Source organism: Lactuca virosa, chromosome 5 (genome assembly GCF_052849685.1).
Source record: "Lactuca virosa cultivar CGN04683 chromosome 5, Lactuca_virosa_CGN04683_v6, whole genome shotgun sequence".
Classification (NCBI taxonomy): domain Eukaryota; kingdom Viridiplantae; phylum Streptophyta; class Magnoliopsida; order Asterales; family Asteraceae; genus Lactuca; species Lactuca virosa.
The window spans coordinates 329803827-329875915 of NC_136430.1; the positions used below are offsets into that span (position 1 = coordinate 329803827).

General features: G+C 36.1%; 1 protein-coding gene and 2 long non-coding RNA genes across 5 annotated transcripts; all 3 read right to left on the reverse strand.

Annotated features, from left to right (window-relative positions):
* Positions 1 to 20449: 20449 nt before the first annotated feature.
* On the reverse strand, positions 20450 to 27039 carry LOC145116285 (uncharacterized). Of its 3 annotated transcripts, none has more exons than XR_013711972.1 (3): positions 26086 to 27022; positions 25319 to 25412; positions 20450 to 20826 (listed from the first exon to the last, which is right to left on the reverse strand). It is a non-coding gene; the product is annotated as an uncharacterized LOC145116285 (long non-coding RNA). The 3 variants fall into 3 exon arrangements; XR_013711971.1 differs by lacking the exon at positions 20450 to 20826 and adding an exon at positions 24838 to 25185 and having other exon boundaries at positions 26086 to 27020; XR_013711970.1 differs by lacking the exon at positions 20450 to 20826 and having other exon boundaries at positions 24838 to 25412; positions 26086 to 27039.
* A 2613-nt stretch (positions 27040 to 29652) lies between these two features.
* Positions 29653 to 35891, reverse strand: LOC145116286 (uncharacterized). The gene is made up of 4 exons (XR_013711973.1): positions 35796 to 35891; positions 32711 to 32750; positions 32406 to 32550; positions 29653 to 30013 (listed from the first exon to the last, which is right to left on the reverse strand). It is a non-coding gene; the product is annotated as an uncharacterized LOC145116286 (long non-coding RNA).
* A 23198-nt stretch (positions 35892 to 59089) lies between these two features.
* On the reverse strand, positions 59090 to 59796 carry LOC145116586 (small ribosomal subunit protein uS9). Its single transcript, XM_079052920.1, has one exon. The coding sequence runs from the start codon at positions 59688 to 59690 to the stop codon at positions 59253 to 59255; it is 438 nt and encodes a 145-aa protein (XP_078909046.1). The 5' UTR covers positions 59691 to 59796; the 3' UTR covers positions 59090 to 59252.
* Positions 59797 to 72089: the final 12293 nt, after the last annotated feature.

A 72089-nucleotide genomic window follows, 5' to 3' on the forward strand; every position in this document is an offset into this window, starting at 1 on the left:
TCTTAATGTCATAAAGAGTGGAGTCCAATTAATATAAATCTACAAAGATAAAGTTAATTGGTTTAGAAAGCCATGTATTGAGTAATCACGAAACTTCAGTCAAGAAGGAGATGGTCGAGATGGTCGATAGAAATATAATGATCTTCATTAAAGAATTGAGCAAACATTAACTAGAAATGTTACCTGTTATGAAGACGATGAAGAATTTAGTTATTCATGGAATGATTACAGTATGAAATCCGTGATTTCGTAATCAATCGGAATATTCTGTCATTTGACAAAACTGATGTGTATACCCAAAAGCACGAGCACGAATTAGAAATAAGTGGTGCTATTCTTTCTGTTCCGAAGCATCCACGTGTTGATCAAACTCTTTTTGTTTTCTCTATTCCATCATCTCGATTTATTCGATCTGCTTCTAATACAAGAGTTTGGTTCGTTATGTGTCTTGTGTGTTATAAAATCCAAGGTCATTAGAATATGACCATTCGAGTTGTTGTTGTAGAAAAAGTAAAGACAATATCTTGGGTTTAGTCTATAAACCAAGAAGGAGCAGGAGTCTGCAATGAGAATTGAGTTTTAACTCAAAGATTAGGATCGAAGGCCCAATAGAGAATGATGAGCGAGTGCAGGTTTGAGCACCACTAGTAATTAAGAAGTTTGAAGAGTTTGACAATCGTTTGGCAAACCAAAAGTTAAATATCGTACATTTTAGATTACCACAGAGGAAGTAAGTTAGGACTCGAATGTTGTGACTAGTAATTTTCTCGTAAATTCTAGATCTGCTCACATCTTATTTGATTCTGATGCCTCAGATTCTTTCGTGCCTTATAAATTCACACATTCTTTTCAAATTCCTTGTTATGCAATTGTCCAATCATTTCATATAGATAACATAGGAAGTATATCATTACTTGCTGATAAAGTCTATAGAGATAGTGTCATAGGAATTGAAGGTTATAATCTTCTTGCTAACCTAATTCCTATCTCTTTGCCCAACTTTGATATTATTCTCGGCATGGATTGGTTATCAAAGAACCACGCAGAACTCTTGTGCTACGAAAAGATGCTCCAATAGAGAAATACGCGCAAGTATACTTGGACGGAATTGTGGCGAGACATGGTGCGCCACTAAAGATTATTTCCGATTGTGATACTCGTTTCACTTCTCACTTTTGGGCGAGTATGCAACGTGAATTGGGATCTCGAGTTGCTCTCAACACAGCTTATCATCCCCAGACAGATGGTCAGACGGAGAGAACGATCCAAACAGTAGAAGATATGCTTCGTGCATGTGTCTTGGAGTTCGGTGGTAACTGGGACAAGTATTTTCTCTTGTCAAATTTTCGTATAATAACAGTTACCACACTTCAATAAAAATGCTACCATATGAAGCACTATATGGGCACAGATGCCGCACTCCATTATGTTGGCGTGATGTAGGCCAGAAAATCCTTGGAAGCTCTGAAATGATTCAAGACACCACTGATAAGAATCAAATTGTACGAGAAAGAATGAAAGCAACCCAGGATCGACAAAAGTCATGTGTAGAAATGGAGGAGACGATCCATAGAATTCCAAGTGGGTGATACTGAAGGTAACCCCATGGAAAAAGTATTATGAAATTTGAGAAGAAAAGGAGATTGAGTCCTAAATTTGTTGGACTTTTCAAAATTATCTAGAGAATTGGTCAACAAGCATATCGCTTGGAATTGCCTGAAGATTTGGCTGATATACATGATATATTTCATGTAAGATATCTACGTAAATGCTTGAGCGTATATGATGAAACGGATCCATTATTCGAGGTGAAACTGGATAATAAGTTAAGTAGAAGAGATCGTAAATGAAAGAACGACTAATCTACGTAATAAAGAAATGAAGTTGGTGCTTGTCAAGTGGAAACACCATCGAGACCCAAATTATACTTGGGGAAAATAAGAATGAAATAAGAGCGAAGTATCCCCATTTGTTTTAATCGTTATGATTTCGGGGACGAAATCCTCAAAAGGAGGAGGTATTTGTAACATACACGTTCTGTTATCGTGTTATGTAATTATTAAAAGTGAATAATATTATGAAATATTTTATAATATTGAGTGTTGAGTTCTAACAGATAGTTTTACTAGAAATGAAGTAAAATTATGTTTAGAATCACTCATAAAATATTGGAAGTCTTATGAGATTCCAATTAAAAGTCAAATAGTGAAATTTAGCGAAAATATAAAATTTGAAATAAGTAAAATTTTATTATTGAAATTTGTAAAGAATCTCGTTAGAAACATTTCGGCGAAAACCTCGTCGAAATCCGAGTTATAACGAAGAAGTTATGACCAATCGAAGATCCGTGACAAATCTGGCAAACACTATTTCGCGTAAAAAGTGAGTTTTCGATAAACTACTTTTTAGCCTTAGTGATCTAAATTAAAGTTGTAGTACTCGTAAAAATAATAAACTTTCATATAAAGAACATTTGAATCTGACTTCGTATGAGGAAGTTATGATTTTTCTAAGTTTCAGAATAGCGGTAGACAACTAAAAACACGAAATAAAGATCGAGCGATATTCAGCCGAAACAACCTAAACGAGAATTGAAGGTCTCGTCAATAGTAGTACAACGGTAAAATGACAGACGAAAACGGATGTTGGATGAAGAAGTTATGAATTTTTAACGGATTTACCAGTCACAGTCTGTTAAAAATAATAATATTAAAAATAAAGTCAAAATTAGCCGACGAAGTCTAAACGAAAGTTGTAGAATATATTCTCGCCTACGCGTGCATATAAAGAACGTCAAAAACGGAGCCCGTATGCGAAAGTTATAGATTTTAGAAGGTTTGGGTGCAATTTCCGAGGAATCTCGCATAGGCCACGTCACCTTCGCTCCATGCGCGCCCCGTGTCCGATCCGTGACTCATCCGAAGCTGGCTCCGCCGCGTGTCGCACACCTGTTGCCTTCCGATTGGACCGAACCGCGGACCAGTGCGCGTCCGACGTGCCTCGCACAGGTGCCCGCGTCCAACCTCGCATGCGTGTCTCTCTCCCTCGCTGCCACCTGCCTTCGCTGACTCACCCTTCTCGGCCGGCCCTCACAATCTCGCCCTATAAATAGGAAGGTTGCGAGCCTTCCCAGGTAAAATGAGATTTTTGCCACTTTTTCACCCAAATTCAATATTTTTATTATTTTGACTTCCCCCGAAGCCCCGCTATCATTTTTAAAGCCCGAAATACGTTCCGAAGTGCCCGAAGAGCCCGAGAAATTTATCTTTTCGGTTTGAAGCTCTACCCTCGCAAGGCCCAATTTTCAATAAATCTCCCGGTTTTCAACGACGAAACTTTATTATTGTAACGAAGTGCTGCAGAAATTACTATTTTAACTCCCGGTTATTTCAAGGTGAGTTCAATATATAGGAACAATTGTATGTTATGTGTTATATGTGCTATATGCTTTCCCGTGTTATTAAGTTTTGCTATTTTGATAGCAAAGCTATACCTGTAACCTTGTGATCAGTGAAAGGACTTAGATTCACAGTGGAATTGGTATGTTATTATCCCGGGTTATTTTCCCGTGTTATTTTTATTCGCTATTCTAATAACAAAGAAATACCTTTGACCATGTGATCAGTGAAAGGACTTAGATTCACATTGGTACTGGTATGTAGCCTCTGGCCATGTAGAGCATGTCTCCGTAATAGAATGACTTCTATTCTATGGCATTGGCAGAAGGTTAGACAGGGCTATAAGCCTGAAATCTACCAAAATGTTAATCAGAAGTTGTATGTCTTCTGTGCCATTTGGGTCAAAGCTTTATTGATGTATATCAAGTATTGAAATCGTTAAGTCTCATTGATCGTAAATCTTTGAATCTAATCTTGAGTTGATATTGAAAGCCTGACATATGATACGCATATGTTATTGTTGTTATCCTTCCTCTTTTCTTCTGTCATATTGGTATATATATTGCATAAGATTATATTGTATCTATTATTGAATTCACTAAGCGTTATCGCTTATCCCTCTCAATGTTTAACAATTGCAGGTGATAAGCATCTAGTATAGTTTATTACTGCTGGAAGATTTAGAATAATTAATACTATTTCTTTGTAATTAATGTTCATGTATGTATATGAATAATAGATTCCTGGGTAGTTATGTAAAATATTAAACTTAGTCGGTTTGTATCTAGTCTTTTGTAATCAAACTTTCAATGTAATATATTATTTATAGATATGCATGTAGCATGTTTTGAGGAAGTAACTTGGAGTGTTTATGAAAGCGGTTCTTTCTATATATATATATATAAATATATATATATATATATATATATATATATATATATATATATATATATATATATATATATATATATATATATATATATATATATATATATATATATATATATATATATATCTAAGATTCACAAGAAGAAAAACCCAAATGCCTCACATCAGAGGAGGTGAAGATAGTTTTCGAGGTTGTAGCTCTGAAATACATGAAAACAACTAGATGCCTCGAAAGTCCGAACATTAAGCAATAGGTGTCGAATATGATTTTTCGGTGAGATAACAAATTACAGATGGGTCTCGATTTGATTTCTGGAGAGAAAAAAAATTACAGGTGGGTGAGTGGGTCTCAAACTCTCGTTTTAAGAATGATGATTTGCCGGTGGGAATCTCAATCATCATATTCATTGTGGAGCTCCATCCGGTGGTGAGCGAAAGAGAAACAAAGGAATGACGAAATCAAAAAACCATAATGATCGAACCCGCTGAAATCGAACCCACACTCTCCACCTATAATGTTAGCTTTACATTGTGAATAACCCATTGAATCATGCTTGGAGACGAAGAAATTTCAGTCTACGATATCGCTTTTGAAGCCCCGACGATTTTTCCTCTTTTCAACCGTGATCTATTGAACTAAGATGAGGTAGATCCTGAAGCTATAAACGGAAACATTGAATCTTGCTCAGCTTCTCTTGCCAAATTGTTTATGAACGAACGAGAATGGGAAGGGGAAGAATCTACGTCTTCGTCATCATCGGAAGCGGACGAATCGGAATGTGAAACTCCGAGAGTGTTTTGTGTATGGAGACCTAAAATGGATATGGGATCATTACCTCTTAAAATGGTGGACATTCCCAAACAAAAACGTGGACATTCCCAAACAAAAATGGAGCTTTTCAAGGGAAATCCAACAACTTATTCAAGTGATTGGTTGTTTCGTGTTGATTATCAAAATAGATTGCCTTTTTAATTTTAGTGAGTGTTTAAGTTACAAGATAGTTGAAGAATGAGGGAGTGAGTGTTTTTTCTTTAATAATGTAATGATGTGTTGAGAGAGAGAGAGAGAGAGAGAGAGAGAGAGAGAGAGAGAGAGAGAGAGAGAGAGAGAGAGAGAGAGAGAGAGATGTGGGCCCCACTATTTATCGTCTTTTAAAAAAAGGTTTAGTTAAAAAATATATAAAAAGAAATGAAAATGATAAATAAGTCTTTTTAGGTGGGTACTGACCAACCATGATAGAAATTAAAAACCACAAGGATCTTCTATGAAGTTTTTTAAAGTTATGGATTATATCTTATATGTCCAAAAACCACATAAACTATTTATGAGGTATAGAGTAAAATATGAATGGGAGAGGGAGAAATATAAACTATGTATGAGGTAGAGAGTAAAATGTGAAGGGAGGTAGAGAGTAAAATGTGAAGGGGGGAGGGAGATCGACGTTTTATTTTAGGTGGGGCATGCTACATGCTTTTCTTCTAGATTATAAATGATTAGAAAACAATAAAATGAATAAGAAAATTAAATAAGTGTTTTGTCCATTTTTAAAATTAAATATTAATGACATTAAATATTGAAGGTATTATAGTCATTTCCTATGTTGACATATGAGAGACAATAATGATTTGCACATTTTAAATCTATGGGTTATAAGTGGGTTGAGGAATGTACTTATCTAATTTGGTTTATGAGAGATAGGGAAGGAGATTGAAAGTGGATCATAAAGAATGACTAATTTTATATGTATTCTTAATTGTTTTGTGTATCCCAGTATGAATAGGTAAGTGAATGTGTACTCTATGATTTAACAATTTCTGTAAGTGAGGGATACATATAATAATGACATTAAATATTAAAGGTATTATAATCATTTCCTATCTTGACATATGAGAGACAACAATGATTTGCATATTTTAAATCTATGGGTTATAAGTGGGTTGAGGAATGTACTTCTCTAATTTGGTTTATGAGAGATAGGGAAGGAGATTGAAAGTGGATCATAAAGAATGACTAATTTTATATGTATTCTTAATTGTTTCGTGTATCCCAATATGAATATGTGAGTGAATGTGTACTCTATGATTTAACAATTTCTGTAAGTGAGAGATACATATAATAACAATCTTAAAAACCGGTTGAGAAATTTCTTTTATTTTGAATCGAAAATATTTAAATAAATATTAAAAAATAAAAGAAACACATTAAAAGGGGCAAAATAGTTTTTAAGATTTTGACAACTAAATCCACATTAAAAAAAATCCTATTTTGAACCAAATTTAGGTTTTAGTTTTTAAAAAACATTAACAGTTAACTGTTAACTTAGATAACACAGTTTCAAATAAATATCAAATAGAAAACTTTTTTTTTTCCAAAAATACAAACATTAACTTTAATTAGGGATCTACATGCAATTTATTCAAAACAAAAACAAAATAATTGTAGAAATTTTTTATTTTTTTTTACCTCTTATGGTTCAAAATCATTTTTTTTTTCAATGGCTTATAGTAGACTTCTAAGCATGTTACCTTTGTCTCAAATGAATTTGTTGGTACCGAACTACCAACATAATATGATTCATTTGCATAGTATTTATTGTTCACTGTTTAAAATAAATGCTAAACGATAAAAGTAGAAAACAGTTAAAAGATACAAATAAGTTTGAATGGTGAAGAAGAAAATAATAATTAATTTAAAAAATGGACAAAACACTTATTTATGCAATGGAAACTAAGTTTCAATGGTGAAGAAGAAAATAATATTCTTTTATCAATTATACAGTTAAGTTTTGTTTCTTTAACAATTGGAATTATAGAAAAAAATAGTAAGAATTTGAAAAATAAACAATTATAAATTTTGGATTTTTAACCAAACAACTCAATTAATTTTATGTTTAAAATTTATAGGCACTAACCAAAGGGCTTCTAGCCTAGCGGTATCTGGTGTTGCCCTCATTCCTTGAGGTTGAGGTTCAAGTCTCGTCGTGGACATAAGTGGATTTAAGGAGTAGTTTAAGAGTAGGTTCGATTTGCCGTTTCAAAAAAAATAAAATAAAACATAATGCTATCAAACAAATATATTTTCCTTGCTTCTCATCCCTAAAAACCTCTTCGTTTCTGAAATTCTGTATCACCCAAATAGTAATCAAAACTATAATTTCCAATCAAGATTTTTGAACTGAGGACAACTTCACCGTATCAATTCAACTATTCAAGTAAACCATTATCCCAGTGTAGAAATAGTAGAACCTGAAAGCCCCACCAAAGACTGAATCGAAATCAAAATTTTAAAGAAAAATGTAACATTAATACATAGAAATTTCAAACCAAAAGTGAATTGGACTGTTTGTGTACAAAACCCAATCTTGCATATGATAAAAATATTGCAAAAAAACTAAAACATGGCTTAAAAAATTGATAAAAAAAATGATTTTGTTGCATCCATTTTAGAAAAAAAAAAATTGTAACATTCTTGCATTACTGAATGATTAGCCGAAAAACAAATAGCCATTATATATAAGCAATTGAACATTGAACATTAGTGCATTAAGATTTCAAATGTTTTAGTTTAGTGGTAACTTTTTGACTGTCCTACTTCGATCCTTACACTTTAAAATGTTATCTGTCACGCCTAGTTGCTCAAACACCTACTAATCCTATTTCTAAATCTATATTTTTTTTATCGTTAGACTTGAACTTTAGATCATTTGAGGGATATACACATTTTCAATACACCTCACCTGATACAATTTAGCTACAAGCCTTTTTGGGCGCTGGTTAACTATCCCTAATCCTTAATTGCTTATATCCTATTAGATTTTTCTACTTAAGTCTCAAATTGTTTCTCGTAACCAAAATTTCAAAAAAACAACTACATGGCAAACCATGTCCTCAATGATTCATAACTTATACATTCACCCCCTAAATAATGAACACTAAAATGGTTTCCTTTTAAACCTGTCGGTCGGGCTTTATCTTTATTTGCGTTTTAGTCCAACAGTAACTAAACAAAAATAAATTGTAATTTATCTTTATTTGCGTTTTAGTCCAACAGTAACTAAACAAAAATAAATTGTAATTTTTCTAATTGATTTTTTTTTTGTCAGAGTGCGACATGTAATGTTGGTGGTGCTTCGTACCATTGATTGAATATCCTTACCGACAACAATGAAGGAGAAGATTAGAAAGATGATGCAAAGACAGGACGATGGAACACCATTAATAAGAGGGAGACGGAGTGAAAGAGATAGAATGAGACTATGAGAGCTCCATTAATGTCGAAGCGCAAAAACTTATCCAGGATTATACACCTTAAATTATCAAAAAAAAATTATTATGATTACTTTGTATCGTTAACATTTAGTCATAACATTGAGAATTTACAATTTGAGCATTAGAATCATCATTTGCATTCACAGCAGCTACATGATTGGAACGATTCTTTGTCTTATAACCAGAACTATTGGACTTATATCCAGGAGGATACCCATGTAGCTTATAGCATTTATCAACTGTATGACCTTGAAAATTACAATGAGTACAATATGGTCTGTCCCTGTTAGATGACTTGTAATTTGTTTGAGGTTTTCTTGTTGAATTGACAGATTGATTAGAAACTTTAGCCATAAAAGCCATTGAATGTTGAACATCAGTGGAAGCATTCGTAATGGACTTTTGTTTTTCCTCTTGTGAAATTAAAGAAAAAGCCAATTAATAGAAGGTAAAGGATACATGAGAAGAATCTGACCACGAGATTGAGAGAATGATTCATTTAATCCCATGAGGAAATTCATAATGTGCTCTGATTTGAAATATTCCTCGATTTCTTGTACTCCATTACATTCACACTTATTACAAGTGCAATGTGGGCGAAAATTGACAAGCTCTTCAGTCAAGGATTTTAGCTTGGTGAAATAAACACCAACAGAGTCTTGGTTTTGCTTCAGATTGACAATTTCTCTGCGGATCTGAAAAATCCGAGGACCGTTACTTTGTTGAAATCGATCCTGTAGATCCTTCCATATGTCATAGGCAGTTTCTGTAAACATAATACTCGCTGAAATTTCTTTTGATACAGAATTTAAGATCCATGAAATCACCAATTTGTTGTTGCGCATCCAAGCATTGTAATTAACTTGATCCGACAAACTTGGTTTAGGAAGTGTTCCATCAATGAATCCAGTTTTATTTTTCACAGAAAGAGCTATTTGCATAGCTTGACTCCAGGAATTGTAATTATCACCGGTGAGAGGTTGCGAAACGAGAATAAAACCAGGACTGTCTGAATAATGGAGATAATAAGGATGCATGCGATCATCAATTGGAGCAATCATAGATCCAGAAGAATTTGATTGAGATGAAAGATTAGTTGACATCTTTGAACAATCGAATAACACGATCAGAAAAAAATGAACGAAAAATAGTAGATTGGAGCAACGAAGAAGATGGACAGGATCATAAAGTGATCGGAAAATTAAACGGAAGCTTGAGCATTGCGCTCTGATACCATATTACAAAGATAATATTGAACCATTAACGAAAATCTGTTATTGATTCATTACGATTTACAATGAACTAATCTAACCTTTATACAATGGATACTAACAACTCTAACAGCTAATCTAACTGATTAAAGATAAAATACAACATCGACCCTCAACTTCTTTTATTTACAATATAACCCCTAATATATTTTAAAAGATTCTTGTTACATTTCAATTTTTTAGTGTCGAGAAAAAACATGAGAAAAAAAGAGAAAAAAGCAAAAAGAATATGGAAATTTGTTCACAAATTCTTCGGTTTCAGGATAAGAGAAGAAAATGACAAGTTTGCTAGCGTATATTATTTATATATTGTGTATTGTTGTGTATCTCGGCTAATATTTGTTCCGTTTTGTATAGCTCTTTTATACAAATATATATTGAATAAATTACACGAACAGTCCCTATGGTTTGTGGTAATTTATGTATTTGGTCCCTAGATTTATTTTTTTGTTACTTGGATCGTCCCTTTGGTTTGGTTTTGTTGTGTTGTTGGTCCCTGAACGACTTAGGGTTTGTTTGATATTAGGCTGACTGGTCAGTCAACAATTTTAGCTGACTCGGACCAGTCAACTCGTTTGCTAAACCCAAAAATCGTCTGATTCTGTCCATGTATTAGATTCGATCAGTGAAATACCACTGATTCGGTCCTTGAAGAAAATAAAGTTGACTGAGACAAATACCTCGTTGCCTTTTCTCTCTTTCTCACGTCGACAACCCTTCCTCTCATTCCTCCTTCCTGCTTCCACATAACTACTTCAAGATATTCATCTTGCCAGAAAGGTTCACCGCCTTCGCATCAAGCGCAGCCGCCAACCTCCGCCTAGCCGGCGCCGGTAAGTTCTGAAATCATTTTTCAAAAATTGGTGAAGATTGGATGATGCTTTGGTGAAGATTGGATGATTGATGTTTTTAGTCGATTCATGGAATCTTCCTCTTTAATTGATTCATGAAATAGTTTTAGTTGTACATTGAGAAGAATACACTTGAGAATTACATTTGCTTTTACATCTCCTTTAATCAATGATGTTTTGTTCTGCTCAAAGCTCATTAGTGGTTCATTGCATTGTTTCTGTTACAATTTCTATTCACCCTTGCCCCATTTAATATATCTGATCTGGCTTCTCAAGTTAGTGTTTCATAACTTTGAAATTGTTCCCGCAGTTTGTTTAATGGTGTAGCTGGTGGTTTGTTCCTTCCAAATGTCTCCAATGTGTTTGCTTTCTTCTCCTAGTACCTTCAAAGCTCATGAGTTTTATTGGTCTTCTGAGGGGTTATAGTTATCTTTCTTATCCTGGGTTGTTGCATACTTGTTAGTGTTATCTTTATTTTCAATTATTGTGTAGTTGTGTTTGTAGTTATTTTTTCCTTATTTCCATGTTTTTTTAATCTACATTTTATCCAGCAAAACTGGTTTTCTTTTAATAAAATTTCTTGTTGTTCAAAATAAAATTATATACAAGTTGTACCTCACTTTTGTTGTATATATACAAGTTGTACCTCACGTTGAAAAGTAATCAAAGAAACAACAAGTATGTAAGAATTTAAACAACTGAAACAATAAGCCTTAAAATTTGATACAATAAATCAACAACTAAAGAAAGAAATCATTCAAACAATATACAATCACCACGCACCAATTATCAGTAGATACAACCAATAACATTAAGTGATTAATCTAAAGATGGAATTGTGATGCAAAAAGGCTATTAAAGATGGAATTATGGAGCAAATGGTCTGATGGTTTTATTATTTAGGTTGTTGTAAAGAAATTGGTGGAAAAGCTATTAAAAATGCAATGTACCTTTTTTCATACATGCATTACATAGCAATGTACTTTAGTTTGTTGGTTAGTTTCTTTTTAAAACCTACACTAAATGGAAATCTCCTTTTTTAGTTCTTTTGTCATACCATTAAAAAAATATATAGAAGGGTAAAATGATAATTTTTAACAGTCAGCGTAGCCTGTCAGACGCATAATCAAACAACATGGTTTCAGTCGGATGTAGATTCAATCAGACTTCAGATTCAATCAGACTTCAGATTCAATCAGACTTCAGATCCAGTTAGGTCTAGTCAGATCTTACTCAGTCAGCAGCTATCAAACATCAAACAACCACTTAAAATGACTAATGTACTCTTATCTATTATTTTAATTGTTCTATTTATTATTAAAAAAAATTCTAAAATAAATTATTTAATAGATGTGGGTCCTTCCCACCTACCCACCTGTACCCCTTGTCCTTTCCATCCCTCCCTGTTGACAGATGTGATGATTCCCCACCCCTTCACCTCCGACGACCACCACCGTTCGACTCTTTCATGACCACTAGGAACCAAACCATATGCAAATCCTTAAACTAAAACCAAACTCAACAAAAAATAAACCTAAAAAACACCATTTTTATTCATTATTAACTCTGATGAATTAAAATGTCCATTTATAAATCGTGCTACTCTGACTCCACCTCCGGATTATTTCCAACCTCTTATTTCATGTCACATTTTATGATTTTGAATTACGAAAAAAAACACAAATATCATCAAATAAAGGGTTTAATGGTGTACAATCAACAACCATTTACCTAAGTGTAACTTAGAAATGATGGAACCTACAAATCAACTACCATAATTAATCTGTTCAATAAATAGATAAGGAGAGGTAAAGAAAGAGACTGATGGAACCTACAATTTAATCGGGTTCGTAGGCTGGTAAACTATTGAGTATTGAAATCAGGTGAGCGAACTTTTTTTTAGTGTGCATCCTTGATTACTAAGCTTGATACTTCAAAAACACACCAAATCTTGATTAAATCTTCAAAACTTGTTCAAGATTGATCATGTAGGTGAAAATATTCCATAGTGATGGTGAGGAACTGAAATTATGCAGAAAATATACCAAATTCGTGTTTTAATGGGTAAAAACCCGAGTTGGGTCGGGTTTGACCCGGTTTGGGGACCCGTTTTACCCCTAAACACTAAAAATTGCATAACTTTTCGCTCAGAACTCCGTTTTCGATGAGGTTTTCGCTTATACGTTTCTAACGAGATAATTTATAACTTCCAATAAAAATATACCTGAAAAGATCTTCCAATAAAAGCAGTTTTACATATCTCCAACTTAGACGTTATACTTTCATTAATCCCGATAGTTGACTTTTTGATCGAAATCACATAAGACTTCCCCATCACTTCCAATACCTTCCAGATGATTCTAAACTTAGTTTTAATTCAAATATTATAAAACTATTTTGTTAGAACTCAACGCTCAAAACCATATCGAAAAATGGTGTTTTTAACACACATAATTCTATTTTACTATAACTACCTACTTTAAATGTTTAAAACCACATAATATCTAATAATATTCATTTTTAAACTAACAAGCATATGAAACATGATAATTGAACAAGGTTAGTAAAGTGTATGTTATAGTTTGCACCCTATTTAAACCTTATGATAGCCTCATTTGGTCATGTTTAGCCTACCTCCACCTTCTTTTGTCCAGAAATCGAAACCGTAGTGTCTTTTTGTGTGTTTTGAGCCTTAAAGAGTGTTTGTTGGTGGTTTGTGAAGGAGAAGAAGAATAGGACCTTTTAAAGTAGTGTCTTGAGCTTGAAGATTCGGGGATAGCTCATCATTTGCAAGCTTTTTAAGGTAAAAAGCTCACATCTTGATGATCCTTGATGCTAGATCTAGCTATGTTGTTATTTTATGCTTTTTGAGTCCTTGGAGTGGTTGGTGAGCTTCTTGACTCACTCTAGAAGTTTTGTGTTAGATCTAGGCTTTTTTTGGTCCCCTTATTCATAAAAATGCAAGCTTTATGGTGTATCTTGGACCATGCATGTGTTAAGACCTTTGATAAGCTCTTTTTGATCTCTTGAGCCCCATTAAGCCATGCATGTGTGTAAAGTTGCTAACTTTACGTGATTAGTGATCTTATAGAATCAGATCTAAGAGTTTGGATTGAATTCTCAATGGATTAAGTGCTTAATGAAGTGGGGTGGTCAACTGGGGAGTACGTTAGGCGTACCAAGCTGATATGCTGCGCATACTAACCCCAGAGGGTGTACGCTAAGAGTACGAGCTGAGTACACCCCGCGTACTCAGCATGTGGGCTTCAGATTTTAGGCTTCTCAGTTTTTAACCCATGTTTGGACATTAGGAGATTAGGGTCTTGTTGGGCCATCAGATTTCTATTTTTGGGCTGATATCATTATGTTGGGTTCTTTTGGTTGAAGGCCAACAAAGCGATTTGGGCCCAACTTGGAAGATTGGGCCATAATTGGGCCGTGGGTGTCAGTTTTTGGAATTGGGCCTTTTTGAGTAATTGGTTTGGGCCTTGGCCTTGGGTCAAGTTACGTAAAGGGTAAGATGGCCTTTTACCCTAGTTTAGACTCTTAGTTATGGGTCAGGATCCAATTATTTATGGGATGTTATTTTATAATGATAGCGTAGGGATTTTCGGACCAGCAGCCAGAGATTTATCTGTGAGATTCGGCTGACTTAGGTGAGTTTCCTCACTGTGTTTAGCGGGTTGAAGGCACCAATGCGGGCCCATGGTTTATTTTGTTAGGATGCTAGACGTCTGCGTGACTCTTGCATGTGTTATGTGTTGGTATGCTTACCGGGCAATGCCTGATGCTGGGCGAGGTCCGATGACTGTATTGTATGCTATTGTCTTTGTGATTATTGCATGTGGTCTTATGATTATATGTTTATATGTTTATATGTTTACCGGGCAGGGCCCGATGCCAGTCGGAGCTAGATGACTGACAGATCTGTATAGCGAGCGGGGCCCGATGACTGGTAGGGCTCATTATGTGTTTATTATGTATGATATGTGGTATTTTGGGGAACTCACTAAGCTTTGTGCTTACAATTTTCAATTTATGTTTCAGGTACTTCCGGTTCGAAAGGGAAGAGCCCGGGATGATTGCAGAGCAGACACCACCTCATTTTGCATTTTGTGATTTACTCTAATATTTTTTGATATATAGTTACACTTTGTTCCACTTTGGTTTGTGATGATGTTTTGGATTACAGTTTTATCAATTTAAAAATGAAATTTTTTGTTTTAAATTTTTGGGACGTTATACTCGAAATGTGGAAAGAAGATATATCAGCCCATATTTCAACTTAAAGTTCTGGGCTTCCGGAAAAGTAATGCAGATGGGTTGCTGATTAACTTCTTCGGTGGCCTACTCTCTGAGAGTATTTTTTGCTTCGCCTCCACTCATGGATGATTCTTCGGATTCACTTTTTGAAGAGTCTGTGGTTTCAGATTTAACTGAGGGTGGGGTACTTTCAGAAAAAAAACAGATCTGGTTCGTTCCACAATCGACTGCCTTGTGCTGTGGAGATTTCTGGTGGTAGGGAGGATGATGAACCAAGGAAACCATCTGATTGTTTTCTCTTTATTGCTTATTTCTTCAGTTTCCTTGCAGTTCTCTCGATTTCTAGATCAAAAGCTATAGGTGTACCTGAACGAAAAATCATGGGCATAAAACTATTACAAAGGACTGTGTTCCCGACAACGACGCTAATTTGTTAACATGCTGTCGCGCACGTATTAAGCAAATAATATCTTCACTACTAGTTGCACTAAAAATATAGCATAGAGAAGAAGGTTGAATCCTCAGGGACACAGCCTGAAAGTCAAGGCATTTTTGCATCAGGTACATTCTAGTCAAAACAGAAATTAATAAGAATGGGGGGGTGAATTAAACTAAAAACTAAAAAAAATGAAGTGGTATTAAATTAAATGAAAATTAATAATTAAAACGATTTTAGTTCTGTTATGACTTTCCTAATCATGCAATCAGTTCAGATCTGGTTATTCAGAATGCGTTCTATCTAAGCTGATACTGAAAAAACTAACAAGCTCTAATATAATCTCTTTTACCAAAATTCGTTAACCAAAACAAAGCTCTTTGAATTAACCCTAGCTTTTTACTGTTCAATTAAACAAGTTCTTAATTAAATTAGAAAAGCAGCTTTATGATTTGTGTAAAATTCCCAACAATACCCAATACTTCTCATAAGCTCGGAAACGAAAAGATATGAAATTTCAGTTTATATCAGAGTTAAATCTCTAACACGGAACCAATCCGATACTTGTTACTTATTACCAGTTGACAAGAACAATTACGGATTCTATTAACTGATTACTGGAATGACAAAACCCTAGCTAGGTGATCAGACTAACAAAAATTAAAAATCAAACATTCATTAAGTTCAAAACTGGAAAATTTAGATAGAAACATAAAAAGAAAACCAGATCTGAAAACTAATCACACGAAAAGTACTAGTCTATGCAGAATTGAAAACTACGGTTTTAGCCAGACATGGACAAAACGAAACTAAACTAGTAGAAAGAAACATTTACTAATAAATATTCTAAACTAAACGAATGATATGATTCGCGGTCTTCAGATCATCAAAAGTCATTGAAAGGTATCAGAAATCGTCTTTAGAAGGGTATTATGTCGTCTGGAATCGTCTATGGGATCGACTTAGAGGGTATGTGGTATTTATATAACAGTCTGGGCATCAAATAAGGGTTCTGGCAGTAAGCATGGCCTATGCTTGGGGGGGAGGGGGGGTAGGCACACCCGTGCCAGGTCATCGCAACTTTAAAATCCAAAATAAATCAGAAAAACTCAAATTTTGGGGAAGCACGGCACGTGCTTGGGTGGCACGGCCCGTGCTTGGGCTTCGTAGGTTTAAATATTGTTAGGGTGCAAAGTCATGCTTTGATACTTCTAGTAGCTTACCCTTTTGTTTGTGTGTAATGAGTTGTCTTTCCTATAAATAGGAAGTGAGTGACACTCATTTATGTAAGAACTTGTGAGAGATTAGTCTAGGGAGATAAAAATTGCATGACCCACTTTGTAATACTTTCTAGACTAATGAGAGCTTAAAACGAAATTATTTACATCCTTGTGTTCTTCGTGTTCATCATTCTTGCATGATTCATTAAATCATTTCATATTCCGCATTCGTCATCATAGATATCATCACTACAATTGGTATCAGAGCGGGTGTTCTTGAAGTTCTCAAGAATTGATCCATGATGACATTTTTGATTTGGTGATTCTTCACTGCTATTTGATCTTCTTGTTTAGAGAGATTTTGGATTCTAGAAATCGAATTGTTCCTAGATTTGATTCATAATTTGATTTTCTTCACTAGAATTCGAGTGATTTTTGCTTCCTCTCACTAGAAACCCATTCAAAATCACTTTCTCTCTCTAGAAAAACACAAGTTCTTATCAATTGATCAAATATGGTGTACTTATGTTATGATTCTTGGATTGTGATCATTGAAGATGTCAAATACAAAGTCAATGAAAATCTGTTCTATGGATTATTGTTGAAATGTGGGTTGACTTCATGGGATACTTTGGTTTCTTATGGAGGATTGAAAGATGATCAAGGAAAGTTGATATTTCAACCTCTTAATACGATTGAATGTTTGATTCCAATTTCCATGAATATGTTATCTTGAAGCGCTAATCAAAAGGAAGGAAAAGAAAGAAAATTATTCGATAAGAAATATGTTTCTCTTATTGAAGACCCAAATGATCTTCATGTTCTTAAGTTTGTTGAATTTTAAGAAATGGGAATCCAATGTGATTTTGATGAAGATGTGAAAGTTTTTCGCTCGATTCGAGTTCAAACCGATGATATTTTGTGTTCTTGTGATTCGTTTGAAGGAATGATTCCTTATCGAAAGCCATTAATCCAAGAAATTCAAAAATATCAAACTTCAAAAGATTTGATTCAAACTTGCAAACTTGAAGTTGTCAAGAATGAAGTTGTTCTTGAATTTAATTCATCAAGACCCAAGAAGATCAAGAAGAAGAAGAAGATCAAAACCAAGATGATTTGGTTACCCAAGGATAGATAATCAAATTTGGTTGTGGAATCAAATTCCAAATCCAAAATCATTGAAGATCGAATTCAACATGATGATAGAGCTTGTTCTTGGAGAACCGGTTTGTACAACACGCATCATGATTGGTACAATGTTCAATTTGGTGATTTTCTTATTCCAACAAAAGAACCAAGATCATCAATGATTGATTTGTGTGTTGCAAACGGAAAAAGAATCGTCTAGAAGATTTCTCACGTTCTCAAGTCGATTCCAAAAAATTCATGTTGAGATCGAAGATGAACAATCAAGGTTTTTCTCAAAACTCGAATTTAATCACTACTTTTTATCGAGTGTTTCGTTTTTCATTTTTGATCGGTTTGTCTCATTGGATCTATTTGTTTTCAAATCTCATTCTTGATCCAATTATTTTCTGTTTAGATCAATCCAAAAATCAAAATCATATTCTCACAATTTTTCTTAGTTTCAAAATCATTTTTTTGTTTTTGGCAAATATTTCAAAGTTTCACTATTCATTCACTATTCATCCAAGCCCAGTCGTTTTTTATTTAACCCAAAATCAAAATTAAACTCTTTTGAAATGCATTGTTCATCAATCCATTCTATTGAGCCCAAATCTCAAATCTTCGTTACTGTTTAATAAAACTAAATCTTAAGCCCAATTCGCTTACACATATCTGATAATTGAGTTATTGTTATGAGAATTATTGACAAATTGATGAAGAACAGTCAACCTAAAAGTAAAAATCGATGGTTTACTCTCTATTCAAACTCGATATGTGAAAGAACTTTTGGAGTCGAAATCGATGTTTTGTTGTGTTAAAATCAACCTAATGTTGTTCTTTTCCTCGAATCAAGTTGAAAGTAGTCTTGGAGTCGAAAGGAGTCAGTTTTCGATGTGGTATGGAAACGATTTCAAAATCGTTTGTGTTCTTGAGTTCGTTGGAAGTCAATTTTTGATGATATTGTTGGAAATCGATTTTGATTTTGGAATGTTCATATGAGATCATTAGTTCGAATCAAGAGAAGCTTGAATCGAAATGTGTTTTGGATTGGAGTCGAATCCAAAGTATTTTGAGTCGAAAATCAGTGTGTTTGTGTATTGGGAAAATATTGGAGTCGAATGATTTTGCTTAGCATTGAAATAGATTTTGAATTGGTGATAGGTGTTGAATCTAAGTCGAACAAGGATATTGGAGTAGTTCGATTGGTATTTTCTGATTTCGACTGATATGGAGTATTTGAATCGAACACATTTGATTGACATCGAATTTGATTTCGATTTGTTCAATTTTGGATTGAGATGCTCGAATCGAGAGGAGTCGATTTCAATTTATAGGTTGGAGTCGACATTGTGAATTTGTGTTGGAGGTCGAATGCTTTCACAGTCTCGTGCTGGATATCGTTCGGAGGGAAGAAGGAATTTTGGGAACGAGATGATCTGGGGACGAAGACATCGAAAGTTGGATTAGAAATAGAGAGTCGAATTAGACATTGAGTTTCGAAGGTCTATTGGGTTGAAGAGATATCGAGGCTGCTCAATTTGATAGTCGAATACCTGGAGGTCGAGAGTTCCTCACTTGGAGTCAAATGTATTTCGACTGATGTTGGTTGAATGGTTATGTTGACATCAAAGGTTTGGGTTGCATACTCGAAACTCGACACTCGACACTCGATGTCACTCGACGAGATTAATGGGATCGAACATCTTGAGGTAGAGGGTCCTTTACATGGTATCGAGGTCGAGGGTCCTTACATGGCATCAATGTCGAGGGTCCTTTACATGGAGGTTGGCGGTTTGGGGTTAGAGATCGAAGGTTCAAAATGGGTAATTGAGTCAGAGATGTTGATGGTACATTCACATTTGAGACCTTCGATGTGTAAGTTCTGATTGTTCGCATCTGGTGATTTGGGGAAGAAAACAATCATTTTCAGTTTACACCCCAGGACTTTCTAATAAGTGGAAAAAGTTACCCATATTCGAAATGGAGATAAAAACTTGTGAAGAATGAAGAATTTTCATTTCGCATCCTTGAATTTTCAGCAACTTGGCAGAATTTACCTAGTTTCGCAATTGGGCTAAAAATTCTGAGAAATGGGAAAATTTACGTATTGAGTCCCTGCAATTAATGCTAATTGACACTTTATGCACAGTTTCGCAATTGAGGTAAAGTTTCCCATAAGAGGCTATTTTGGCGCAACGGGTCCCTGCAGAATTCTGATCTTGATAGTTTTTACCCAGATTTTCGAAATTCTTGCAAGTCTCACCTAAAAGTCGAAAATTTTCTCAAAAATTAGAAAATTTTCATGACTTTTTCGTGATTGTTTTTCAAGCAAGTTTTTCGTGGTTTCATTTTTGGCACACATCGAGGGAGAGATTTGTGAAGTTTATTCCTTGGGCGCTTCTCAACCTTAGTGGGTTTTATAATCACTTGTTGATTATAAAAAGGGGGAGAATGAAGAAATTGTATTCGAAGCTTCTCGAGTATTCATTTGTGGATTTGAAGACCAGTGTTACTTCGAGAGGGAGTTGGTCTTGATCACGCGAGCTCGTTTGGAAACTGAAGTCGGGACATCCAAACCTAACTTTGAGGGGGAGAATGTTAGGGTGCAAAGTCATGCTTGGATGTTTCTAGTAGCTTACCCTTTTGTTTAGGAAGTGAGTGACATTCATTTATGTTAGAACTTGTGAGAGATTAATCTAGAGAGATAAAAATTGCATGACCCACTTTGTAATACTGTCTAGACTAATGAGAGCTTAAAACAAGATTATTTACATCCTTGTGTTCTTCGTGTTCAACATTCTTGCATGATTCACTAAATCCTTTCATATTTCGCATTCGTCATCATAGATAGGATCACTACAAATACCCAAAATAATGGCTTCTAGAGGTAGGTACGGCCCGTGCTTCAGGGCCGAAATTTTCAAATGCCTCAAAAAAAATAAAAAAATCCTCCGGTTATGTTTCGTAAGTCAAGATTGACCGGTTTTCGGTGAGATATAACCCATATTTGGTCCTTTTTTAGCATTTTGGCTCCAGATAAGCTCCAGATATGTTCCAGATGTGCTCCAAAGACTTTCAAACTCCCGCTCCACTTCAAATTACCTAAAAATAAACACCAAAAAATGAGCAATATGAGAATTCTTACAAAATACATGGGTTGAACGTTATTTAAACTAATACACATGAAAAAACATAAAAAATTATGCAAAAAGCAAATAAAAACTACCCTAAAAGATGCATATAATATCATCTATCAGTGCTTCAGCATGGTGATGACACATGGTGGAGCAGGAGTTTCAGGATCTAGTTCTGGTTCAGGCACTAGCATCGAACCAATTGACGAGGGGCTACGCAAGTTCATCGCATCTGAGATTACACGAGGTATCCTTGAGGCGACCCCGGTTATGTTTGGGACGATCAAAAAGGGGATCATTGAGATGATGGATGAGCGCTTTTAGGCCTTTAGATTCGAGATGTTTGTTAGGAAGTACGGAGCCTGCACCTTCATGTTTAAGGATTCCAGAGGGTGTGGGACACTAGAGTTCTTTAGGGTGAAGGACCCCATTTCCGCCAGCTGGTGGGTAGCAGACATGGAGTGCGCCCAGATAACGAGCTTCTGCCCCAAGGGGTCGAAAGTGGGCTTTGTTGCAGGATGTTTGAGGGAGCAAGCCCGAGATTGGTGGGAGGAAGTTGGATGTGCATTGGGAGCATGAGCCATTGAGGCCATGACCTAGCCTGACTTTGTGACTCGATTTCGAGCGGAGTTTGCACCGGCGGTTGAGGTTTAATAGTTGGCTAGGGAGTTCCAGGACCTACTCTAGACGACCGAGACTGTGGCGGAGATCACCGCCAAGTTTCGGGAGAGAGCCTTATTGGTACCCTAATATGGCGTGGACGAGGAGATGAAGAAGACTCGGTACCATGACATGCTAAGAGCGGACATCAGGGAGTTTGTTAGTTTTTCCTCTTGTCGAACATTGGAGGACATGATAGCTAGAGCCCGAGAGCGGGAAATTGATATGGTGCACCTCGGGAAGAGGAAGGTGGAGCAGGTGTAGACATTTGGGTTTTGGCTCTTCAAAGTTGTTCAGCCCATCGATTGACTCCATACCAAAGACTCGCTCATCAATTTCTGTTTGAAGAGTATCTTTGTTCCCTACATCCTTCTCGACAACCAAGGTAGAAGAAGATGAAAACATATGAGAAGCAACAGAAAATAAGAACTTGTCTTTATCATGAGGAACCATCAGTCCATTTTTCCTTATAACTTCGTTTATTTTTCATATGCTAGCCTCTCTTGACTTTGCATTCTCAAATCATATGAGATAGTAAAAATATTCCATCCATAGTAAGTAGCTCACGATGAACAATAATAACAAGGTTCTTAAGTAAACCAAGGGATCAGCGTGAATTATTAGAGATCATCAGTGAAGATGACACTGAAGCCATGGTTGTTGAACATCGGTGGTAACAATCACGTGACTTTTGCAGAACAAGTTGTTGATATTCAGACTTATAGTGAAGTTACTAAATTTCCCCTGAACATATTCATCAATACATGTAGTATAATGACCAAAATGCCCCTTGGCATGGAACACACGAAAACTCTTGCTTTTCTGAAAAGACACTAATAAGAATGAAGTTGGTGGAGTTCTGTGAAGATGTTTGACCTTTCCTTTCAAGTAAATACAACAAAACTTTCTTTCATCAGTTTTAATTCAGCCCTTGACAGTGATAATACAGGTTGTCTTGACTGTTCCCTTGACGAGACCAATTCTTGTTCATTGAAGTTCATATCAAGATAATCAATGACATCGGTTGAAATCCCAAGCACCTCCACAAATCAAACCTACTGCACACTTTTATGTTGTTCATTGCTTTTAAACCTCGTCACCAAATACTATCTTTTCTTGACAATATCTTTTGACAGTTTAATTACTAACTCTCTTCTGTAACAAAAGACAAATGATGTTGAGAGTTGATTTTTTGTAAAACGTATTAAGGAGAGAAAGTGACAGCAGAAAGATTTGAATGATCTAAAAAAGTCAAAGCAGAGTTGGTGTGTCCAAAAGTTGAAAGCAACAGCAACAATGAGTCTTAAGAGAACGTGAGTAATAGCAAGATACTTAATCAGTCTTGCTGACCAATTTAATTTGTCTTGCTTCAATTCTTATGAGATTATGCAGCTTTCGTTTAAACAAGGTCTTCATCACCAACTAAAAGAACATACACATGAGACATCAAGAATGTCAAGGTGAGTCTAATCAAGGAAGGAGAGTACAGTTTGAACCAAAAGATAGTGTATCTTCAAATGAAGGATCGACGAGATAGTTCTGGAGCATCAGCATATAAGTGTTAGGAAGAAACTTCATTTCCACAGACCCACTGACTTGAGCATAGAGAGACACCACCAAAAGACTTCATCGAGATGGAAAACAAGATAACGCTGAAAAGAAAAGTTTGTAACAAATAGTAGAGGATGATGCTGGTTGCTTAGGCTGGGGATTTCAATTAAAATACCAGTGTGAAGGTCTATCAGTGAGAGTCCATCAGCGTGAGTGTCATTTGAATGTTGTTTGATGGCAATAGGCTGGAGATTTGAGACAAAAACTGAGTCTTAAAGTTAAGTAAGACTTTCTTGAAAACTGATGGATAAAGCTTGTGAACACTAGTTCCAAAACATCATTTGCCTTTTCTTTACCACATGAGAATGAGAGAGGGAGAGAGTAGACAAAAGCTTTTAATTAAATTACCTAAAGAACCCCCTTTTTTATTTGGAATCAGCACACAATGATTTCAAAAATAATAACTGTACATTGAAATTAAATAAATCAAATAAAAAAACTTTACACAAATAATAAACAAGGTAATCTTAGTTTTGCTTATATATATATATATATATATATATATATATATATATATATATATATATATATATATATATATATATAGAGAGAGAGAGAGAGAGAGAGAGAGAGAATGCCAACCAAAACTTTGAAAGTTTCCAGTTCTTTCTCACATCGTCATATTTTAGCAAAAGATTTTTAGAAATCAAAAAGAGATTTGGTTTAGTAACACATACCTGGTGGTATCTTTGAACAGTAGAAGAACAAACATCATGCACCAGTTTCTGAACACTCTTCTTCTTTTCTTTAGGCTTCTGGTTCCAGTGCACCTCTTTAGCTTCTTTGGTTACCTTCACATCAGAGTGTGTAGATGTGCCTTTAACAACCCATACTTTCTTTATCTTCTTAGGTTCTGGAGATGCTTTCTTTTCAACCCACATCTTCTTTGTCTTTATCTTTTGGTTCTCTTTGAGTAAGACTTAGAAAAATATAGACTCCTACACCGTGGAAGTGTACAAGGGAACTTGACACCCTGGTCTCTTCTAGTTACTGGAGTTACCTTGATAGCAAGAGATCTTGTTGTCTTGGAAACTTGAGAGGGCATGGAGGGTTTCTTGAGTATAGATGCAAGTTTTGAAGAACACATTGACACTGATTTATAGTTAGACCCTGATTTATTTGAAGTTTGAGGTGGTCTAACCTTTGTTCTGACATTGAGAGACCTTAGAGTGTCAACGTGAAACTCATCAGTGTGCGAACTAGGATTTTGTGATGACGAATTTTATGAATCCTTTTCTTCTAGATCTGTTATCCTCTTCTTACCTTCTTCAAGTTGCTTGCAAAGAACTTCTAGTTGTTCTTGATTCTGACTGATAACTTCATCTTTCAGATCTAGTTCAACCTTGAAGCCTTTAACACAGGAATATGGATCTTCTTTCATCAGACCAGGAAAGCAAGACATAGGAGAAATATCAGTTATATCATCATAGACATAAGTATCTTTGTTTTTTTTCCATCTGTAAACTATTTACTCATTTGAGAAACAGCATATGATCCTTCAACTGATACCATATCGACCATTACTCTCCACAAAGATGAATAAATATTATAATTTTTGTAATCTTTCTTCTACATCTTTGTAATAGCCATCAGATCTAGTGGATGATTGTATAATGAAAGTTTCTTCTTCTTCATTTCATTTTCGTGATTCTGAAAAACGATTTGTAGATCGGATTCAAACAAGCAAGAGTAATAGAAGAACAAAGAATTATCACAAAGATGTTTTCACTAAGAAAAGGTTCTCACAAAGAGAACATGTAACAAAGACGAGGCACAGAGCTCTATTACGGTTTAACCCTAATAGTAAATTATATACGATTATAGAAACGAGGATCCCACTATTTTGGAGATGTATTCGAATCTATGTAAAGGTCTGATCCTAATCACTAAGATTACAAATCATATATCTATTTTATATTTATAGAGTATATCTGCCTAATATACAAACGATCACTAAGATCATTAGGATCATACTGTCACTAATGAAGTTGTTGTTGGCACTGGCACCGGTGGACAACGTGATATGTGTTTGACTCATCAGATCATAAGGTGTGACCTTACACATGGAAATAGCACAAATCATATATTAGAATCGCAAATATCATATCATCATCAAGCATAAGTAATGACAAGGTCATCCTAATGTGAATCAAATCACCATCTACGGATTGCATGTTTCAATTATGCACCTTATTGAGTTAAAACTATGAACTACATTTAGCTTTGTTGAAACTCTCCTTCTACTCCAAGTCTTGAACTTACTTGATGTTCTCAAGGCTTCACCTAAAAGTCATACATAACAAGAAATTAATAAAAAAAGTACATTTTTCAAAAATACTAATTTCATACAAAGTTTTATTTATTAATGTATTTATTTAAGTAATTTATTTATTTATATTATAATTTGCCAGCCTGACCCCTACTCAGTGTTTTGATTATAAAACAGAATCTACATCTCCAAATGAATTGATATTGGGTTATTTGAAAAACTAGACTCAATTTCCAACTATTCTGTCTCTCTCGAGCATTTTCTAATTCTACAACTATTTTACGCAACATTGTTTGCAAGATCAAAGTAATTTTCTGTACCATGCTTATGCTTTCATTTTTCTATATGTTTTTTTTTTTTTTGCTTCATCATACTTTTCCACATCTTATAAATCTCCTTACTAGATATAGGTTAATTTCTTTTGTACACTTACACTTACCTAAGTGTATACTCGTATGGATTAATGGAAAAATGTTAACTTCTTTTCACCCTGATATACTTATCCCAATAAAGATTAATAGGCAATTGTTTACTCCTTTTCATAAACACTCTTCTACACATATATAGATACATTAATATAAATCATGGTAAGGTAGTAAAAATATGTACCTATATGCTTTTAGTAATCGTCTATTCCCACCTACTAAACTTAAATATATTAATTAATTTATCTAATATGAGATGTACCTTAATCAATCGCAGATATACACGCCCCAAAAGTGGTATGCCCAATTTCAATCTTATGATCGAATGATACTACAACTCGTTCTCGTTCTTTTCATATTTCTCGTTGGAAGTAGGATTTGTATGTCACGAAGGCTTTACATGCATTTACACCTTTACTTGCAACCTACGAGAATATATACATAAGGTTTTTACCATCTCATGAAGACATCATAATGAGGTTCGTGGTTCCTATATCCTTTACCATACCCAACATAACAACATTAGAAAATACTATAGCAACCTCAACTTGTTGGGCTGACTTCTCCACTGCAAGCCTTCAACGGATTTCACAATCAGTAGAGTAGTCACCGCAATCTGCAAAGTAATAGAAATGCCCAAATAGCTTTGCCTTTAGCTATTTCCTTGCCACTACCATGAGAAAGGACCAGATCTGTCGGGAATTTTTGAACGAAATCACCTCATCGGAACTGCAACCTCGCAAAACGTTGATGGAGTCTTGCCGAATGTGGCACAAGGAAAGGGGTCGATTCATTTTCTAGGGTGGAGGAACAGTATTTGAGACGGCGTAAGTAACGGACAAAATGGAATACTGCTCGATCGTTTCCTCTTGATTATTGAAGAGTTATTAAACATATTTATAGCCTTAGTCCTTAATATTTTCCATTATGACACTTTAAACCCGATAATCCAAAAGCACCATACGCAATACTTTCAAAAACGACAATTCTACCCCTGGACTTTATTTATAATCTTAATGGATGGAATTGATATATCCTAATTATTCTCATAATTTAATTAATTAACATAGAACCAAAATAAACTTTCAATAATAAATATTTGTGTAACGTAAAACTAACATTGTTAACAGAAAGATTTTTGGTCATTACATATAGGGCTGACAATCATCGACACGGCCCGTGACACGACCCACGACACTAGGGGTGAGCAAAAACCGAATCAATAAAAGAAAAACCGCAAAAACCACAAAAAAACACAATCGAAAAACCGAAACCGACGTAAAAACCGATGGTGCGGATTTCATTTTTTTGAAAAACCGAATTTATTGGTGCGGTGCGGTTTTTATCTAGAAACCGGACCACCAAAACCAAACCGCACCGTAAGCTTATTAAAAATAAAATTAATCACTAATTTATATTATACAATTATACATATTATATAAAAAACTAATAAATTCTAATTTATACATATATTATATATATTGAATTTGGCGGTAATTAGTAATTAGGTATTAGGTTTAATATGTGAGTTTTTCACTTTGTGTTAATGACTTAATGATTATGTGTAAAGTGTAAACACTATGTAGGCTACAACTTGCAAGCTTGTAACTTCTAAGCGCAAATTGAATAAAAAAACAAGCTTGGGAATATGGGTTGCAAATGAAGTGATCAAGTAAACAACATAAAAAACTCAAAATTACAGCTTCTAAATATGAGGAAATGAAATGATACCATGTCATTTAATCATAAATCTTCATATGAACATCATGGTAAAAAAATCGTACCGATGAACATAAAAAACCGCACCATATGAATGACTCGGTTTAAAACCGACATCGAACCGGTACAAACCGAAACCGTACTCAAAAACCGCAAAACCGAACCGTTGAAAAACCGCACCCAACGGTTTCTAGAAATCAAAAACCGCACCTCGCGGTTTACGGTTCGGTTTGACCCTAAAATCGCACCAAACCGCACCATGCTCACCCCTACACGACACGACACGAAATAAATAGGTTTGGGTTGAATTTTTCAACCCGCCAACCTGCCAACCCACTTATTAAACGGGTTATATATTGGTTTCTTAAAAAATAAACGGGTTGACCCGCCAACCCGTTTATATTTTTAATAAAAAAATTATTTTATTTTTAAATGTATTTATGTATCAAGTATTAATATTTAATAAGTATTATATAATATATACCATTGATTCAGAGACCATTTGATTGTTTTGACATTTTGACTCGTGGTGGATGGTCTAAGGTCGTAAGTCGTAACCTGTAAGGCTAAGTCTGTAACCATTTTGCCCATTTGTCGTAAATAATAATCTCAAAATCAAATCGCGTATGAACGTATCTCCCTCTTCCAGACTTCCAGTCTCCCGGTCTCCCACAGTCCCACTCTCCACTCTGTTACTCTGTGATCGAAATTAGGTATCGAAATGGTATTGGAGAATTGACTTTGTTTTTTGGGAGAAAAAAATGGGAATTGTGGCTATTACTTTAGCACTTGAATTATCTATGTTTTCATTAAGGTTTAGTTTGAACATGTTTCTATGAATGTTTTTAATCTTCATTTGGATGTTTAAGACTTAAGTGTCTAAAATTCAGATATGTTTGCATCAACCATCAAGAATTTATTCATGGTTAATTGTCAATTTTATTTATGTAATCTGACCCACGAACCTGCCAACCTGTGAACCCGTATAAATAAATGGGTTGGCGGGTCATATATGGGTTTATGTTCCAAACCTGTCAACCCGTGACCTGTATATTTAAATGGGTCGTGTTTGGGTTGGCATATTTTGACCCGCCAACCCGAACACGACACGATTGTCAGGCCTAATTACATATAAACAAAGAGGCAAGATCTATAGAGAACTAAATTGGGGAATGAATATGCATATTCATATGCACGTTAATAAGCATATGCATATACGTAATATGACATATGAATAAGAATAAGTATATGCATATTCATAATTATATGCATATACATATGAATAAGTATATGCATAACATATTTAAATACATATGATTATGCATAAGAATAAGTATAGAACATATGAATATTCATATTCACCTAAATAAGAATATTATATGCATAATATGACATATTCATCTGAATAAGCATATCATATGCATAAGAATAAGTATATGCAAATTCATAAGTATATTCGTATACATATGAATTAGTATATGCATATGCATATTAATATACATAATAGTAAGTATATTCATATGCACAAGGTTCTAAAAGGCATGAGGCGGGGTGGGACGGCTAGGCCAAGCCTCAAGCTTTATGAGTCATGGCGTTTTTAAGGCGGTGATTTTATATTAATTTATATTTATTTTACCATATAAATATAGATTTATCTACTCTAATAAATGAAATTTTTTTTGCCACATGTCACACTCTCATTCAATTTGTCAAATGTCATTTTGTGGTTATTCTAAATTAATTTTTTTCCACATGTCATTTTATTTGTTTTCTATTTTATTAAATTTCATATAATATTTTAATATAACAATTACAATAAATGTAGTAATAAATGGATATCAATTTCATTAATGGACTTACTTTTTTATTTCAAAATTCCTAAATTAAAGTTCATTAGTTTTTTTTATTTTAATTATTTGTTTAAATTTAAAAGATAAAAAAAAATTTCAATTTTAATAATTCATTATTTTTTTATTTTTTATAAATCCAAAGTTCTCAAATATTTAGACATTCATATTTAACTTTTTTTAAAAAAAATAACTCATGTAACACATTGGTCTCACACCTAGTATCAAATATAACTAGTTTTTAGAAGTGTTATGTCAACAACTAATAACAAAAAGCTTTAAGAAAACACAATACTTGTATGTCCGATCATAAAAATCATAACAAAGAGAAAAAAAACATGCATCAAACGAAAAAACTTGCATCATAACACACCATAACGCGCCATGGAACGTCATATCACACCTTTCCACGCGTCACGCCTAACAACAACGTCATGAGGCTTTTCATAAGGAGGGAGTTGCGCCTCACACCATGGCACGCCTTGGCACACGCCATGGTACACCTCTTAGAACAATGCATATGCAAAAGAATAAGTATATACCACTGTTGTAAAAATCCCGACTAGGTCCCGATTAATCCCTAGGCGCTACTCGACCGATTAGAGGGCGCCTAGCGATTAATCACTGCATACATAATGATTGAAACATTATAAAACGATGAAATTTTAACATTTTGAAGAAGTTTTATCTCAATGGAAACTATTTGAGGCATGATTAGTTTTGTATTAAACATATTAACCTATTTTGTTATCATATTAGTGGTATTTACGAACTTTGATATGATATTAGTCATATTGAATTTTTTAAAATTCAACAAACTAGCAATTAATGGTCCCCGATTAATCCCCCGATTAATCTCCGTCAAGCCGATTAATCCCTTGACCCCAGTCCACCGACTAGCTAACGTCAAGTGTTTTTTACAACCTTGGTATATACATATGCATATGCATATCCGTACGAATAAGTATATGTGTATGTATATGAATAAGTATATGCATAAGAATAAATATATGCATATAAATATGAATAAGTATATGCATATGTATAAGAAAAAGTATATTCATAACGCAATTAAATACATATGTATATGAATATGTATTAGAATAAATATATGACATGCATATTCATGAGTATATGGATATGCATATGAATAACTATATGCATATTCATATGAATAAGTATGTATATCTACATATGCATATGCATAACAATAAGCATATTCATATATAAGAAAAAGTATATGCATATGCATATGAATAAGTATATGCATATACATATGAATAAATATATGCATATGCCCATGCATAAGCATAACTATATGCATATGCATATGAATAAGTATATGCATATGAATCAGAATAAGTATATACATAAGGCAAGTAAATACATATGATTATGAAAAAAACGACCTTGTTCCGAGGTCATATGATGAAGTTATGTATGTTCAAAGTTGAGTAAAACGTTTATAAAATGTTGAAACAAAATTAAAAACCCCAACAGCCCATGTTTAGAGTTGTATAAGTCGGTGAATTATTAACAGACTAAAATGTTTTTAGAGCGTAAAATGAAGCCCACATATAGTACTACAATCTAGGAAAAAAAATACATTGTTCCGAGGTCATATGAGGAAGTTATGTGTGTTCAAAGTTGAGTAAAAAAATTTATAAAATCTTGAAACAAAAACCCAAAAAACCCAACAGCCCATGTGTAGAATTGTACAAGTCATTGAATTCTTAACCGATTTGGATGTTTTTGAGCTTAAAATGAAGCCCACACAGAATACTACAATCTAGAAAAATGAACTTATTCTGAGGTCATATAAGGAAGTTATGTATGTTCAACATTGAGTAAAAATTTATAAAATGCTGAAACAAAAACCAAAAAACCAATTAAAATGTTTTTTGAGCTTAAAATGAAACCCACAAAGAGTACAACAATCTAGAAAAAAATGACCTTGTTCCGAGGTCATATGATGAAGTTATGTATGTTCAAAATTGAGAAAAAAAAATATTAAATGGTGAAACAAAAACCAAAATACCCAACAGCCTATGTTTAGAGTTTTATAAGTTTGTCAATTCTTAACAGATTAAGATGTTTTATGACCTTATATAGAAGACCAAACAGAGTACTACAATCTAGAAAAAAATGACCTTATTCCAATGTCATATGAGGAAGTTATGTATGTTCATAGTTGAGTAAAAAAAATTATAAAATGCTGAAATAAAAACCAAAAAAACCGAATAGTCCATGTTTAGAGTTGTATAAGTAGGTGAATTCTTAACTGATTAACATGTTTTTTGAGCTTAAAATGAAACTCACACATAGTACTACAATCCAGAAAAATATGACCTTGTTCCGAGGTCATATGAGAAAGTTATGTATGTTCAAAGTTGAGTAAAAAATTTATAAAATGCAGAAACAAACACCAAAAAACCCAACAGTCCCAATTTATAGATGTATAAGTCGGCCAATTCTTAACAAATTAAGATGTTTTGTGAGCTTAAAATGAATCTCACGCAGAGTACTACAGTCTAGAAAAAAAATGACTTTGTTCCGATGTCATATGAAGAAGTTATGTGTGTTCAAAGTTGAGTAAAAAATTTATAGAATGTTGAACCAAAAAAAGAAAAAACACATGCATAAATCCAATGCATATGCTTATTTGATAAAAAAAAATTATAACAAGTAATGGGCATTATGCATTTGACATTAAGAAACTTGTTAATTAGTTATATCAAATACTAATTAGGTAATTATATAATATGTCACATGTTTAAGTCAACAACCAAATCCTGTTTACTAATTTACGTTGAACCAATGTTGTACATTTGAACTTTTTTCTCAAAAAAAATATGCATTTGATTGATGCATATGTTTTTTTCACATGGTTTCTCAATGCGCAAAGCATAATTTAGTAAAATTGACCGATGGCGAATCCAAGCTTTGAAACTCCATCTTTGATTTTGATTTCTTTCCTATTTGTTCGAAATAATGAATTAAGTTATGAAATTCGAACCTCTTCTCTTTGACCGATGGCGAATCCAAGCTTTGAATCTCCATCTTTGATTTTGATTTCGACTACAACCTCTCCTCCAATTGGCGCAAACCAAAGTGGAATGTCTCTCACAATTCCAATATCGACATTGTGATAATCTTCAAATCTGTGATAGATTGAATTTTATTGAGTTCGTTACTTCATTCTTATGATTTGAATTTGTTGTTGAACTTGATTATATATATATATATATATATATATATATATATATATATATATATATATATATATATATATATATATATATATTAGAAATTTTTAAATACCATTTTCACAATAACAAAATTTTTATATTATAGTTTTCACCTGCGAAAATGACAAGAAAGAAAAAAAGTTAGAATAGAATTTCACAAGTGTAGCTTGTAATATTCTCTGCAAGTTCAAAAATCTTAAGTTTCATTCAAATAAAAAAAAAGTCATCAAACTTTCTTTTACAATGAAAATGATGTTTGAAGATTCCTATCACAAATAAATTACAAAAGCACTTTTTGACTAAGATTTTAAAATTTTGCAGATAATTTTACAGGTTGATCAAACCTTCGAAATTCTTTGAGAATTTTCTTTTGTTTTTTATTTTATTTTTTTATTTTTTTTGTATTTGAAAACTACAATATCAAACTTTGTTTTGTTTTGAAATTGTCTTTTTTTGAAGATTTTTATCAGCAAAAACAAAAACTGGGTTTTTTATTTTCACAAATAAGCCCTGCAATTTCGTAGAGAAAACTGGGTTTTTTATTTTCGCAAATTAGCCTTGCAATTTCGTAGATAGTATTTGTGAAAAAAAAATATTTTTTTTCTAAGCGACATTGTTTCGTTGATGACATTACAATTTTGCACAAAATTTATTGGTATTTTGGTGTTTTGAGTAAACTTTGTTACTATTTTTTGGAAAGTGGTTAATAAAATCAGACATATTTATCTTCATTTTCTCTAAAAAAAATTATGATATTTGATTGTTCTTTTAACGAGTTTCAGATCCATCGTCAAATTATGTTTGAATCAGATAAGACTCACTTAGACTATATACTTCATCTAGATTTCAAAATTTTACCTATGAAGTTTGTAGAATTATGGGGTGGTGTTGATGGTATTCACCACAGTTAAAGAAGAGAGAGAGTAGAGAGAGAAAGACACATCTCATCATTTGTCTCACATTTACCACCGGTGAACATATGTCGTCGGTATAATACCGATGGTGAAAAAAACTTTAGGGGGCGGTGTTTACCGCCGGTAATGGTTCGCACGTAAGTTTTCATCGGCAAAATAAGCATGACACCGTGCAGCCTTATAAAAATTAGCATAGGGCTTAACGAAGGGATTATAAGGGCAAATTATGATGTGTTGTATGAATTAACGAAGGGATTATAAGGGTTTTCTTAGAGTATTATATGGAGAGTTAGGTGGAGAATTAATGAACTGATTATAAGGGAAATATGTGATGCGTTGTAACTTGGAAGAGTTGCAAGTGTCCCATGGACCATGGTTATTCCACTGTTGGTTGTCCTTTTATATGTCACATTTACTCATGTGTTGGATGATAAGCGCAACCAGAATCTAAGATTATCGTTGACGACGTGGCCACTGTTGGTCCCCCGTTCGTGATCGGGCGTTGTCGTGGTGATTTGTGGTCGGAAGAACGGAAGGCCACGGCCAATAGGCTTCTTCTTCTCTATCATACATCCTCCTTCTTCTTCTCTTTCTCTCTTCTTTCTTCTCTTCTTCGCTGTGGTTGCTCATGGTGGCTGATCTGGAAGCTCTCCATGACCCTTGGCGTGGAGAGTATAACTGATGGCTTAATAGTTCCAAATTTGCTGCTAAGACACGATAACGATGAATTTGACCTTTTAGATCTGTGTATTGTGAGAGAATAAGTTGGAAAAGTGTTGGTTTATTAACTATCTTCTTGATAATTTTTTTGATTTGTAGTTTGGATAATGATTTTTTATCTTTTAATTTTTGGCTTTCGGAACGAATGTGTCTATGATTTTTATCATTGTCCTTGATCAATGTTTTGTAAATTAAATTCTTACAAATAAAATGAGCTCGTTAATAATAATTGCAAATTGGGTTTTCGGTTGATTATCATCATAACAACGAGAGATCTGCAGGTGCACCGACAATCTCTTCCTTTCGATGATAACAAATGTGTGGCAATAATTCACACAAAAATCATCACAAACCCGATAACCAAAATAATAATTGAATAAGCATAGTCTTATTTCTTCCTCTTCGTCAAAGTAAAAAAAGGAACGACTTAAGCTCCCCGTTAAAATAGTATCCCCTCAAAAAAAAACAAAAAATAATAATAATAAATCACAACGAGAGACATATAAGAGCATGTGGTATGGGCCCGTTATGGACGGATTATGAGTGATGTGGCAATCAAAACGTTGGTATAACATCGGGAACACCATCCCCTTTCTTGTTAAGGGGGCGTTAAGATGTATCTCGTTGTAACGAAATCGGGATGAAACGAGAAATATGATTGGGTACTGGATTTTTTGACCTTTGAACTCAACGATTTAAAAAAATAATAATAAATATTTTATCTATAAATATATATTATCTATCTCAATGATGGCACATAAATTAATAAATGTTATATCATGGTAATCATTTCCCACAATGGTGTTATAACACCATGCGTGATGTGGTATGTCTTTGATGTTATAATATGTTGTCCATACACAATGTTCTAACAATACACCCAAAATAATTCCAATATTAATATTAAGGGTTAATCAATCATGTCAAGTCATACTTGTCATTTTAAAAAGGATTTTTTAGAAGGCTTTGTGAAATTATTAGTTAAGCTACTTTGTGAAATTATTAATTAAGCTACTTTTGTGCCTACTTTCTAAAAAAATAAATAAATAATATAATACTTTTTCAAACATAAACATGTAAAAAAGTCATGTTTTAAGTTATACCATATTATTATGAAATGACCGTGACAAGTATAAAATATGAGGATGCAAAAGTTAAGTATAAAGAAATTTTATATATATTTTATTTTAAATTATATATTAACTGATACGTTCATGATCATTATAAAGTATGGTATTACTGAATCAATAAATATTGGCTCTTAAAAACGCCACCATCCGGCAATACTCAGGCACACTTACGACTTATGGTTGTCATTCTCTATAGTTGGTCATGAATGATCAATATAGTCTTAAAATGATAATTTGATTACAATTTTGTTTTCCCTCATACTTTTCCATAATCAAGTCATGAAATAATTTTATAAGTTATTCAACACTTAAGTAATTTAGCCTTACATTAGGCTAATATAAACAAAATTATAAATTATAAACAATATAACAATATAAATAATAGGAAACTTACAAAGTATAAGACTCTTAATAGGAATATAGGATGCTAGTACTCCACACTTCAAATGGTATTACAAACTAAGGGTTTTTACAAGAGAAATAGATGGGAGGTCAGCAAACGTTGTCTCTAAATGAAAACATACAAGTCCTTATATATGGGCGGACTTCAAACCAAAATTTAAACCAATTTAAACAGATAATGGAGAGGCCTTATAATTTGGTTGACAAAATTATACATCTGATAAAATGATTCCATCTTTTATGATAATAGGGAGCATCATAATAGTAAAGTTGAATTATTAGGCTTTATTTTTCTTCCAAGTGGGCCTATTGTGATGTTGATCATTTATCTTCTGAAAGATTCTTTCTAGTGTAAATTGTCTTTTATCATCTCAAACATTCAATCAAGAGGAAATTATCTCCTCTATTTGGAATTCACAAGCTAAGCATTGAAACAAATTCTCATCTTCAATTGAATCCATTGAGTTGTCTAATTTGGTAGATTCGAGTTGATCAAAATTTTTTATTAGGTTTTCTTTAATTCGTGAAATATATGCTTTAATCATGTCTTTCTTAGATGGCTCCTTATTAGTCTTAGCCTTTAAATCTTCTGCTATTTTCTGAAAAATATTGCCTTGATCCTTCTCTTTATTAGAGAATTTCGTCTGGGCTTTATATTGTTGTACTTTTGCTTGATATTATCAACAATTTATTTGGAATTTAATTCATTTGTTTCTGGATATTTTTGTAACATTTTTGGCCAAAATTTGGTGAGGTATAACCTCTGTAAATAATAAAATTTATTTGGACTATAATCCACTTGAGGAACCTATTTCCATATCCATGGTATAGAAAATTCAATAAAGAAATGTAAAGAAGATATAACTTCTGTTTCACTCTTAATTTGGGTTGAAACCTCTTTATATTTAGGAGAGATTGAAATCCATTCACCGTATAATTTTCTAAATGGATCTTTATGAAGAATATTAATACTTAGACCATATGATATCCACCATCTTATGAACCATACTGGAATATTTTGTTTGTAAACATTTTCACAAACTTTAAAAAACCCAGAATGTTTTTGATTGGGATTCTTATATAAAAACGCTTTATGAAAACTATCAATATAATCCCAATAATTAAATTTAAAAACACTTTTTGATTCGGGTATTGTAAACTCTTTTTCACGAAGAGTACTCAATCCTCAATCTTTTGCAGATATTGTCCATTTGATAATTGATTTACTATAATTGTTGGTTGTATTATTTCCTGTCTTAAAATGGGCTTTACTCATAATAATTACTTAGTTTATAGGAACATTTCGTAAAAGATGTTGTATCCAAATATTTGGACATCAAGAACCATAGATCATTGTTATTTTCAAAATATAACATGACATCTTTGTTTTCTAAAAGAAGAATTTCTTCTTTATATGAACTTTGAATATATTCTTAAGTATCTTTGACATTGCCATCTTCAATTACTGCTTGAGCATAATTAGGGGGATTATTAATCCCTTTTGCTTTCAGAAAAATCTGAAAATCATCATATAATGGATCCCCTAGAATAGGAACAAAGGGTGAATTTGTAGAACTTAAAGCAATATTGTTGGCTATTAGCATATTATACTCATGTTGGATTAGAGGGTATTGTCCTCTACCTCAACCACCTCTATTAGGGTAGCCTCCTCTTCCTCTCATAGAGATCATTTTGCAAATATTCACGTGTTAAAGTGTCTAGAAGACTATTATCTTCACCTTTTTTTATAATGGATTTTAAAATCAAAACAAGCTAAGTTAGCCTGCCATCTTGAAAACATTTGTTTTGAAACATCATGCTTAAAGTCTTTATTAAGCATAAATTTAGCTACTTGACAAACAGTTTCTATAATAAAATGTTGATTGTATAACTCTTCTTGGAATTTTAAAATGCATTTTACTAGAGCTAAAATTTCTTTAGTTGTGGTAGAATAATTCTTTTGAATATGTAACATCCCAAAATTTAATACCAAAAATTTCATTTTTAGTTGAGTACTTATAAAACCATTAGTATAAAAACATTCATCGTGTCATCACATATCAAAACCAAAATGCCAATAATCCAAAACATGTCATAATAAAACATCATCAGAGTATCACTCCCAAAGATCTCGTGTGCGGAAAACATAGTGTGATGTGTTGCGTTCATGTCGGCTCCTTTCCTTTCGAAGAAGAAGTACCTGAAACCAAAACTGAAAACTGTAAGCACGAAGCTTAGTGAGTTCCCCCATCATACCACATACCATACAATACACATACTGCCTAGCATATCCGGGTGCTGGTCTACCCCTTCGGTCTCTTTCAACCGGTAACCGCCTAGCATATCAGGGTGCTGGCCTACCCCTTCGGTCTCTTTCAACCGGTAACCGCCTATCATATCTGAGTGCTGGCCTACCCCTTCGGTCTCTTTCAACCGGTTACGAGGACTATTTCACCCCTACCACTACCACATAATACCCTAGCATATATACATAAATCACATACTACCTAGCATATATGGGTGCTGGCCTACTCCTTCGGTCCTTTTGACCGGTTACGGGGACTATTTCACCCCTCCTACCACTATCACATAATATCATAGCATACTGGCACATAAAGCATAACAGATAGTGACATTCAACACAATTATCAAAAAGACAATCATCTCTACTATATTCAGCTACTAGTGGACCGACATTGGTGCCTTCGACCCACTTCTACAGGAAGGTAACTCACCTCGAATGCTGTAAAGTGGCTGAAAAATCTCCGGCTCTGAAATCAACCCAAACCAGTCCCTACACATAAAAGATTCCCTTAATTCCCCTTTCATACTCATAAACCCTTAAGGGTCAACTTTGGTCAGAGTCAACATTCTGGTCAAAGTCAACATTCCGAGTTGAATCAACTCGCCGAGTTAGCCCTTCAACTCGCCGAGTTCCATAAATCATAAAACGCTGACATCGCTATCCAACTCGTCGAGTTCTTTCATGAACTCGTCGAGTTCTTTCATGAACTCGTCGAGTTCCTCCCTATCAACAGAATTGGGACTTCTCAAATCAACCCGTCGAGTCCATCCTTGAACTCGTTGAGTTCTTCCTTTTAACAGAATCGGGACACTTCGACCCAACTCGTCGAGTTCCTCTACGGACTTGTCGAGTTCTTCAGTCTGTTAAGCTTTCTTAGGCCCTGTTTGTTTATCTCTTATTGCCTCTTAATAAGAGGCAGCTCTGAATCTTTTTAATTCAGAGCGTTTGTTTACCTCTCAATTTTACATCTGAATCTGAAAAATAGGTCTGACCGAATAAGTGTTGGGAGGAAGTCAGAAAGAAAAATGGACACGCTTGCCCTCTGACCCTCCCCCCTTACGCCAATACCTTTCCATTGCCTTCTCTCTTCACAACAATTACAGCTTCGCCATCATCGACGCATCCCACTGCCATCATCCTCCCTGCCTTCCTCCGATCTTTCCCTGTCGTTGAGTTTTCTTCCCCAATTTTCTAAAATTGAGTGTTTGAAATCGATTTCTCCAACTTTGAAATTAAAATAGAAACCTGAAAATCGTTTGAAATCGATATTTGGAAGAGGTCGTCGGGTGCACAAACTCACTTTCGAAAGGTGGTGCGATCCGTAGCGAGGCTTCAATGGTGGCGACGCCTGCTAGTAGTATTCACGTTGATGATGCTGGATCTCAAGGGGCTATTGGGTGAAATCTTGTACTCGATTCTTCTACACTTTTGGTGTAATGAGACAGATCGTTTCTTCTCTGAACTCTCTCTCAAACTCAAGCTTTGTTAGGGTTTCGTTTTTTCATAGTTTTATACTTAATTTTTCTGATTTTACAAGATTATGCTGTGTAATCTTGCTAGCCATCACTTTTTTCATTCAATTTGTGATAAATGATTTCGTTGTAATGAGACGAATCGTTTATTCACTATACTGACTTCATAGTGGAAGTCAAAAAGGATTGTTGCATTTGATTTGGCTGAAGAGACATTCGGTGAGATTCCTATTCCATATTTTTCAATAGATAGCAGAGAAAGGTCTTTAGGAATAAAATGAAAATTCTATGATGATGAAGCAAATGGAAGCAAAGAAAGAGTATGATCTCCTTCAAAACTTTAGTATCATTGTTGAAGCAAATGACATTTGGGACGTGATTACCTTAACAAATGAGAGCAGCAATGGAAGATATTTATTAGTTTTGATGTTTTTTTGGTTAATATTGGTGTTGTTTTTAATGAATTTTGATGATGTTTTAATGAGTTTTGATGCTATTTTGGTGAAATTAATGGAGTCAAAAAAAATAATTAACAGGTAAAATGGTAATTTTTTTATCATTATAGCATTGTACTTCCTATTTCTATCCAATTATAATACTAGAATACTTATAGTTTTTAAAGTACGACATCTTAAGATGGAAAGGTTGGAAGTACAATGTTGTAATTGAAAGAAATGATAGAGAAGGGTAAAATGGTCATTTTCGTTTTTTAGGACAAAACTTCAGAGGTTCCAACCAAACAACATGTTAAAATTCAGATCTTAAAAATTTAGACCATCTTAGAAATTCAGACCTCTTAAAAATTCAGATCTTAAAAATTCAGATCATGCCAAACAACCCCTTAATGTATTAAGCCATCATTCTTCGAATCTAAGTCCCATATTCCAGATCTGGGTCGGAAACACACCTAGGAGGGTAAAGTTTCCAACTTTACCCATTAAAACTCATCTTAGAAGAAATGAGCCCTAACCCTAACTCAAAATGGCTTAGATCCAACTCCAAAATCCACCAAAACTTCAAGATAGATAATGAGGTCATAGATCTGGACTCTAGGGACGATTTGGTCACGTAAAGTTTCTATCTTTACTTGCATGCATGACCTACTTGGCTCAAAAGACCAAAAAGATGGTCTAAAAGTTGCATGGGACTTCCATGTCCATTAAGTTGGCACCTTTATGCCATGAAGTCCCCTCAAGACCCTAGATCTAAAGGGTTTGCCCACATGGGACGTCTAATTCCAAAAACCAACATACTTGGACCAAAACATGAAGAAAGCATCCTAAAACTAGATCTAAGCATGTTATAGACAAGGTAGGAGCTTTATACCTCAGATGAACCAGAAATAAAGCCCAACTTCTGGATCTACTCTCCTCCTATACGTCCTTGCTCCTTCTTCAAGTACCTTCTTCTTCAAAATCACAAAGAATGCACAAAAGTTGGCTCAAAACTCTCAAAAGTGAATTAGGGTTTCGAGGCTAGAGTTTGGGACAATGAAGGCTGGAAATGAGGCCATCTTATGGGGGTTAAGGTGTTTAAATAGGGTGCAAAACCCTGAAAATTAGGGTTTCATTCTGCCAGCCTACTCGTCGAGTTGAGGCTTCTCAACTTGTCGAGTAGACTTCTTAACCCGCGTCCCAATCCATCTCTACTCGACGAGTTTGGGGCCTCCAACTCGTCGAGTTTCTATACAAAAATGAATAATTATGAATTAAATACATACCAGGAACCGGGCGTTACAGAATATCAATCCACTTTCTTGTGTGAAATCTAACAATGTATTCTTGTTTTGTTTCAGGATGTAGTTGTTTGAGGATTCCTCCATAACCAATATCAGTGGCATCAATTTCTACTAATTTTTGCCATTTTGGGTTAGCTAAAGAAAGACATGGAAGTGTTAACTTTTTCTTTTATTTTTTGAACCATTTTACTGTGTTCTTCGGTCCATGGTAAGGGTGTTGATCAGCTAATTTTTCGGGTTTCGGGTAGATCGGGTATTGTCTAATAAAAAAATACTCGATACCCGACCTTAATAAAAAAAATCGGGTAATCGGTTATGGGTAATTCGAGTATAGGTCGGGTTTGGGTATTCCAGTATTACCGGTAAAAAGTTTTTTTATCTAATTTTTTGTTTATAACTTGATTATGTATGTTGTATTAAATATGTCAATGTTGTGCCAATTTGCAGAAGCATAACCAATATGTCATACAATAAAATATCTATCAAATGTTTTGTCGGAATGCAAATTCAATATTTCTATTGATAAAAATTATTTTACCTTGCTCAATATTATTCCTAAAAATCTAACATTTGGTTGAAATAAATACATTTTTGTTTGCGATATAACTAATTCATTTTTATAATAATTTTTTCAAATAAATATAAATGTTTAAAATGGGTTTCCATTTTTTTTGAAAAAATTAATATGTCATCAATATATACTATAATAAAATCACTATAAGGATTGAATATATCATTCATTATATTTTGAAATTCATAATGAGAAATTTTTTGTCCAAAAGGCATTACATTTCATTCATATTGTCCAAATTGAACATTACAAAACAGATATATATATATATATATATATATATATATATATATATATATATATATATATCATTTTCATCAATTTGTATTTACCAATATCCAGATTTTAAATCAAAATTTGAAAATATTAAAGAATAATGTAATCTATCTAATAGATCTTTTTTATTAGGAATTGGATATCTTGTCCATTTTAAAACTTTGTTAAGTGATTTATAATTTATAACTAAACGAGGTATTCTTCTTTCTTGTTGAGCATGTTTGTTAACATAAAATGTGGTACAAGACCATTGAGATTTAGAAGGTTGACTTAACTTTTTACTTATTAAAGACGATATTTCTTTTTTACACATATCAAGATACTGATGATTCATTTGACATGGTCTAACCTTTGTAGGGATGTTTTTCTCATTAAAATCATTTTCATATGTTTTAATGTTAATTGATCAAGTTATAAACAGAATGATACAGCATGTTTGTTAACATAAAATGTAATTTAGGATTTTTTTTATTTGATAATTAATATCTATTGAAAGAGTTTCTTCCTTTATAAAATTTATTTGATTATGTTTTAATGTTAATTGATCTTGAACCCATCTTGAATAAGGGTTCATAATAGATTCAAACATAACTTGATTACCTTTATAATTTTCTATTATTCTTTTTTCATATACTCTAAAAGGTATAATCATTTCAAAGAAATGATTTCCTAATATCATTCTGTTATTTGTCATATTTTTTATAATAGTAAAATTAACTGGTAAGCATATACCACTTTGACAAATTTTTGTATTTGTTAATTTATATTTGATATCTAATTTTCTACCTGAAACTTCTCTTAATATATGGGAAGTGTTGTTACATGGTCTTTCAGATACATTGTAGACGGCTAATCAAGCCTTTCCTAATGGGCACTCAGAAAGACCCCCTACAAAATGGAACAACAAATAGGTTAGAAATCCATACCGAGGGTTGGACCCCGATATTGTTCTTTGATGCCTAAACCAGATGTTGCAATTGGTGATGTGAATATAAATTACAAAAGCTTTTCATGTTCTTTTTTTTTCTTTCTTACCCTTCTTCTGTTGTTGAGGGCTTTTATAGGCAAATGAACTGGGTTTGGTGCAACGTTTTACCCAATGATGCTTATTACCCGAGTAAAGACAGTTATATCCTTAGTTTCGATTTATTATTTTGTTATTGCCACAATCTTGTGATTGTGGGACTTCGGGGATATGATTTTCTTTTGACATTTTATCTGTTGTATAACGATATTGCCTTATGGTTGACTATCTTGGACAATTTCCTTTTGTCGTTTGCTAGGCCGATCTGTAACTATTGGGTCAGTATGGTTTCCTTTCGGCCCACACCGATGTTCTTTACTTCTTTCTCATTGGTTTTTTATGGGGAGGCCCTTATTGGGCCAATCGACAATTTCAGGTACACCATTAAGCCCCCCATTCTGAAGGGTAAAAGAATGGCGCTAAATTGTTTTGTTGTTCAGACTTTGAAATCTTCCTCAATAGACAAAACGTCTCACGTGTAAAGGGTACAGGTTTGCATCAAATGCTCTCATCGTTTGCTAGTCATGTATGTTTACTTGATTGGATTGTGTAATTAATGCTTTATCCGATTTCAGTCTTTATGTAGCGGATAAGCATAATTTTAGAATCTTCTAATATTTTGGCCTTCCTACTTTTCGCGTCATGTATGCCATTGCTTATGACAGGTCTTCCATTTCTTCCGAGGTTGACAGTTTTATGTTGGACCGGTTGGTGCATGAATACCAACTATCGTTCGTTCATGGTGTTCTTCTTCCATCCTCTTTTGCATGTATTCTAGATGCTCCTGGTGGTAAGGTGGGATTTTATCTTAGACACATTTTGTGTGGCTTGAGGCTTCCTCCTACCTCGTGCTTCTTAGAGATTTTATGTTTTTATGGAATTCACCTAATTCAGCTTTGTCCAAACGGCGTGTCCAAGCTTATTATTTTCTAAGCCATTTGTCTAGCTCATCACATTTGTTTGCATGTCTTGCTTTTTTGGTATTTTTATCATTTAAAAAAGTATGGTGACTGGTATTCCTTAGTAGTCGTCACTTCCTGCTTTCCCCTGATCTTTTTGGTACTAACAGTAGATGGAAAAGTAAGTTTTGTTGGATACATAAGTGATATGTCTTCTCTTTATTCTTGGACCCTTTCCCAATCTAGACGATGTTGTTCTGTTAACCGTGGATTTATTGAAGTATGTTCCTTTGTTTTCTCGTCTTTGTATAAAAAGGTCTTTTTATCCTGAATCCATATTGGATATGTGTCATATGAACCTGATTTGGAAAGCTCGAACTCAACTTCCAGTGTTATCAGTCAATCATCCAGGTTTGTAATAAATGTTGTATGTTTCTTGATTTATTAGTGTATTATTGTGTCTTGTTCCCCTTTTTTCTTTACTTGATATAAATGCATTGTAACGCCCTGTTTTGAATTGACTCCTAGTCTGAGGCGGTGGCCCGAAGGCCGGTCATCATAAGGATTACAGCTTTTGAAAAGGGTAAGATCTAGGCCATTTTGGGTGCGAGTGATGTATTAGAAGCGATCCGGATGTTCGGTTTGTGTTTTGGAGCCTAGGGGTATTTCGGTAAAATGTTAGTTTGGGATTTTGTGGAAAATGGACTTTTGTTCGGAAGGTCTTAAGGAAGATATGAGTTGCTAGAAGTATAGGGCTTCTCGTTACCTTTTCGTGGATATAAGGATCGTTGAAAACGGATTTATAACAAAGAAGTTATTGCCTTCGGAAGTTTAGTGGTTTCAGGCTTAGCCGAGTACGCTGGGCGTACACAAAGAGTATGTTGGGCGTACTAGTGAAGAAGGCAGTACGTTGGGCGTACTTTGGAGTACGCTAGGCGTACTGACCAGGATGGTCGCGAATGTTCTTCGGAGCACGTTGGGCGTACCATATGTACGTTGGGCGTACGCCAATTAGACCTAAACCCTATTTTAGGGTATTGGACCCTATTTAAGCTCCTTATTTCATAATCTAACCCTAATATCTTCAGCCTCCACCCTCTAAACCCTAGAAAACGACCCTTAGCCCTCATTTGAGTGATTTTGGAGCTTGGATGGCCATTGGAGGAGTATTTTGGTGTTTTTGAAGAAGAAGGTGTTTAGAGAAGAAGCAAGAGATTGAAGAGAGCTTGTAGATCCAGGGGTTTTACATCATTTCCAGCCTATTGAAGGTATAAAGTTCTCATCTTGGTGCTTCTACATCATAGATCTAGGTTCTCATGGATATTGTTCCTTTTTGGTTTCAAGAATGGATTTTTATGGTGCAAATCCGTTTCTGGACTTAGGGTTGCCACCCATAAAGCTATTTAAGTCCCTTGAGCAGTAAAGTTGCAATCTTTAAGGCCCATTTGCATCCATGCAAGAGATCTAGCCATTTCCATGAAGATAGTTGCTATTTTTCCAAGTTGATCTCATTTGGTGGGGTGGAAGCCACCAAGTGATCAACTTTATGGGTTAAGAAAGATTATTGGACTCAGATCTGTAGTTTGGACGTAGTGTCTTAAGGGATTAAGCAGTTTTGGAGAAAGTGACTTAACAGGAGAGTACGTTGGGCGTACAAGCCTGTACGCGCAGCGTACAAGCCATTTCAACAGAACGTGCATCGTTCACAAGGGTACGCTCAGCGTACGCTCAGACAGTGGACCTTATGTTATTGGGCCCTGGGTTGGGCCAAGCCTTGGTCATAGCAGCAGTTGGGCCGTGATGGGCCCTTAAGAGTCTGTTTAGGGCCCAAGGACTAGTTGGGCTTCAGAGGAAAGCCCATTTAAGGAGTTGGGCCCAATTTTTAATGAGTTTGAAAGGACTAGACAGGATTGGGTCTTGGCCATGGCCCAAATTAGATCAAAAGGGGTAAAACGGTCATTTTGCCCAGCAGGATTCTCAGTTTTGACTAAGTGTTTATGTGGTCATAATAGCCAGGGAGTAGTTGGAGCAGCGGACAGAGTTACCTTGCACGAGTTTTCAGCAACCAGATTGAGAGGTGAGTTTCCTCCTTTAGGAACGGGTCTACGGCCACAATGCCGGCACGTTTGGATATTAGTAGTTCCGGACTTCGGTCCGATGCCGGGGTTAGCCCGATGCAGTTTATATGTTTCCGGACTTCGGTCCGATGTCGGGGTAGTCCCGAGAAGTAGTATGTATGCTTGATGTCTTTGTGATTCATGCTTGTTGATGTTATGTGCCTTGTGTTCCGGACTTCGGTCCGATGCAGTAGTTATATGTTTATGTTACATGTTTATGCATATGATATGTTCAGTTATTCCGGACTTCGGTCCGATGCAGTAGTTATACGTTTATGTTACATGTTTATGCATATGATATGTTCAGTTATTCCGGACTTCGGTCCGATGCAGTGGGCAAGGCCCTAGTTAGTTCCGGACTTCGGTCCGATGCAGTGGGCAAGGCCCAAGTTATTCCGGGCTGCGGTCCGATGCAGTGGGCAAGGCCCTAGTTAGTTCCGGACTTCGGTCCGATGTAGAGGGCGAGGCCCTAGTTAGTTCCGGACTTCGGTCCGATGCAGAGGGCGATCCCCTAGTCAGTTCCGGACTTCGGTCCGATACAGTGGGCAAGGCCTAGTATGTGCTATATGTGTTATTGTATGGTATGTGGTAGTATGGGGAGACTCGCTAAGCTTCGTGCTTACAGTTTTCAGTTTTGGTTTCAGGTATTTCAGTTTTCAAAAGAGGAGCTCGGGTAGATTGCAGTGCACACACCATTTGTTAGCCTGGGATGTTTATACTCTGATATATTTTGACATGAGACTTGATACATGACTTGTGATTTTTTTAGAGAAGAAGTTATATATGGTTTTTATTATTAAATTAAGACGAAATTTTTAGACTGTATTTTTGGGATGTTACAAGTTGGTATCAGAGCCTTGGTTTGAGGGATTCGGGCACACTTTCGTGTGTGTCTGAACTCAAACTAAGGAATTGGTATAGAAATTTTCAAAAAGAAAATCAATTTTTGTAAAAAGGATCTTGAGGAAAGAAAAGAGTTTTAGAAAAGCGAAAAGAATTTTTAGAAAGAAAAGAACTTTGAAAAGAGAAAAGGGTGTGGTGCATGCAATCAGCCGAGCTCAAGTAAGTACTCCCAAATTACCCATACAAGTTTATGCTATGTTATGATTATCAGCTTTATTAGAACAGCATGCTAGATTAGGACTAAGGATCTAGGAAGAATGCCTTACGTGTCTGTTATATGTGTTCAGCTTTATGAGAACTGCATGCTAGTACAGATTCCTGAGTAGAGGATAGAACAGTTTATTGGGTTATGTGGTTAGTTTTCCATTGTCCGAATGTTGCTTGCTTTGTGCTTTGTGGGACTTCTAGTGATGTGAGTTAGCTAGTAAGTGAATATGCTAAGTCGCATGTGGCACAGGCTGGATAATCTCAGAGTAATGGACTTGGCCCTATTATGCAGCTCTCGTCTGAGTCCAACCGTTCTAGGGACGAGTCTTTTACTCGAAGGATTATCTGATCTCTGTTGCATGTGGCTATATTCATGAGGTAGCTAGTTGACATTAATAGGAAGTCCTTCAGCAGCTGAGGACGGGGTGAGATGGAGATTTTTCCTAGGGCAAGCCTAGGATGAGATTAGCATGAGAATAACAGTAGTAGTAGAAGGAACTTGGTGGGGTCGAGGCAGTTCTTGAGGAAAGTACGGATAGATGTGGAAGGTAGTATGGGCCTGTACTACTAAAAGCAGAGGATCCGTACTCGATTCAAGAAGGGCTGAGATAAAACCAAGGAACTTGTAGTGAGTGTGTGAGATCCCTCGGTAGTAATGAGTATTCTGATGGTAGTTACGGAATGATTGCAGCATGGTGACGCTTCGGGGTAGACCAGTGGGCAGTTCTGGTGCAGGTGAGGGATCAGGCTCAGGTTCAGGAGCCGAGCAGCTCGGGGAGCAGATGCGAGAGTTTATTTCAGCCGAGATTACACGCAGTATTTTGGACCAGACTCCTTTGATCTTCGGTGCAATCAAGGAGGGGATATTGGAGCTTTTGGATAGCCGCCTCGAGGCCTTCCGGGCCGAGATCGTTACGGGTCAGTTAGGGGCTCCTCTGGGGCCCAGTGTTTATGGATCACTAGGATCCCTCGGAAGGGAGGATACCGTTATTAGATCTTGTTATCAGGGATCAGAGGTGGGTCGCGCACCTTGCCTCCAGGAGAGTCCACTGCGGGATTGGATCGTTGTGGAGATTTCGCGAGTCGTACGTGAGGAGTTACCCGACATTATTGAGCGTGTTACTGGCAGGGTAACCGCTAGGTTTCAAGGTCAGACAGCGACTGTGTAGGCCGTTGATGAAGTAGTCGGGGTAACTCGGTAGCAAGAGATTGGGTTATATGTGCACGTAGGAAAGAGAAAGCGGGAACATGGTATGAGTCAACCAACCGAGCAGTTGAGTTCGGTTGTAGCAGGAGTCAAAAACCTAAAGGGTCATGGCAGTTCCACAAAGGACGAAGGGGTACAAACAGATGTTCGTAACAGGTCTAAGTGCGGAAGGTGCGGGTGGAAGGGTCACAAGCGTCAAGAATGCACGTTGGAGGAAGAGTTGTGCCATCGTTGTCATTAGCCTGGACACATCAGAGCGAATTGCCCCCGTATAGGGGTTAAGGTAGCTCTGGTTTCATTGCAGATACTCTAGCAGGGAGGGGTAGTTCAGGCTCCAGCGCCCATGGTTCCGCAGGAAGTCAAGATCGAGCCGCAATAGATCGCTGGTATGTATTCCAAATTCAGCTTTTGTTCATGAATTTATTGTTATGGTACTGCATCAATATTAGTAAGGTTATTTCAGAATTTTGTGGCCTGCTTGTGATTGAGTTATATGCCATCTGGATACTATGGATGTTAGTGTAGTAGTTCGAAGATTTTCCCTTTAGAGCAGGTTCCCAGGATGCAGTCACTGTAGCAAGTGTGTGACTGGGGCTCGGGAGGTGTTCTGTTAGTCTTTCAGAGTGGTTCAGTTTTGGTATTGGTTAGTTTTGGAGCACTAACAGTAGTAAGTATTGGTTGCCAGCCGATCGATCGTTGGATGATAGGAAGGATTAGGAATACTTTCCTCAAGCTGTGGGCTGCAAGAAATTAGCGGCATCAAAGTGGGGGAGAACTACCCGAGTGGTCAGAAGCAGAAGTAAGTGCGTGACTGGTTTGGGTTTCGCATCATTGTTGAGAAGGAAAGCAGCCCAAGTGGCTGTTTGGATGGAGGAGCACGTGAGCGCGGAGTTGGGGAAAACTTCCCGAAGTAGAGTTCGTGTATGCACGATTAGCTGATGACTGGTTGGGAAACCAGGCTAGAGATTTTTCCGTCATAACGGGAGACGGTCGAGTGGTCGTCTTGATTGAGGATTGGATGAGGTGGGAGTTCAGAAAACGTTCCAACATTTGGTTTACGCTTTTCCTTGGCTTTAGGAAGCAGGTTTCAGGAACCAGGTTAGAGCCCCAGTTAAGACTCAAGTGCAGTTGAGTGTTAGGTCGAGTGTGTGTTCGACTCAGTGTGGGAGTGTTGTAAGTCTGCGGGTGTAGCCGTAGCATTCACTAGCATCCAGATAGTGTTAGAGTGTTGTAAGTCTGCGGGTGTAGCCGTAACATTCACTAGCAGCCAGATAGTGTTAGAGTGTTGTAAGTCTGCGGGTGTAGCCGTAGCATTCACTAGCATCCAGATAGGGTTAGGTTGTGTTTGTTTTTTGTCTGCAGATCTGTGTGACCTCTTCTGTCTGAGCCGCGCAGACCACGTGCAGACATTAGCCTTCACAGACTGTTTGTTTTTTTGAAGACTGCAGACCTAAAAATGTCTGCGCGCCCTCTTCTTGGCGCAGATGTGGACCAGAGTCTTCTAACATCTTCAGACATCTTCTAGCCTAAAAAAACATATATATCTTTAGTTTTTTTAAGTTTTTTTTTTAATTTATATTTTTTCCAACTTTATTAATGATAAACAATTTGAAAAAAAATTACAAAAAAAAACGTTCGACGATACAAACATGATATTTTTGACAAATTTATAAATAAAGATTTATTACAATAATAGTCGTTGAAGTTGTTTATATAAATATGAAAAAAAAAAATCATAATATATTCTTATATTTTTTTGCCAAATTTTGTAAAACATTATTTAATACAGTATCGTCACTTTCTCGAGAAAAAATATTTATGGTACGTTTTTAATGGATTTAATTGAAAAAATCGAAGTTTATTTCCATCCATTTATGTATCAAATTCTTTGATCACCAATTATAATGTTTAGTTATAACTTTGCAACCAAAGTTGTTGGTTTTTATCAAATATATACGTTAATTCATACTATTTTTATTTTTATTTTTATTTATATACAATAATACATAAAAGTTGACTAGATTCGTTAATTATTTATAACAAAGTCATAAAAATATTAAAAAAATCACTTTGAAGTTAAAAAAAAATCAGTTTATTTAGATTTCAGTTTATTTTAGTAGCCCGCAAATGTTAGAAAAACAAACAGTCTTCTTTTTTCAGACTGCAGACGTTTGGTCCTCCTCTTTTACTGAAAAGGTCTACAGATGTGGTCTGCAGACTACAGACATTTTGCCTCAGAAAAAACAAACAACACCTTAGAGTGTTGTAAGTCTGCAGGTGTAACCATAGCATTCACTAGCAGCCAGATAGTGTTAGAGTGTTGTAAGTCTGCGGGTGTAGCCGTAACATTCACTAGCAGCCAGATAGTGTTAGAGTTTTGTAAGTCTGCGGGTGTAGCTGTAGCATTCACTAGCAGCCAGATAGTGTTAGAATGTTGTAAGTCTGCGGGTGCAGCCGTAGCATTCATCAAGTTGTCAGATAGCATTAGAGTGTTGTAAACCTACGATGGTTGGCATGGATTTCACTAGGTTGGCAGGTAGAATGGGAGTGATGGCAGATCACGAGGATAACAGTAGTACCCACCAGTTCGGGTGCAGCAGTGAGGGCGTGGCAAATCTACATATTGGTTACAGATTTCTCCAAATGAATTAGGCTTGTTTGAGTCAGTGATGAGACCGTGGGATCACCACTACAGTTATGATATCAAGGAATCAATGGGCCGTTTAAGGTCGTTTGAGATATAAGGCTACCATTGGTCTCGTAGCAGTCACTTTTAGCTTTGGAATTTGTTAATGTCAGGACTCGACGTATGGACCCGATCAGTAGATCACCAGGTCGTTAGAACCACGGTGGAAAGAAAACTTGTGGCGATTGATGATAAAAAGGATTACGCTTGGAAGTCGTGTGGGGCGACTGTGAGATTACTCTTGACTCAGCAACCGAACGGGGCACCCGCATTCCAGATAGGCTGGAAGCAGGGAGGTCCCGGTGGACCTTGGGGAAGCAGCCATGTAGCAACGTGCTGTTCAGGCAGTTCGGTGTTTCAGACAGTTCAGTGTTTCAGTCAGTTCAGTGTTTCAGGCAATTCTGTGTTGTGAGTAGTTTCAGAGTATCATACAGTACTGGTGTCTTAGGATTTCCGGTTCCGACGAAGCAACTGAATGATTTGGAAGTGACTTGTCGCTTGTAGTGGGATTAAATAATCTCAGAGTAGTTGATTTGAACCTGTTGCGCAGCTCTCGTATGAGTCTAACCGTTACAGGGATGAATCTTCTACTTGAAGGATTATCTGAGCCTTCTGTCAAGTACAAGTACTCTACAGCTAGTTATGGACAGGGATTTTGTTTCTGATGATAGCATTGAGATAATCAACAATGGGGAATGTGCATTGGTCAGTTACTCGATGAGGTTTTGGCATGGTAGTTAGGGCATAGGCGGTCTGTCAGGAAGATAGACCATTATGGAACTCAGACCTTGGGAAGGCTATGGTATTTTCGGGTTTGTGGTCGTATTTTTCAGGTCGTCTGGTATATCGGGGATGGTAACAAATGATTTCGAGGACGAAATCTAATTTAAGTGGGGGAGAATTGTAACGCCATGTTCTGAATTGACTCCTAGTCTGAGGCTGTGGCCCGAAGGCCGGTCATCATAAGGATTACGGCTTTTGAAAAGGGTAAGATCTAGGCCATTTTGGGTGCGAGTGATGTATTAGAAGCGATCCGGATGTTCGGTTTGTGTTTTGGAGCCTAGGGGTATTTTGGTAAAATGTTAGTTTGGGCTTTTGTGGAAAATGGACTTTTGTTCGGAAGGTCTTAAGGAAGATATGAGTTGCTAGAAGTGTAGGGCTTCTCGTTACCTTTTCGTGGATATAAGGATCGTTGAAAACGGCTTTATAACGAAGAAGTTATGGTCTTCGGAAGTTTAGTGGTTTCAGGCTTAGCCGAGTACGCTGGGCGTACACAAAGAGAATGTTGGGCGTACTAGTGAAGAAGGCAGTACGCTGGGCGTACTGACCAGGATGGTCGCGAATGTTCTTCGGAGTACGTTGGGCGTACCATATGTACGTTGGGCGTACGCCAATCAGACCTAAACCCTATTTTAGGGTCTTGGACCCTATTTAAGCTCCTTATTTCATAACCTAACCCTAATATCTTCAGCCTCCACCCTCTAAACCCTAGAAAACGACCCTTAGCCCTCATTTGAGTGATTTTGGAGCTTGGATGGCCATTGGAGGAGTATTTTGGTGTTTTTGAAGAAGAAGGTGTTTAGAGAAGGAGCAAGAGATTGAAGAGAGCTTGTAGATCCAGAGGTTTTACATCATTTCCAGCCTATTGAAGGTATAAAGTTCTCATCTTGGTGCTTCTACATCATAGATCTAGGTTCTCATGGATATTGTTCCTTTTTGGTTTCAAGAATGGATTTTTATGGTCCAAATCCGTTTCTGGACTTAGGGTTGCCACCCATGAAGCTATTTGAGTCCCTTGAGCAGTAAAGTTGCAATCTTTAAGGCCCATTTGCATCCATGCAAGAGATCTAGCCATTTCCATGAAGATAGTTGCTATTTTTCCAAGTTGATCTCATTTGGTGGGGTGGAAGCCACCAAGTGATCAACTTTATGGGTTAAGAAAGATTATTGGACTCAGATCTGTAGTTTGGACGTAGTGTCTTAAGGGATTAAGCAGTTTTGGAGAAAGTGACTTAACAGGAGAGTACGCTGGGCGTACAAGCCTGTACGCGCAACGTACAAGCCATTTCAGCAGAACGCGCAGCGTTCACAAGGGTACGCTCAGACAGTGGACCTTATGTTATTGGGCCCTGGGTTGGGCCAAGCCTTGGTCATAGCAGCAGTTGGGCCGTGATGGGCCCTTAGGAGTCTGTTTAGGGCCCAAGGACTAGTTGGGCTTCAGAGGAAAGCCCATTTAAGGAGTTGGGCCCAATTTAGAAAATTGGGCCACTTGGGGATTAATGGGCTTTAATGAGTTTGAAAGGACTAGACAGGATTGGGTCTTGGCCATGGCCCAAATTAGATCAAAAGGGGTAAAACGGTCATTTTGCCCAGCAGGATTCTCAGTTTTGACTAAGTGTTTATGTGGTCATAATAGCCAGGGAGTAGTTGGAGCGGCGGACAAAGTTACCTTGCACGAGTTTTCAGCAACCAGATTGAGAGGTGAGTTTCCTCCTTTAGGAACGGGTCTACGGCCACAATGCCGGCCCGTTTAGATATTAGTAGTTCCGGACTTCGGTCCGATGCCGGGGTGGTCCCGAGAAGTAGTATGTATGCTTGATGTCTTTGTGATTCATGCATGTTGATGTTATGTGCCTTGCGTTCCGGACTTCGGTCCGATGCAGTAGTTATATGTTTATGTTACATGTTTATGCATATGATATGTTCAGTTATTCCGGACTTCGGTCCGATGCAGAGGGCGAGGCCCTAGTTAGTTCCGGACTTCGGTCTGATGCAGAGGGCGAGGCCCTAGTCAGTTCCGGACTTCGGTCCGATGCAGTGGGCATGGCCCAGTATGTGCTATATGTGTTATTGTATGGTATGTGGTAGTATGAGGAGACTCACTAAGCTTTATGCTTACAGTTTTCAGTTTGGGTTTCAGGTATTTCAGTTTTCAAAAGAGGAGTTCGGGAAGATTGCAGTGCACACACCATTTGTTAGTCTGGGATGTTTATACTATGATATATTTTGACATGAGACTTGATACATGACTTATGATTTTTTTAGAGAAGAAGTTATATATGGTTTTTATTATTAAATTAAAACGAAATTTTTAGACTGTATTTTTGGGATGTTACATGCATATTCTTTTGTTTCTCTTTGTGCATTTAATATTGTAGGGGGTGGTGTAAAACCTCTTTCAATTTGATTTCATATTGTTTGTGACCTTTCTCCTCATCAAATAATGTTAAAAGGTGTGGTTCCAGATGAGGAGCCGGATTTTAGGATTTTCTGCTTCAGGGTCGACTGTGCGGCTACCCGGATTCGAGTCGGACGCGTTTTCTATCAAGCAACTTTTGTGTATTTTTTGTTTCTTCGTCTGATGTATCACTACCACTTTCTCCCACGTTTAGTCCTGGGGCTACACTTTTGTTGGCCCCATCTTCTTTTCATAAACACAAACATTCACCCATGTTATGCTCTACTTCAGTTGATTGTCAAATTCTCATTGCAAATGGTATGCACGTTGTTGTTTTATTTCGTATTGTTGTTTGTTTCATGTTTTCCAGGTTTTTTTATAAGGGTTTTTTCTTCATGTGTTTTGCTTTAAGAAGAGTTGGACGAGGCATTCCACTCCATAGCTCGTGCCGAGGACATTATTTATATCGCAAAATGGTAGGAAATACAAATTGTTCGAGGGCTTTCTAGTCTTGTGTGATCGATATCTGTCTGTCAAGGTGAATTTGCGAACCGCCAAGAGTGTTAAATTAGTTAGGGAAGAGATGTTGGGTATGGTTGATAAACAGTACACAGAGTTGTTCGACCGGTGTCATGTTTCTTCGGAAAGATTTGTTGTTTTGGAGAATCATAGATGAGGAGCCCGATTTTAGGATTTTCTGCTTCAGGGTCGACTGTGCGGCTACCCGGATTCGAGTCGGACGCGTTTTCTATCGAGCAACTTTTGTGTATTTTTTGTTTCTTCGTCTGATGTATCACTACCACTTTCTCCCACTTTTAGTCCTGGGGCTACACTTTTGTTGGCCCCATCTTCTTTTCATAAACACAAACATTCACCCATGTTATGCTCTGCTTTAGTTGATTATCAAATTCCCATTGCAAATGGTATGCATGTTGTTGTTTTATTTCGTATTGTTGTTTGTTTCATGTTTTCCAGGTTTTGTTATAAGGGTTTTTTCGTCATGTGTTTTGCTTTAAGAAGAGTTGGACGAGGCATTCCACTCCATAGCTCGTGCCGAGGACATTATTTATATCGCAAAATGGTAGGAAATACAAATTGTTCGAGGGATTTCTAGTCTTGTGTGATCGGTATCTATCTGTCAAGGTGAATTTGTGAACCGCCAAGAGTGTTAAATTAGGTAGGGAAGAGATTTTGGGTAAGGTTGATAAACAGCACACAGAGCTGTTCGACCGGTGTCATGTTTCTTCGGAAAGATTTGTTGTTTTGGAGAATCATAGATCATTGTTAGAGGCTGATTATGAGTCATGTCTACGGGAGAATGAGGTTCTTCATGCTCAGCTTGTTGTGAAGTCCTTATAGGTCTTATCTCCAATTGGTTATGATTTATTTCTTTGTGTAACGGCAAGCATCGCTTGGTGTGAGTGCTTGTAAGTGTAACCATTTTTAGTTTCGCGTTCCTTGGCCTTCAATTGTGTTGGTGTATAGTATGTGGTTGACTTCTATAACTTAATTTTTGGTCCTTGTATGTTGACATCAATTTGACTAAAAGGTTTACTTTCATGCTCATTGTTTTAAGTGCAACGCATGCTTGAATGTTACTTTTGTTAACTATTTAATGTTTGTGCCTAGTGTCAGGAAATCTCCTTATGCTTGTTGGGTTGTTTTCTGCCCTATGTAGGTTATATTGCTTTTGATAAGGTAATGGTATGACTTGCGTCGAGACCATGCTAAATGCTTACCAGGTTGTTGTCGTTTGACCCGTGTAGGTTATACTGTTTTTGATGAGGTGATGGTATAACTTGCGTCGAGACCATACGCAATGTTTGACCCTTATAGGGTATACTGCTTTTAATAATGTGATGTTATGACTTGTGTCGAGACCATGCTAAACGCTTACCGGGTTGTCGTTTGACCCGTGTAGGTTATAGTGTTTTTGATAAGTCAATGGTATGGATTGCATCGAGACCATGCTAAACGCTTATCGGGTTGTTGTTTGACCCATGTAGGTTATAATGTTTTTTATAAGGCAATGGTATGACTTGCGTCAAGACCATGCTAAGCGTTTACCGGGTTGTCGTTTGGACCGTGTAGGTTATAATGCTTTTGATAAGGCAATGGTATGCCTTTCGTCGAGACCATGTTAAACGCTTATTGGGTTGTCGTGTGACCCGTGTAGGTTATAAGTTGCCGTTTTTATTGTACTTTCCTTCTTATACATATAACTTCCTTAGGTTTTTTATGTTCCATGATCTTGGTACAATTTATACGTCCGTTATTTGTAGGATATACGATCCATCCTTATTTGCTTCATAGATTTTGTATGGGCCTTCCCATGTTGGTCTTAACTTCCCTTACGGTTCTTGTCAGCTTGATTACTTTTTCTGAGGACCTTTTCTCCTACTCTAAAGGATCTACATTTGACATGTTGATTATAGTGGTTTTCAGTTTGCTATTTATAATGTTCCTGTCATATGGCCGCTATCTTTCGCCTTTCCATAGATAGTTTTAAGTTTGTCTTCAACCCGTCATTATTATTAGTTTGATAGAAGCTTGTTGTTCACTCGGTAAGGACCATTAATTATAATGGTATTACCACTTCTGAGCCTTTGTACCAAGCTAAAGGGTGTTTATTTCGTTGTCGTTTGTGGTGTTGTCCTATACGCCCATAGGACTATGGCAATTCATCGTCCTTTATTTGCATCTAGCCTTGTTGCTAGGTCGTATACGATTGTTTAATTTATGACTTCTGTTTGACGGTTTGCTTCCGGATGAGCCATGGATGTGAATCTTTGCTTGATTCGTAGATGCTCGCACCAATCTCTGAACGGATTATTAACGAACTGAGTGTCATAATCTGAGATCAGTGTATACGGTACACCAAATCGGCATATGTAGGTCATTGATCATCTTGTACATGTTATCCGAGTATTAACCGAACCAAACCGATTAATACCCAAACCGAACCAGTATTGGTTAATCGGTTCGGTTTTCGGTTCATTCAATTATCTTATTCGGTTTTTAGGTTATTCGCGTTCAGGTCGGTTCAGTTAGCTTCCGACCCGAATAACATATTAGTCTCAAATGAAGTAAAACCATAAAATCATATGAAAAATGTAGGGATGAGCATCGGAACCGGCCCGGAAACCAAACTTTGTGGAAAATAAGAACCGAACTGGACCGCCGGTTCTACCAATTCTGGTTCCAATTCTTGTCAGGTCTTCAATGTTGGAACCAGTCCTCGAGAAATAACAACGTATTTTGAGAAATAAGTAGTACATTGTTAAATGGTGCTGAAACAAGAAAAGTCAGATTTGATATGTTTTCTTGCGGGCTTTGTAAGTCACTCAATTTTAACCAAATCATATAGTTTAAAATTAGCTAAAAAAAACCTAAACAACGTGTAGGAAAAAGAATCAGGTCAATACAACTTAAAATGAGTGAGATATATACATTTTAACAAAAATGTCAAATTACGTTTTAGTACTGAAACAGGAAGAAAAAAAATTTGATTTGATATGCTACCTTGCAGGGTTTGTAACTCATTCAATTTTTAACAGAATTATCAAGCATTTTTATAGTCTAAAACTATCTATAAAACCTAAATAACATGTAGAAAAAAGAATCATTTCAATCTCATTTCAAATGAGAGATATGAACATTTTAAGAAAAATGTCAAATTACGTTTTAGTGCTTAAACAAAAGAAAAAAAAAAGTCTAATTTCATATGCTTTCCTTGCAAGTCTTGTATTATCTACAAGTCTGATAATTATCTACAAGTCCTTGCGAGGGAGATAAGAACATTTTAAGAAAAAAGTCTGATAATTTTAGACTATAAAATCATTCAATTTTTAACCAAATAAAGAGATTTTATAGTCTAAAATTATCTACAAAAACTAAATAACATGTAGGAAAAATAATAATGTCAATCCCACTTCAAATTAGTGAGATATAAACATTTTAAGCCGGTCAAGTTCGATTCCCGGTTTTGGGTCGGTTCCATCTGTTCCCGGTTTAAAAAATCCACAAAAATATCATCCTGGTCCCGAACCGAACGGTTCTATCCGGTTATGATTCCGATACCGGTTCCGGCTAGTTCCCCGGTCCAAATGCTCATCCCTGGAAAAATGTAACTGATTGTTTCATTTCTTTGAGTCGGCCATTAATGAAAAATGTAACCGATACTTTCGTTTCTTTGAGCCAGCCATTACTTTAAATCAATAAATGAACGCATCCTCTGATTGAAAGCCTTGTGACGTTTCTAGAGATATCTTATTGTACGCAACTTAATAATGACTTTAAGCACAATGAGATATTGTGAAAAATGCTTATAAAAGGTGAACCTAATAGTGAAGTAATGTCAAGAAAATTGTGTTAATGAAGTTCAAAATGCAGTAATGAACGAACCGTTTCAACAACAATTAGCAAAATTAACAAGCTTGAAACAAGCAAATGATCCCTAAAGAAAATTAACAAGCTTCTAAAATGTAAAAGTTTTCAAGAGAACACCTATGTATCAACATCAAAACTGTTGATGGCAAATTGTTCATGACAACTGACAAATATCATTTTAAACATATGTGATTGAATAACATATAGAGAAAGGTGAAGCGATAATCGATCACGACTCTAAATATCATCAAATCGTTAGCACAATAGAATGGATGCAAGTAAATTCGATAGAAATAACAGATAAGAAAACACAATTAGGAATGAATGTCTAGAACGGAAAAGATCAAACCAATTCAATCAAAATTTCTAACAGAAGAACATCAATTTCGTGTCTCACGTCTCAACATACTATCAAAAGGCAACATAACAAAAATGAAATATGCTAGAATAGAAATGACATGAATTACTCTGTTTCGATCAACGGTATGACTTCTGAAACCTCGCACGAGCACCACGACCACCAAACTTCTTCGGCTCGCACCTCCTAGGATCAGCAACAAGTAGCGTTCGGTCATATCTCACGAGAATATCCTTTATTTCCTTCTTCTGTTCTTCATCGACAAACTTCTGGTAATAAGCGACGAGCGCTTTAGAGATACTCTGACGAATAGCGTAGATCTGAGAAGTGTGACCTCCACCTTTGACTCGGATCCTCATGTCTACGCCGGCAAATTTGTGACGGCCGAGAAGGAGAATCGGCTCAAACGCCTTGTAACGGAGGATCTCAGGCTGGACGAGCTCGATTGGAACACCATTGATCTTGATTAGACCACGACCAGCCTTGCAGTGTGTGACCGCAACCGCCGTCTTCTTCCGGCCGAAACATTGAACGGAGTTGGGTGGAGCTGCCGCCATTTTTATGCGAAACCCTAATTATAGAGACCGTGGAGTGATCAAATAGACGAAGAAAGCGATCGGTTGGAAAAAATACAGAGCTTATATGGTGCGCGATTAGGGTTTTATAAATCAGATACATTTATTTATGCAGCTGCGGTTTAATGGTTTAAATTGTTAGGCCGGCCCATTTTCAACGTATTTGGTCTAGGCGGCCCGGTTTTAAACGGATATAAAAAAAGAAACAAACTTGTACATTTGTACTACTAAACTGGGTTTTAAGACGTGTTTTGTAAACGATGAAATTTGGGGGTTGTAGTTTTAATTTGTGTGGAACTATTAGGTAAAAATTATTAGGTATAAACAGTAGTAAATTTTTAATAGGTGTGAAAGATTTCAAAAAGTTGTTGCGAATACGACGTTAACTAATTTTTATTTGAAACTATGTAGTGCTAACGATTTACAACGAGATCCTCACAAAACTGACATTAGAAATCAAGTAATATTTTTATAATTATTAATTTTTTTATTGAGTTGCAAAAACAGAATTGTATTGCAGACCATTTGATTTTGTGTCGAAAACCATTAAGGAGTGACATAAAATAATATAAGATTTAACATTTCGAACTTAAGATACGTTTCAGAGTGACGTATTGTACATTTTGGATGATCATCGACTCTGGATTGATACGTCGTATATGAATCATTGATTTTAATGTTTGGAAGCATGAGTGAATCAACGATTATAACACTAGATTACACAAGTTATGATGTGGATTTAAATTATAATATCAACGTATATTGGTTGACTTTGTCTTTCCAACGTCTTGTATTGGACGTTGTTATTTATGCAAATAATTGATGACAATGATGTCCAATATTTTGTTAGTGTTTCTACTAATATACCTCTAAACTTGGTGCAATTATTTGTTGTGAATCATATTCGTTGGAACTCGGAATTGTGTTAATCAAATGGCATATAAGGAATACAAGAGATGGGATCACATAAGTTTCTCAAGTTTGTAAGTTAGTGGATAAGCATATTTGTGCCAATAACACATATATTCTCTATTATTGCCCAGACAAAAAAAGGGTGTTGGGTCATTTTATAAATGATATATTAGCTTATAGTGCATACAACATGTTACATGAAAGCATATCATCTTAACTCTCAATAATTGGTTCGGTTTGATATTTCATACTCGTAAGCTTGACAGACAAAATCTTATGTTCTACAAGTTTTGAGGGGGTCCATGAAGAAGTTTTATCAATACTTGTTATATATTTGTTATGATTTATAAAGGAAAATTTCATGATCGTTACCTATGTAAAGGTGATGACAACCATCAGTTTGACTACTTATTCGTCACTAACGATTGTCTGCTATGATTAATTTTCATATTTTATTTGTATTTTAATAAAGTGATGTGATAAATTATAAAATAGTTTGCATATTCCAATGTTTAAAACTACTTATGTCTGATTTCCATAATTAATGTTGCTCAGCTCAAAGTGAAACACTTGGGAACTCTATTCCTAATGTTTGTCATGGACGAAAACAACCAAATCCCACCGCTTACCTTTGGAGTCGTAAAAACAAATAGTAAGAATATGATTTTTATTGAAGTTGAATGAATGTATTTAGGATATGGATAATTTATCTATCATATACGATATGTTTGATTCCATTAGCATTGTCATCGAATTTGTGTTCCCAAATGCACATCACCAAACTTTGTTGTTGACATTTGCTCATGAATTTACAAACAAAGATAAAATAACAAATAATGAAAATAATGTTTGGTGTGTCGTCAAACCAATAAAAAATCATAGGGTATAAATTACTACTAATTATACCAAGGGGTAGTATAGCAATAGAAGGGATCAAATCCACACGAACACAGAATGAAGCATCCCTTGGTAGTTTTAAAATACTTATAAAAATTATTTAATTTCAAATCCAAAGATTTATAATTATAAAAAGTGTGGAATATCGGTCCAAAACTCTTAAAATAAAGTTTAAGTTTCAAAGATCAAGATTATAACAATAAATATCACAATATACTTCAAATGTCATTATGCCACCATACACATCGTGGTCTTCAAAATGTTCTCATTGTCTTCTACTCCATCTCTAGTTTTCAATTTGAGCACATATTAAAGTACAGTTAAGCAATGAAATGTCTAGTAAGAATACCCGAAGTTAACTCATTTTAAAGAAGTAATAATGGCAATCGTTACACTCGAGTCAAACCACAAAAAATAATATAAACCAACAAAGTTTTCATAAGTTCAATAATATCAATTTAAGGGTACAATGGACCTAAATTCAAGTGAAAAGGGTTCGATAACCCATAAGCCAAAGTCAAAGATTTAATAATCCATAATTTAAAGTCAAAGGGCTTAATAACCCATAAGCAAAGTCAACAAATATATAGACCCATAATTCATATTCAAAGGGGTTCAGTAACGTATAATTTAATTTAAAGTTCTAATACAATCAACGAAGCCAGCAACACTTCGCTAAATAAGTTCAAGTCATTTCAGATATATCAACATTTCAAAATGGAAAAAGTTCAATCAACAAGTAATAATGTAATATGTATATATCCCCATCCTAATTCAATATCATAATGTCCAAACTCGTATAGACAGTTAATAAGGCTCGTGTACTGATTTCAAACCAACACGATATTCTTTCCATTCATGTTCAATAATAAGACTCGTGTGTAATTAACATATAGCACGTTACGCATTTGCAATGTCTATTTGAATTTTTACAAGCTAACTTGTGAACCCTCATACAAGGGTACCTAACATCACTTGCGCATAATGATGGTTACCTAAAAATCTAATCACTCCAAATAAACTCAAATTTTTCATGGATATCATTAATCTCTTCAAAAGTCTCCATTTCCACATGAATGTATATAACGATGACAAAACATTTCAAAATCAATAAAGTTCTTAATTGAGTAAAAATCCTTTCAAATAAGTTTCATGTAATAATACTCACATAATATTTATAATTGACACATTGCACATAAAAGAATAGCGGCTCATTAGGTTACGCCAAAATGTGGTAGGAGGCGATGCCTTGAAGTACATATTGGAGACTAGGTGGGAGCGATCCTGTGCTAGCCTAGAAAGCAACGCCCCTGAGGCAACTTTCCAACACCAACTCCCGGTCGGCACAATGGGGTTAAAATTCGCATAGCGGCAAAATGGTATTAGCCAACAACCTTAGCGGTGCACGCACCACCACTAACATCCTCTCTGAACCAATCACGGCTTAGAGTATGATAAGCATAACACAACTGATAATGACAGAGTAACACTTTCAGCTACATATATGTCTGATGTTTGTCCATAACTCTTCATCAAAGCACATTTCTTTGTACTGCAAAATACACTGAAGTGTATCCATATATCGAGTAAGTATATTACTAATTGTATATTCATTATTTGTTTGATTAGTTGTCCATATATTTATACAATCCAGATTAAGAGCTTAATTTGTTAATACATTATTAAATTTGTCATTTAATATGGATACATGTACAAGTTTGTTCATTAATTAAACACTTAGACTAGAAAAGTGTATAATACATTAAACCCATATATAATATATATATATATATATATATATATATATATATATATATATATATGGATAGCTATATATATAATACATTAACACAATGATGTATATATACATGCATAAAGTATGTTGTGGTCTTAATACATTAAGCCATGACTTTTGGCTTAACCCATTTACTCATTATGTCCATATTAGGTAAAAAATAAACATATTCTAACTTTACTGTTCATCAATGTACGCATAGGCGATACGAGAAACATCTGAAAAATAAACATCCTATGAAAAGACAAGCATTGCTGGAGAAAGAGTACAGTGAAGCTTTCAGTCATTGGTTAAAAGAGGAGGTAAAATAATGATCCAAGTTAATTTTTGTTTTGAGAAATTTGCACATTTTTTCTCTGTCATTCGCCAATTGCTTGAACAAAAAAGTATCTGATCAATTTGTCCCCTGATGCTTATCATTTTAATGATATTTGGGTAGAGTGAGAGATGGCGATCGACAAACAGAGTATTTCAGAGGACTTAAGGTGGGGTTCGCTTGGCCCACAATACATCATAAAGAAATATGGTGTATACACATTAATGGCTACGTATTTTGTACACGATCCCGTGAAGGTATAGTTAACCAAAATAGTGAGGTTTGCGTAGAGACAAATGACACACACACATATCTAGAAGAAAAAAAGTATCCTATGACAACACCTTTTATTATGGTGTTCTACAAGATATATGGGTTCTAGATTATCATATAAGAAAAGTTCATATTTTCAAGTGTGACTGTGTTCATAATAAAAAAGGGGTTAAACAAGATCCTCTTGGCTACACCTTGGTAGAACTAGATACATTATGGCATAAGGATGATCCATTCATACTTTCCTCACAAGCACGATAGGTATTATATGTGAGAGACCCGTAGGATAATAAAAAGTCAATTGTAATCATTACACCTCCAAAAAGTTATAGAGATGCATATGAAAGCGATGATGAGGAATACAATACAATAGTTTTACCACACAAAGATAAATATAAAAGCCACATGTAGATATACTTGATATGGTTGTTGAATCCCGCAATGATTACTTTCGGTCGAATTGTAAGGGTACAAAAATACGTAAGGCCAAAAATAAGTTGTGAAGATATAGTAGTTGCAGGACAAAACCGGATACTATTCTTTTATCTTTTATAAGCATTGTAAATATTTTTGGTTAATTTTTTTTTTTTTTTGTTAATTTTCAGTATATATACCCAGTATACTGGGGTCTGTTGTTGTATACCCAATACTTTTTTATTAATAATTGGTTTGATATTTTTGGGTTTTTCTTAAGATTTACCCGTGTTAAAATATTAGCTTGGTAAATTCTTCCTAGCTAGTATGATTATTTCTTTTCTTTCCTGTAACTTCCCAAAAACCACGGAAAAAATTTCATTTTTAATAAAACATGTTTATAAAACCATAAGATAATAAACCATTGTTTTCAAATCAAATCCATAGAAAATCAGAGTATCAACAATCTCTCAAAACATAAAATAATAGGAGGATATGTGCAATCACGCGGCCTAGCCCCGCTATCAGAAGTACCTGAAAAAATTGAAATCAACAATTGTAGCCAAAGCTTAGTGAGTACCCATAAAATACCCCACACAACAATATATATATATACAATACATGCACACTGGGCCTACAATATAAAACTGGATTGCCCCCGGGCCCACAATCACCAGATTGGATTGCCCCCCGAGCCCACAGTCTTCAGACTGGATTGCCTGGGATGTGAGTCAGGTCAATCGGGTAGGGCACCCCGAGTATATCTAAAGTACAATCACGAAAAAACACTCAAAGCAGAAACCTTGTGTACATTGGTGATGGAAACTCGCAACGGACACTCCAACTCCCCAAGGGTCATATCAAAATCCCTATTGACGGACTGAGATACAAAAGACCGAATTGCACCCGAGTCGGAAAGCACAAGAGCAGGGAAGAAATTCACTAAGAAGGTACTTATCAAGGATACAAACATAAGTATACATAAATTTAATTGACAAAATAATAAATGAATACATACCAGTCACGACGTCAGGCACCACCCTGGCCGCCTCTGTAGTAAGCTAAAACGCACGAACCCTGGCCCTCGGGGCCTCAACCCTCCCTTGACGGCCATTTGCGATCCGAAGGGTAGTCGGAGCCAGTGCCTGCACTGGTCTAGCAGCAAATAATGGACAATTGGCCTTCACATAACCAACCTAATTACAATGGTAACAAATATTGGAGCTCGGTGGCAAATCCTACTGGCGTCAATCCTTCACATAATGACCATTACTGCCATATTTGTGGCACCCAGTCACTGACCATCACGCTTCCTCATGCGTCTTCCCGCACTTGCCACAAGTTCAGCCCCTCTGACCTCCAGATTGTGAATCAGCGGGTTTGAACCGCTTCGCTGTTAGTTGAGTCTAAACTGGGGTCTGCCTCTTATCTCTTGTTTGGGTCTCAATCTTAATCTTTCTCCTCCGTTTGAATGGCTGCAGCTAAGAAAGTGAACGATATTGATGCATCGACACAAACTCACTGATCTTTGTCTTGAACATGCTCAAGTAGCAGAACATCTGAACCTGCTCCGAAGCAGCATACTCAGGGCAGAAAAGAGCTCTCTCATTAAAAATCTTTGTGATCTACGATACCGACTCTGTCGTTTGCTTCAGCGACACATACTCTTGAGCTAACCTCTCCCTCTCAACTAATGGAACATACTCAGTGTGAAACATCTCCGTGAACTGCTCCCAAGTTACTGCAGCTTTCTCCGCAGGAGAATAAACACCGGTCACCAGCTTCCACCAATCCTTCGCCCCCAAACGAAGAAGGTTCAAGGCAAACATAACCTTATGGTTCTCTAGGCATGATCATGTGAAGAAACAACCCCCCACATCAGATATCTAGCTCATGGAGGCGATCGGTTCCTAACCCCGTCGAACTACGGGGGCTTCATGTTGATGAAGTCCTGGTACTGCATCATCCATTTCCCTTAAAATCTCGCAGCAACAACGATTGCAGTGGTTGCGACGGCAGCAGCCTCAGAAACAGCAGCGTAACACTCATCGAATAGCTCAATCAAAGAGGTCTTGACAGACCCACACATATCCGAGATCGTCTCCCTAACCGCCATGGTCACCTGAGTGGTAATCATCTCACGAATCTCATCCCCAGTCAAACCTGGCCTCTCTGAGTTGTCGACTCTTGATCCTGAACCTTTAGTGATTACAATACTAAAAATAAACCAGAAGACACATTAGAAAATCACATTATATTCCATCACATCACTACTCACCCACTAAATCCTCAGAATTTGTGACTTCCTTGATACGCGTATGGGTCATGTGCTTCAGGTAGTACGGGACCATACTACCTTCCAAACCTACCCATATTTGTCTTGAAGAATCGCCACGGACTTCCCGGCTACAAATCCCAAGCAACTAGGACATGCACACATCCTATATTCACTCTCTAAAGAGTAGCTAACCATTCTTTACACCGACTTTCTAACAAGCATACCTACTCATGAAACTTCCACTAACCTTGCAGTCGCCTTATGTATACTAATCATACATAACACTTGATTTTATAGGCAGTCGAATAGTTGATTCTACACTAAGCTAACAACCAGACAAGGAATAGGAAATAAGGCTAAATCAAACATTCTCAGGCTATAAAACCTTAGTTATGTATAAGCATGATGCACACGGTAAGCACCTATAGTAATAATGTATGTTCCATATAACATATCAAGAAATCCCCCTAGGATATCATGAATCATAATTCATACAATTCCTGAAGATCCATAGCCTATAAACTAGCATGCATTTCTAACATATCACTAGTACACATAAAATAATTGTGGGTATCTTAGGGAATAACTTTCCTTGGGTTCCGGCTGGTTGTACACATCACATCTACTTCTTTTATTATTTCAAATTTAATTATGAAAAATATATTTTACAGTTTCATAGTTTGATTCTGGAATCACACGAGTGTTCATCCAATTCTCTCAAACCAGGGCTCTGATACCAACTTGAAACATCCCCTTTTGGAATGTATTACAATATTGTCTGCTTTGGGCTCTCGGCACGAAAACTTTCCGGGGGTCACCCATCCATAATTTGCTCTCGCCCGGGCACACTAAATTACAGAGTTCTTACGAGATCTACTGCACTCACGAATTTAAGACATTTTTTGATAAGTAAGGTATCCACACCCCTTATAAGGAGTGCTTAGCTCTCCTTCCAAGTCAATGTGGGATCAGGTGCAGGTAGCCACCAACCTTCACCCCCATTATAGGGTGTGATGTCCCTGTCGCATACATCAACTCATGCCCTAACTTTGATACCAACTTGTAAAATCCCAAAAACTATGACACAATTTTACATTTTTAATAAAACATTTTTATAAAACCATAAGATAATCAACCATTGTTTTCAAATCAAATCCATAGAAAATCAGAGTATCAAAAATCTCTCAAAACATAAAATAATAGAAGAATGTGTACAATCACACCTTCACCTTGGCTTGTAACGACCCGAAAATCTTACCGTAAACGGCGTTAGTTTTTCTGTTACTCGAAGAAATATTTATGCAAAATATTTTAGCTTTATGAGGTTAAAATGGAATAAATTAAATAAAAATAATATTATTTAATATCTAAAAGAATTAACCAACAAACATAAAAGGGGAATAATCCATTTAAATTGATTTATGGAATTATAAGGGTAAAAATGTAACGCCTGTGTTTCGAGGCTAAACATTGATGCCATGATGTAATAGTCTAGGTCAACCATTGTAACCCATTTTAAAGTAATAAAGATGAATTACTTGAATATTATGTGAATTATGTGTTTTTGTGTGCTTATTACTTGTTTATAATAATTTAATAAATAAAGGATAAAAAAAGCGTCAAAATTAAAGTGTGAGATAAACCCGATATCGATACATGAAGTGGTAGTGGTCGTGACAAGGATTCCGGAGATAAAAAGAACTCCAAAATCTGACTTCATATGAGGAAGTTATGATTTTTCTAAGTTTCGGATCGGCAATGCACAGCCCGAAGTTCGAATAGTAGATCGGTTGATTTTTGGCCGACACAACCCAAACAAGAATTGAAGATCTCGTCAATAGGAGCTCAACGATAAAAAGACAGACAAAAACGGAGTCCGTATGTAGAAGTTATGAGTTTTACACGGTCGTTTAACGGTGTAATCTTCTCATACTATTAAATTTAAAATCGGTCGAGAATTAACCGACGAAGTCTAAACAAAAGTTGTAGAGTACAGTCCCACCTACGTGCGGATATAAAGAACGTCGAAAACGGAGCTCGTACGTGAAAGATATGAATTTTTGAAGTTGGAGTGGGAAATCACGAAGGCTGTACGAAGGGGTACGCCCAGCGTACCTTCAGACGCTCAGCGTTCGCACTACGCCCCGCGTACGAAGGAGGTACGCCCCGCGTATTGACTTTTTCCTCGGTCCACAACGAGCCACGTCGCCCCACCTGAAGTCTCGCCACGTGTGTATGGCCGAGTTGTACGCCCCGCGTACAGCGAGGGCTACGCCCCGCGTTCGTCCGAGGCCACGCCTATAAATGGAGGCCGAGGGCAGCCACTTCCTTCACCCCAAAATCTTTTCTCTCTCTCACTACTTTCTCTCTCTAGCCTCCCTAAACCCCCCCAAAAGCCTAGGAAACTTCCCTAGCACTTGGAGAAAGCCCGGAGCGCTAGAAGGCTCCGAGAAAAAGAGTTTTTCGGTTTGAAACTCTGCCCGTGCAGAGCCCGGTTTTCAAGCAAACTTCCCGGTTTTGTCAAGAAGATTATTTTCAGAAGCGAAGTGTTGTCCAAATCACTCCGTATCAGGTGAGTGTATAGTCACTTTCATCTTACACATAGATATGAAGTATTTTATATAAATTATGTGATATATGTATATATATGTTATCTGTTTACCTGAGATATTTGCTAGATGAAATATCTATACTTCTTTCTTTCAGATCTGAAACTTTTTCCTTCAGATCTACACTTCCTCATCTCATATCTAAACTTTTTCTTCAGATCTAAACTGTATACTTTGAGATCTATGTTGGATGAAAGATCTGAACTTCTTTCCTTCAGATCTGGACTTTTTCTTCAGATCTAGACCGTATATGTATTTTATGCTTTGAAAGTTATGCTGGATAAAAGATTTAAGCTTTGTTTTACAGATCTGGACCATGTATGTATTTTATATCTACAAATATGTTGGGTAGAACATGGGTAGATAAAATAGTTGGTGTGTGGTGAAATAAAATGATGAGAGGCCTCAATGTTGACGTTGTTCCAGTCATCTAGCAGAGTATGGATGACGACCACTGACTTTTCTAGGAAGTCCAGTGGAACGCTAGCAGGCTCGCAACCTATAGGTGTTTGTGAACGAAGTGTTCACCGGTGTACTCCATCCCCCCCCCCCCCATGGTTGCCTTACAGACATATATGGCTGAGGAATCCCCTTAGCAGTAGTGTCCATCCCAATGAAATTCCTTAGGATAGGTCCCTTATGAGAGATGCTTTAGGGACGTAAGGTGAGGATAACGGGAACGGGTAATCGGGTTTAATGATTGTTGAAAATAATAAACTTATTTATTGTGGGTTGAAAACCCTATATGCTCACCAGGCTCCCCAGTCTGACCCACTCAGTTTCTTGTATTACAGGTAGTGGAAAAAGCATAGTTGGATGACTTGACGAGAGATTGTGGATTTTAGGCCAGTAGATAATAAATGGAATATTGTAAGGCCTATGTTGTTTTGAGGTCAGATTGTGTTTTGTGGCCTATGATGTTTTTGGTTTATGCTTATGATCTGTATCGATGATTGACATCCTGGGTTTTTGTAATGTAATGAAAATACATTTCTTTAAGAAATGCTTTGATAAATTTTTATCATACTTTGTTTTGGGAACAAATTCCGCAACACTTTTCTTACGAAGTTACTCTGATTTTTATTAAAAAAAGCATAAACGAAATTGGTCTTTTCTGGCCGTAAAAATGGGGATGTCTCAGTTCGTATCAGAGCATTAGTTTAAGCGAACTAGGAATTTGTAGGATTTCTAGACTTAAACTTAGAATGCTAAGCGATGATCGTGAGATGAGTGTGTTCCATATTTTAGACACGAGCACTAGTTTATTTTACGAAGGATGCCTAAAATGCTTTTATGTGCTAAATGTTATTATTTGTTCGGATCTATGGTCTGTTGCCGAACGGATCTGGAAACCTTATGTGTTTAGGATTCTAAGCATTCGAATATGATTTTAGAACTAGCATGTAACGTTTCGGAGTGATGAGGGGAATTTAAACGTCTATCATGAATAAAGATCTAAATTCACCTAATTTGGTGTATAGATCGAAATGGCAAGAACCCGAAGTGGAGCTGGAAACGCAAATAGAAATAGGAATCAGCAGCCTCGTCCCGAAGTGATTGAGAAGGTGCCGATAGTCGAAGTTGCACCTGAGCCAGTCACAATGGCTGGATTTCAAGCCATGATTCGGGATATGATGGCAGAACAGGGGGAAGAAATGAGACAACTGTTGCTGAATAACAGAAGTGAACCTTCGATGCCTATTGAACAACCAGAACAAAATGACGGAGAGTCGAAAGAAGGGAATAACAGCCGCACTGTCAGTCAAGTGGAACCCCAGTGGTGCAAAGGAATGACCCGGAGAGGGAAATCGACCGAGATGGACGTATATATAAGAACTTCTTGGGTGCCAAACCACCAAGTCTTTCCGGAAACCCAAAGCCTGTGGAGATTATGGACTGGATCTCCGAAATGGAGATGGTATTTGAAAGCTGCAACTATAGTGATAAGCAGAAAACCGTCTTTGCGGTTCGACAACTGAAGACCGGAGTCTTGAGCTGGTGGAAATTATTGGCGGATACGATGCCACGAGGAGAAGCTTTGAAGATGTCTTGGGAAGCGTTTATGGAACAATTAAAGATGCATTACTGCTCCGAGATAGATTTGATCGATCTACACAATGAGTTCCAAAACTTGAAGGAAGGGAAAATGAGCATTGATGACTATGCTACTGCGTTTATCGAGAAGATGAAGTTATTTCCATACCTGGTGCCGACTGAGCTCGCCAAGATAGAAAAATTTGCTAACAGATTGCCATCAGACTTTGGCCCAACAGTCAACATGGCAAGCACGCTGAAGGAAGCCGTTAGAGCAACCAAAAATGTTGAGACCTAGCTAAAAGAAAGGGGTCTGGAGAGAACTAAGGTGGGTGAGAAGAGAAAGTTTGAGGGGTCTTCGATATCCAACAAGAAAAGTAAATCCTCGAAGTCTGGATCGAGAGGAGAAGGAGGCGAAGCGAAATGGTGCGAAAAGTGCAAAAAGAAACATCATGGGAAATGTGACGGGGAAGTCACTTGTTTTAAATGTGGGAAGCCTGGGCACTATGCCAACGAGTGCACGTTCAACAAGAAAGTTTGTTATGGTTGTAATGAGGAAGGGCACCTTTTGAAGGACTGCCTGAAAAAGAAGGAGGCAGCAAGGCCTAATGTCCCACCGAAGCCAAAAGCTACAGCTTTCCAGATGACACTCGAAGCTGTGAAGGAAGCAGCGGACGTCGCTTCAGGTACCTTTCTTGTAAATGGATTGTCTGCCAATATATTGTTTGATTCTGGAGAAAATTACTCCTTTATATCACATAAATTTGGTGGAAGACTAGCATTGCCTATAGAAAAGCTTAATGATGCTCTAGTTGTAGAAGTTTCCAGTGGCAAATTCATACCTGTTAGCGAT

Coding starts and splice junctions, on each gene's coding strand:
- LOC145116586 (XM_079052920.1), bottom strand. CDS start 59,690: ATGGCGGCAGCTCCACCCAACTCCGTTCAATGTTTCGGCCGGAAGAAG.